At 45.1% G+C, this 72,089-nt stretch overlaps 1 protein-coding gene across 7 annotated transcripts; it reads left to right on the forward strand.

Moving 5' to 3' along the window:
• The first annotated feature begins 2,881 nt into the window (after nt 1-2,881).
• LOC147629659 (peptide chain release factor PrfB2, chloroplastic-like) lies at nt 2,882-48,120 on the forward strand. 7 transcript variants are annotated; one of them, XR_015267740.1, is made up of 8 exons: nt 2,902-3,360; nt 6,970-7,182; nt 7,338-7,439; nt 7,789-7,926; nt 8,036-8,337; nt 46,801-46,954; nt 47,038-47,242; nt 47,683-48,120. XR_015267740.1 is itself a non-coding variant. In XM_086811162.1 (7 exons), the coding sequence occupies exons 1-7, from the start codon at nt 2,971-2,973 to the stop codon at nt 47,158-47,160; spliced, it is 1,422 nt and encodes a 473-aa protein (XP_086667288.1). In that variant the 5' UTR covers nt 2,882-2,970; the 3' UTR covers nt 47,161-48,120. The 7 variants fall into 7 exon arrangements, 5 of the variants coding, with proteins under 5 accessions (XP_086667288.1, XP_086667289.1, XP_086667290.1 ...); XM_086811162.1 differs by having other exon boundaries at nt 2,882-3,360; nt 47,038-48,120; XR_015267742.1 differs by lacking the exons at nt 46,801-46,954; nt 47,038-47,242; nt 47,683-48,120 and adding exons at nt 42,768-42,902; nt 42,988-43,110 and having other exon boundaries at nt 2,899-3,360.
• Nucleotides 48,121-72,089: the final 23,969 nt, after the last annotated feature.

The raw sequence follows: 72,089 nt of genomic DNA on the forward strand, positions 1-72,089 counted from the left end.
ATTCTTGCACCACGAAATCAAGAGGTGTATGAACCTCAGGCGCAGATTTGGTTGTTTCTTCTGAGAGTGACAAAATATTATATGCAGTTGAGTACTTGAATAGTTTGAACCTGGGTGGTGGTTACCCTCCTCACCACTTGCTTTTTAAGATGAATGCTCCTATCATGATCCTTCGCAATTTGAGTCATCAACGGGGACTTTGTAATAGTACCAGACTGTAACCAATTTCACTCAAAGGTAATAGAAGCAAAAATTATTACAAGTATAAACATTGGAGACATGGTTTTCATTCTGAGGATAATATTCATTCCATCAATGCTTCAATTGCCTTTCGACATGAGAAGAAGACAATTTCCCGTGAGGCTAGTTTTTAATATTTCAATAAATAAGTCCCAAGGATAAACATTGAGTGTGTTGGGACTTTATTTGGCCACACAAGTATTCACGCATGGACAATTGTATGTTTCTATTTCATGTGTTAGATCATCAGATGCAATGAAAGTGTGTAAAAGATACCGTGGACCATGAAAGCAGCAATGAAAGTACAAATAAAGTCTACAAAGCTAATGTTGTCTACAAAGAGGTATTGCAAATGGCATCTAGAAGAATGTAAATGTAATCTATGCCCATAAGGTATAGAATGAGCTATTGATACAAGAGCCTACAAATGCTAAAACTACATTCATAGATATCTTTGTATCAATCAAGAAAGCATTTGGAAGGAGAATCTTCGTAAAGATGTGACATGTGCAATCTATATTGTCTTTCATCAGTATAAGTGTGCATGCTTTCAAGTTAATTGATGTTTCTTTTAGAATGATATATATATTTTTTTTTGTGTTGCGAAGACATGAAGTTAAATAGGAGTTAGATGGCAAAATTCCTTCAATTTATCTCCCACACTAGTGTTTTTATTTCCGATAATATTGAATTGATATATATATATATATATATATATATATATATGTACTTACATTGTGTGAAATAAATGGTTGACATTGAGGTAAAGCCACCATGTAGATCCACAAGTATGGAGTGTCCCATCTATTGCTCAAGGAGTGGTTCAAATCTTTTGAGATGGTTATAGATAGGGGCACGGTGAGTTCTTCTTTTATAACATTTGGATAAGCAAATGTTTTGCTTTTGACTTGCTTTCCTTTACAGTGGCATTATTAATTTTTCTTGCTTAGTTCGAAATACTTAACGTCCATATATATATATATATATATATATATATATATATGTACATATATATATGTGTATATATATATGTATATATATGTATATATGTGTGTATATACATATACATATATATATGTATATATGTATATATATGTGCATATATACATATATATACACATATATATATGTACATACATATACATATATATACATGTATATATATGTACACACATATACATATATATACACATATATATATGTATATATGTATATACACACACATATATATATACATATATGTATATATATATATATGTACATATGTATACATATACATATATATACATATGTATATGTATACATATGTATATGTATATGTATACATATATACATATATACATATATGTATATATGTAGCTGACATTATAATCCTACATAAATGATATTTGAAGTGTAGTGTTGTATTTGATATCACGGGTAATATTGCGTAGGATGGTTGTGGCAAGGAGATCGTTTTCATTTATTTGTGGTGATAGACAAGATATTGAAGGTAGGTATTAGTCTTGACGTTTGCTATAATATAGTCATCATTGTTTACCAAAATCTATTTAATTTTCATGCCTCAATTGTAGACTCTCTGTCTTGGGAAGGATAAGCAACATCTCTAATGATTGAAGTATTAGAGTGTACATGTGTATTATGGTATAAAAACTTGTTTTTTTAATAGTTTTTACGTTTAATTGTAAACATAAATTGTTATTGATATATATATATATTTTTTAAACATGGAATATCTTTATATTTTGAAACCTAGATTATTGTTAGGTTTATATGGTCCAGACGCTTACAACGAGAGCTTTGGGCTCCTTGGAATTTACAATCTAAGATTGCGAAAGATTGCAAATCAGCTTCATGTACATGTAATGTTTGTAGACTATGAAAAGCCTAATAAGTTAGATTTTCAGTGCATAGGCACTGGACATTACAAAATTTTCCGATTTGCTATTTACAAGCATGTTCAAATACATTTCTTCTCAAATGTTGATCCACCGAATGAGTTTTGTGAGGTTCCTTCTTTCAGCTTTTATTCTTTAAAATGATATCTTGTAATAGCTAATGTTAGTGTCTTTTAAAAATAAAATAAAATGAGAGCTAATGTTAGTGTCTTATATATATATTTTTGGACAGATGGCGGTGAGGAGTATAGGCTTCAAAGGAGAGATAATCTATTGCTTCAAAGGGGAGAGAATCTATTCGCTCGAAGATTATTTTAATGGTTTGCTCACGTGTGTTTGGTTGTCACCACTACACTGGGTTGGAATGCTAGATACATATGTATGCCAAGTATGGTGCTTATTCAAAAAGAAAAGTAAGCGAGCTCTGATATTATGCCAAGCATGGTATGTTCATATATATATATATGTAGGTTGTCAAGTTGAGGACCACGAGGCCCAAAGTGGGGGCTCCTCTTCTAATGAGGATGAGAATACTCTTGCCCGTCGGAGACAAGTCATGCCACTAGTCTATGGAAATGAGAGAATCAACATGTACTTCATCTCTTAAATTTTTTCGTTGAGAACCCAATATTTCACTTGGACTTCTCTTAACACCAAAAAGTATGAATGACACCTGCTTCCAATGGCCACCCAGAGAACATGTTATATTGCAAACCCCACGTGTGTCTGCCCGGACAAATATGAATCTGCCTACAGGTTCACTTCAAAATTCTATCAGAAGTAACATTTTCCATCCTAACAGTATGGTGCTGCCTGGGATGCCAAAGTAACCATGATGATGGGTCTGTTCAGGAAAGGCCATATTCTCAATCAAGCAAAAGCTCTAGCAGGCTCCTCAATAAACATTGAGTTACCGTCGCCTAATTCTCCCTTAAATACCCTAATTAACCCCAAGTCACGTTTGCGTACGCTTGCCACAAATCCGCAATTTCTCGCTAGCCCAGGCAAGTTCAATTCGGATTTGTGGGCGCTCCAACAACCAAGGGAGCATCATTATTCGACCACTTCTTTGTCTGAGGATTTTTCCACATGGGAGGGGGCTAATGAAGCAGAGGACATTGCTGCCCGCGGATGGCAAATCAACGAAGACAGTGAGAGTGATTGGCACAGCCATGCAGCTGGAGTTGCCCGATCACTGCAGCTCATCAAGGGCAGAATGCGGGTGCGTATGAGATTTTTCACTATAAATGAATAAATATTATAATGAGAAATTTTACAGGGCAAAAAATTCAAATTTTATTGAGAAATTGTATTGCTGACATTACTCTCTAGGAAATGATGCATGTGAACGCGTGCTCACACACAAAGACACACAGACACACATTTACATGGACATGGACGTGTACATATAGATATACATATGTGTGTGTGTGTATGACATAAAACACCTGCACACATAGAGACACACGTATATGGACATGGGCATGTACGTGTACACATGTACATGTACATATACATATGCATATGTGTGCGTGTATGACACACACACACATATATATATATGTATGTTACATACACACACGTGTGTGTATATGTATGTATCTCTCTCTCTCTCTCTCTCTCTCTCACACACACACACACACACACACACACACACGCACACATATATGTATAAATAGATATATATACATACATACATACATGAATGTATATGTATGTATGTATGATATATGTATGTATACATACATGTATATATGAATGTATACATACATGTATATATGTATACATACATACATATATACATGTATGTATACATATATCATACATACATACATATATACATGTATGTATACATACATACGTATATATACATATATGTATGTATGTATACATACATACATATTCCTAGAGTACAGAGAGCTTGTAGATACCATTCTCCACACTGCCTTCCCAGACAACCTGGCTAGTCTCACGGTCCCGTAGAGCAACTGAATGCTCCTCAAATTCCACCCGAAAGCCAGTCTTGTATACTTCATGCACTGACAGAAGATGAAAACCAAGAGCAGGGACATAAAGAACACGGGAGGCATGCTTACCCCCCTTTCCGTCGTGAATAATCTCCATCCGGCCCTCATTGTGTATCGGAATGGTGGAGTTGTTGCCAATAAAGATGCGACCTGACTGCCGTTTCAGATCCAAAAAGAAGTCTCGGGACGGAGTTATGTGCTTGGAAGCACCACTGTCAAGAATCCATTCCCGGGTATCCTTTGCGGTGAAGCCAACTGCCTCCTTGCTCGAAGACGATGAAGCATCTGAGTCCATCATCTCTAAGTGCACAAATGTAGGAGTCTTTGCAGCTGAGGCTGAAGAATTAGCACTCTTCCCAGTCCGCTTAGGACACTTTCTCCAATAGTGGCCTTTCTCGCCACAATCATTGCAGGACCTCTCGGCCTTCAGTTTCTCTCGATTTGTGTCAGGCTTCTTCTTAGAAGACTTCTCTGGTGAAGTCTTCTCTTTGCCCTTGTTGTTATTCCGGCCTTTCGGCCGTTGGCTAGTTAAGGCCTCCGAACCTCCGCTGTGAGGAGGGTTCGTGAATTGTTCCTCTTGGTCCAAGACCATGGGCACAAGCTCCTCCCATGTAATGGTGGGTGCCGAGCCTGCCACTAGTAATCAAAGAGGAGTAGAAAGCGGAATACTGAGCAGGCAAGTGGGACAGCAAAGTAATGGCCATATCTTCTGATGATATCTCCTTCCCAGCCTGGAGGACTTCCTGCTGAAGGGCCTGCAGCTTGTTAATGTGCTCCCGCATCGTCGACGACTTTGCAGGGTTCATAACCCGCATCTGTACTTCCAAGGAAATCCTCTTCATGGGTGATACCCTCTTATAAAGAGAAGCCAAGTGCTGCCATATGCCTCTGGCCAGCGTCATATGCTTTACGTGATTGATTACTTGTGGTGTGCAGTTGAGGAAGATAAATGAATGGACCCTGGCGTTGACACGATCCCACATCTGTGCCTATGCCTCGCGGTCCTTCCTGGTTGACTGTAACTCCCCTTCCTCTGCTTCCGGCCGTGGAACCCCGATAATGATGAAATCAGCAAGGTCATATGACTCTGGCACAGACTCCATCATAACCTTCCAGATGCCGTAATTGTTCCCGTCCAACTGATGGTCCACTAGGAACGTGGGGAGTGTTGGAATCTTCACATGCTTCTCAGCCATCTGTAACAAATCTGCCATTGCGGGGATGTAACTGAAAAAGGGTGGGTGGGTGGGAAAAAAAACTTTAAACCTGCAAGTGGCTGTCCAGCAACTCAGCCCGTCTTGCTTCTTCTCTTCCCGAATAGTCCCTAACAATCCACCAATCAGCAACGCAACAATCCCCTTCTCGCTCAGAAAACTCCCAAGATCTTTCAAGAGCCTAGGGCTCTGATACCATGTCAAAATACGCAGCGGAGATGATAACCAAATCTGAGACCACAAGAGCAAGTAGAGTGTAGAAAATAGATAGCACAAGAGAAGGAGAGACATAGGCGTGTAACTCTGCTCTATATACACAAGATCCCGAAGTGTAAAACAAGATACAATGGCAAGGGGGCTATGGGGCCATTTTATATGGTCCCAAGAGAGCAGTCGGCCAGTAGAAGGGGCAGCCGACTGGGACTGTATTCTCCACGACCAGCAAAACTTCATCAGTCGGCCAGCTTTATTAAGTTGGCTAGCATCAGTGAAAGGTCGTGGACCTGAATGAACAGTCGGCCAGCTCATGGTGATGAACCCATGCAGTCGGCCAGCTACTGGGACATGCTGCCATCACAGGGCAGCCTCCCAAGCCATGGAAAACTGGGAAAATTGGGGAAAAAATACGGGGAGTGAGGAAAAATGAGAAAACACCTACAAAGGGCGGGCACACCCACAACAGAGGCCCTGGTGTCTGATAAAGACAGGAGATGACTTCTAACATGTATGCATGCATATATATATATATATATATATATATATATATATGTATGTATGTATGTATGTATGTATGTATGTAATAGTGATTAATGTGGGAATAAACAAGGGCTAGGTGGTTGAGTAAACTAGCATTGAATTTAGGCCTTAAATTAAGCGGTTCCAATATGTGTGAACAACCGCTTGTATGTATAAGTCTCTTGTGTGGGAACAACCCCTTAAAAGGCATATGTGGTGGCATCATATTTGGCATATGGTGGCTGTGGCATCATACTTAGCATATGTGGTGGAATCATACTTAGCATATGTGGCATCATACTTAGCATATGTGGTGGAATCATATTTAGCATATGTGGTGACATCATATCTAGCATATGCTTTAGAATATGTAATGAGGTCTCTCCTATAAAAAGGACCTATTTCTATAATGAATTTATGCTTTCCACTACATCTTGTACTTCCTCGCTTTTGCTAAGTATCTTGTTGATCATCATCTCTCTCTCTGTCTTCTCCTCACTAGTGTGTGGTTGCACTCTAGGCATTAGCCAACAATATACATATACATACATATATACATATACATATACATACATACATACATACATATATATGTATGTAAATAATATATGATATGATATACATATGTCATACACACATACATATGATACACGTGTGTGTGTGTGTATATATGTATGTATGTATGCATGTATGTATATGAGTGTGTGTGTGTCTCACACACACACACACACACACACACACACACATGATACACACGCTCGTGCGTGCGTGCACACACAATTTGCTATACCATCCATAAAATATCAGTTTTTTGCTTATTTTAATAAATTATAATAGTACAAATGTGGCTTTCAGTGGAAGGAGATGCTTTCCAGAATCAAGCAACTCGATAAGGTTTTGGAGAATCCAGACCTGTGGCAAGATCCGGACTCGGCAGCAAAGCACAGTCGGGAGCGAGGAGCCATAGCATCCAGGTTGAAATCTGTGAGGCAGTTAGAAGTTGAGCTTGCAGAGCATGTGGGTTTGGCTGAGTTAGCACATGAAGAGAATGATCTTCAAGTTGAAGCAGTAGGTTACTTTGATTTTTGAAGATGTAGCTTTTAGTTGCTTATGCAAGGGTCCTGTACTTTATTTTGAATCTCTTAGCTCTTTGGATTATGAACAAGGTTTATGTGAAGGTTGGCTTTGTTAGCACCGATTTGAAGGTGTATCTGTGACACCAGGAGGCCACAAAAGCTCTTGGAAAATTGAGGGAAGTAGCAAAGGAGAAAGAGATAGCTGCATTGCTATCTGGAGATCAGGACTCCTGCTCATGCTTATTAGAGGTGAGATGTACTTGATAGCACATTTATTCCACCAACTCTTGCCCTAGAAAGAATTTTTTTACAACTGAGCCATGTGTTGAAGGTGGTTTTCTCCTTTCCTTGCCATGGGTTCAATTCGTGCTTGGGGTGTATGCGTGATCACACAGGAGCATGTGTGCATGCATGTGCGTGCTTAGAGATTAACATATATCCCTTGAACATTGAATTACTGACATGGCTATTTCTTGTCTGGGCATGACCTTTTTGCTCATCAGTTTTGTGTAGATGTTAACACTAAGGAATGGCGTTAGCCTTCGATGTTTTTCTCTGAGTAAAGCTTCTACTGAGCATTTCCTTTTTTTGAAAGCAGATCCAAGCCGGTGCTGGAGGAACAGAGAGCATGGATTGGGCAGCCATGGTAATGCGAATGTATAGACTGTGGGCTGTAAATCGTGGCTTTGAAACTACCATAGTTGATGAAGTGCATGGAGAAGAAGCAGGCATTAAGGTATTAAAAGTCTTCTTATAAGAAATCATCAAAATTTTTAGATTTGGTGATTGCTATGATATCCTAAACCCTATTTATAATCTTAATCTTTGCTTTGTTTTGTCATTAGAGAGCAACAATGCGATTAGATGGTGATTATGCTTTTGGTTATGCAAAAAATGAGGCTGGGGTGCACAGGCTAGTGCGCATCTCTCCTTTCGACAGTAATAAGCGCCGCCATACCTCATTTGCTGCAGTTGCTGTGATACCTATCCTTGCTTCTGGGTCACAAGTGAATCTGAATGAGGCAGATCTAAGAATTGACACCTTTTGCTCGGGCGGGCCTGGAGGCCAACATGCCAACAAGACAGAAAGTGCCGTACGCATTGTGCACCTTCCGACTGGCATTACTGCTCAGTGTCAAGCTGAGAGGTAGGCAGTTTCACATGTTTTTTTAAGAAAGCATGATTTATACCTTGCAATCATCAATACCAAATTATCAATTTTATGGCATTATGGCCTTGAGTTATATGCATGCTTGGGTCATGTTCTTTTCCGATTTGGCTGCATTTTTGGTAACTAATGGAAGGATCTTTTCTTGGAGAAAAAAAAAAACTTCTTTATGCTCCTCCTCCTCCTCCTCCTCCTCCTCTCTCTCTCTCTCTCTCTCTCTCTCTCTTTTGCGCTCTCTGCAGAACAGCTACCACTCTGAGCTTCAGCGCCAACATCCGCCTCCTCTTTTGGAGTACAATGGCACCTACACCTACCCGAGCATCCAAATGGGAGGGCTTGTATGGCAAGTTGACCGACATCATAGACAAGGTGGAAAAACACATTTTAGGACAGAAGGAGAAGAGTGTGCTAGGGGATTTATCAAAGGACGGGTTGAAAGTGATCAAGGACATACTGGTATGGCAAGAAGACACGTATTTAGGTGAAATCAAAGCATTATGAGAGGAATGGTCAACCATGCAAACGGAGATCTCTGAGCTTAAGGAGAAGGTGCAAGGGATTAAAGAACGGGAAGATGGAGAGATCAGCCCTGACATCGAAGAAATCAAGGCTGAGCTCAAGAAGGGGTTTGCTGAGGTGGTGCAGGAGGAGGTAAAGGTGGAGACAGCTAAGGTGAAACAGGAAATTCAGCAAGAGGCTGAAAAGGATTGGGTGGTGGTCCAAACGAAAGGGCGAACGGCTTTGATGAATGCCACCCTTGAGGAGGAGAGAATGCATCAGGTACGCCGATTGAACATACGGGTGACAGGCATGCCCGAAGGGGAAGGCTCTACTCCGGAAGAGGATGGGAAAATGCTATGCAAGAAATTGGGATACGGCGAAGGTGAGACACCCTTCAAGAAAGCTTGGAGAGCAGGCAGAGACACTTCTAGTCCACGTCCTCTCATATTACAGTTTGAGGATGACACAGGCAGGGTTTGAAGGAGATAGCACAGGTGGAAGCATAAACAGTAAACATATGAGAGAGTGCAAAGTAGAATGAGAGAGTTGGACAAGATCACCTTTTATAACAGCAGTAAAACTTTACAATGGCAATGGCCAGCAACTGGATGTTTAACTATGTGCAAGGGAATCGGATGAAGGAGTGAATAATGAGGAACTCCTTATATAGTGCATGAGTGAACTGGCCGACTGCCTCTAGGGTTGGCCGACTGCTCACAAGACAAATAAATAGGAGAAATACAATAAAATGCTAGATAAATGGTAAAGCTCCAGAACCTTGAGATGCACAATTTTAACACCCCCTCTGCAGCTCATAGTGTGCAAGAGTCGGAAGAAGATAAGTCGATGAAGATGCAACCATGGACCCTCCGGCACCGCGAATGCTGGAATCACCTCGAAGAGAGCACCCGCCAACCTGTTTCCTGGAAACAAGATGCCACAACGAACAACAAGGAACTTTGCTTTGCCACGAATTCCCACACAAGTGTGCAATGAACTCCAAAAAATAGATGATGAGCTGCAGGACATACCGCGCCCATAATCCCCAACAGTGGAAGTGGACGGAACACACCACGTCCCAAAAGCCTCGATCAATGAACTTGGAACAGATTCAGTTCATAATCTCTGCTGTACCAAAGATAACCATGTCCTGCCAGATGTCTAATGCTTGGAACTCCAATCACAGTCCCCATGCACCAGTAGGTGGAGCTATAATTAGCTCCCTCTCCTGTCACGACCCTGTGAATTTGTACAAGCGTATGGGCATGGTGGTTAGTATGCAGGACACAAGTGTGCAGGACATTTATTGAATGTTCACACTTGGGGCAAGGGTGACATTAGGTATTATTAAAGTATTAAAGTCCCTTTCATAACCCATGGGGGGAGGACAATGGTTTGGAGGGGACAAAGGGTTAAAAACCCAATAAAATAAAAGAACCCCTTTTTGGCCCATTTGCGGGGTTTCGTTATTTTTGGAGGACTTTTTCTTTTTGGGAAAATCGAGCTGCAGTTGCACGTCTCTTTTTTTTTCACACTTTTGGAAAAAAAGAAGAAGCTGGCGGGCAGTTTTGCAAGCGGCGCACAGGGGCTGAACAGCACGTGGGGGCTTTTTCTCTCTCTGGCTGGAGTCGGCTGCTGCTGCACATGGAGGAGCTTTCACCCATGGAAGGGCTGGCGGCTGGGTGCAGGAAAGGGAGGGCTGAACAGGCCAGCGGGCAGGACTGTCTATCTCTCTCTCTCTTGTTAAGAGTCAGGCAGCCACAGGGCTCTTCCTTTCAACAACAGGTCGGCAAACTGAACCGCCTTGTCTTTCTCTTGCAAGGAGGTGGGGCTGGACTGAGCACGCTCTCTCTCCTTTGCATGGATGCAAGTGAGCTGGCTGCAGGAGGCGCACAGCAGAACTGCAGGAAGGCTTCTCACGCATTCTCTGTTTTCCTCTTTCTTCCGGCTCATGGGTTGTTCGGGAGTGCTACTCCTGGTCTCTCGTGAGAGGAGGGATTTGCAGCCTAAGAGGGCAGAAACAGGAGTAAATTTAGCATGTTTTTGGGAAGAGTTTACGGGCTGATGTATGGCTGTGATTTTTGCTATGTGCATGGGCCAGTTAGGTGCATATTCAAGGGCTCATGGATGTATTATCTTGGCTGATTAGAGGTGAATAATAGTGTGGTGTTTTGGGGCATAGGGCTGTGTGAAACCTCTATGCTAAGAGGTCCAGAGAGGATTGGCAGATTTTTACCACCACCGCAATGCATTGCCCTTGAGAAAAGTCACAGCTTTTCTCACTTTCGAGGATTCCGTGTAATTTCCACCAGAAAAAGCAGCATCAAACTGCTGTAAAAAGGTAAGAGCCTTGAGCTTGTCTTTGGCCCCACTGAATGTGTCAAATTTCACTCTGCAGCTCCCCTCCCCCTTCCTTATCATCCTTCGCCTTACCCATAGGCATTAGAGGAAGTGGCTTCACAAGATTGTAGCCATGCCACCACCGAGTCTGTCCTCCGCCGACTCTAGCATGTTAAAATCTCCACCCATACACTAGAATTCCACATGTGGCAAGGACTAACAAATTGTACTTCAAAAGATGGCTCTGCCTACTGTAGCGTTCGGTGTGTACATTCAGGAAGCCCATATTATCCTCTCTAATCCAGATGGTCATCCATTGAGCTCGTCCAATGACAATGATGCATATGTCGACCACTGCCAGCAATAGCTTCTCACCAACACAAATGTGTACTCCACCTTGTGTCCCAGAGGGGCCAAAGGAGTGGGACCACAAGGTGTGACTCCTGCCTTGCAAGATCTTCCCGCAGTGGTGGGTGCATCCCTCTGAAAGATGGTGCTCGTGAATGAAGAGAATATCAATGGGTCCACCAACTACCGCTCTATGGAGCTCCTCTCTAAGGACCCTTCGTCTCTGAAAGCACTATGGGCTCCCCAAACCTTGGATGTTCCATGAAACAATCCGCATAGCAAAGAGCGGTGGGAAGCGGAATTGTTTGAGCTGCCCTCCACTCGAAGAGTCTTGGGCGTGGGTTTCGATGGAGAGTAATCATTGGTAGTCTTGGGGCGAAGCCGCGCCAGATGGGCACGAATCTTGTTCTCCATGTGTAGCCTATCTGTACAAGCCTTTATGCATACTCTAGACTCCACTTGTCACAGCTCATGTATCTGTAAGAGGGGGAAGTGGTACTACCACTGAAACATGAAGAAATACAAAAAAAAGCACCTCTAGGCTAGAGGACACCATGTCCCCTGCCTGGTTCCAAAGTTTCGAACCACCCAGCTCCATCCGAGCCAAAGGCCAGAGGTGGGTAAGTACATCAGTGATACGCAGGTCATGCAAATGATGCAAGAGCTCTATGGCCTGCCCTTGAATAGTGGTGGATGTTAGACTCCATGCTCCAGTTTGTTCCTTGTGCTGCACTCAATGGGAAGGAGAAGATCATCGCGCCACTCTCTAGGGTGGACGGTCTGGAGTGATATAGCACCACACATGCGAATGGGAGCCACTGTTTGATCGAACATGCCAGTGGGTTTGACGGGGAGACACAAGAAAAAACTGTAATCAACTGGCTACCCCAGCACCCTAGGGGGCCGCGTGGCGACTCAGGAGGGGAAGAGCCCGCGCCGGAGAGGCAGCAATGGTCATCTCTATCGGCTCCGGAAAACAATGGATCAAACACCAGACTAAGCTGGCTAGCTGTCTCCGCTCCCAGTTTGACGTTGCTGGGGGACGATGGCAGTGTTCTCGAGAGTTTTTTTTTTCTTTTTTTTTTTGAGGGCAGGTGGGTTGGGGGGGGGGGGCTGAGAGTCCACGCCCATGCCCACACACGCCTTGGAGGGTTAGCTAGTCCCTCGGGAAACTGAAAGCCTGGAAGGGGGTCTCGATGTGAGGCAACGGTCTCCAAAGGGGGGCGGCTAGGGGCGGGTTCCTCGAAGGTACTAAGGGAGGCCCATCCATAGTCACAAGACTCGGGAATGTTGGGGATGGCAACATCTTCCCGTTGCCATTCCCGTCCCATGTCACTCTATAGTCACAGGGAATGGCCATTCTCAATCTTTTTCGTCCCCGTTCCCTATCCCCATTTCATGTCCCATGTGACTATGGGCCAATCACTGTTGAGGGATTGTTGAGGTAAATGCTCGAAACAGATCTTTGACACAATTGTATCCTCTTGGATCTTGCCAGCTTGGCACGCCCGTTGGCGCCGCTCGGCTCTGGAAGACAGCCGGAGGTTTGTCACTGTCATGTGTCGGTCTCAACCAAGGACGTGTCCTAGTGCTCTGGTAGTTGGGGGCCTTTGTCCCATCCACCCTCTGGGAAAGGTCTGAGCTGGGGCCGGGGAGGGGAGAACTGGAGGTGGCCACGTGTACTATCGACAGGGACAAGCTCTAGAGCGAGGTGTCCCATCTGCACATGAAACATTGGCCTGGGAGCCCAGAGTATTCAACTCTCTGCAAAATAGGGCCCCCCCGCAGACTAGGGAATAGAATGGAGTGAGGCACTGACTCCGGGGAGATAATGCAAATACAAAGGGATGGAATCCTTGCCGTCCATGCAAGAACTGAAGCGATGGTTAGGGGGGGGAGGGGGGTTCGCATCACTCTTCCGATAGCACCACCTATCACCGGGAGGAGAGGAAGGTATTCCTTCCTAAGACCTAGAAAGCAAACTGTCACAGGGAAGCCTGAGACGCCAACCACCAAAGGATCGGACGCCAGGTAGAAGCTATGCTGCCACCTCACAAAGAAGGCCTGGGCCGTACACAGTGCGACGGGGCTCAGCTTCATGACTCTGTCTAAAGCTGTAGGCGAATCAAACTCAACCTTATAGTAGCCATGCCCCAAGGAATGAATGTCAGTGATCTTTCCAAGCATGCCGAGAAGGCTTGCCCATAAACAGATCCTTGAACTGCTCGTGCGACGGGCGGCTACCCACAATCTTGCAACCAGGGTGGAGGCCTCCAAAGAAGCGATTGTCGTAGCAAGGAACTGGAGATCTTCTTGAGAAGCAAGGGATGGTGGAGCGGCTGCCATGGAGTCTTCTTGGGGGTTCAAGACCAAAGAGGCTGAAACTTGCCATGGATAAAAAACCCCGAGAGCGATAAGCACCTGAATGGGAAGACAGGAGAGAAGATTTTGTTTTTTTTTGGGGGGGGGGGGGGAGTGGGGGTTGCGGGAAGCACGGAGAGGAGGCAAACAACAGCAAATTGGAAGGCGGATAGTCAGGGAAGCAGGCAGCACAAGGGGCGGTGGGGGCAAAAAACGAAGAGGAAGGTGGAGGGGGCTAGGGAGAGGAGAGAGGGAAGAGGTGTAAAGAATGGGGGCGGCGCACAGAACGGCAAGCTCTGTGGAGGTGAAGAAGGGCTAGCAGCACTAGCGAGGGGGTAGAGACGAAACAAGGGCGAGGGAGGCTGAGGTGAAGAAGGGAGGGGCAATGGCGCTATTAGAGGAAGGTGAGGCAGACAATGACAAGTGTAGGTGGGCAACTGGGGGGGGGGGTGGCGGGCTCCAACTCGAGCTCGACAGTTCATTTTGATAAAAGTAGATCTTTATGCGAATGTGTCAATCTTGGTCCCACCATCAAGCCTTCTATGGGCTCATAGCCACAAAATGGTTGGTATGATAGGTCAATTGGTAAAGATGCTTGTCTAAGACAAGGAGATGTTGGGTTCAAGACCCCACAAGGTGCTTCCTTGGCAGCATCGCCTACAAACGGATAAAAAAGTGTCTATGGGCAATGAAAAACAATAGCTACAGAAGGATCTTGGGCCTAAGGCCAGTTGGGAAAAAAATTCTGATGAGGAGTCCAAGAACGCACAACTTCACCTCAATCCTTGACTACGGATAGCTCTGATGCCTAGCGCCTATTCGTATAAAAGAATCCACCACACCCATCACTGCTAAAGTGGGATGGTACACCCCACGCCTCACTTCAACCCATCTTTATATGTTTGAACCATAGTCCAACCTCATGCATCTATTTTAGGATCTTTTTGACAAAAAATAGATACTGGTCTATTTCTAGCTTGATGTAACTCCCATAAGGAGAACTTACACGATTTTGATAAAAATAGAATTTTCTGTGTCTTCTGGTTCCATGTAGTTCTTTCAAGATTTAGACATTCAAGCTTTTTGGTGTGTAGAGTAGCAATAGGGTAGAATTTTTTTCAACATTAATTTTAGAGCTCTGAGGTCAACACATGTGAATCTCTCGCATTAAGGCCTTGTTGGTATCCATAGAATCACAGAGCAAACTATGGAGGGTGGAAGATGTAAACCGGCCTTCAGAAAGCAAAGGGCGGTGAAACAAACATTTGCACATAAAACACTTCAACACCATTGAGGACCTAGAAAAGGAAAACAAATAGGGGGAGCTAGAGTGCTCCTGCAAACAGTACACGGACACCGATTGGCCCCAAATCGCAGTGGCGCCCCTTGCGGTATTTCTTTAATTGAATATAAGAGCTTTGATTACAATATAAGGCTGGTAATTCAGCCGTCCCAGTAGAACTCCTGAAGCCTGCAAAGAACCTACATCTGGCTTCTTGTCCACACGGCATCCACAAATAAATCCAGCCATTGTTCACATCGAAAGACTTTCTCATATTGAGTCTGCATACAGAAGCTTTCTCCCATGATCAAGGCTGCCACAACCATCCATAGCCTCTCACACTATGAATAGCATCACACCCTGATACATCCAGTGCTTCTGCATCACAACACAGACTCCCAAACTGTCTCTCAAAAGAGAACTCGTATCACAGCACAGCATACCATACAGTTGACACACCTGTACAAACCCTCTCTACCTTCCAAGGGTACTATCCATCTCTGTCATGGATTTCCTGTCCCCTGTCCTATCAGTAGCAAGGCTGTACCATACATGTGTCCACTCCTGTACCTTCTGCCTGCACGTGACCTGTCTCCTAGAGAAACCCAAAAACATGTTTCCTCATCGAGAAACCTACGACCTGTTTCCACATGAAACCCTTAGGCCTGTTTCCCTTTGAAACTTATGTCCTGTTTCCATACATCTAGTTACCTGTTCCCACATATCATCTTCAGGCGACCAGCCCTCCTCAGCGTAAAAGCACACACTTCCTCCACAAGAGTTAGGCGCCTCCTTTTCCTGGCAGCCCCTCCTTTTCCCCAAAAAGCACACGTGGCCCCAAATTAGAATATGGGCCACGTTTCTTTAATGAAAGGCTTAAAAAATGATCTTAAAGGTTTTTAAACCTTTTAAGCTAAAATCTCTTTGCCCCCTTTCACACAAGGGGTTGTCCACACATGGGCTTCCATCTTCACTCCCACTTGATGCCATTCACACTGTCCACCATGTCCCCGTGCACATCTGCATCTTGTCCAGAGAAAAACACAGGGTCATGACATACCCCCCTCTTGAAAAATGGCAAGCGTCCTCGATTGCACTCAATGGCACAGTAAAGCATCTCATGAGCAAAGATACCCCATATGGCAAGAACAATGAAACAAACATTTGCACATAAAACACTTCAACACCATTGAGGACCTAGAAAAGGAAAACAAATAGGGGGAGCTAGAGTGCTCCTGCAAACAGTACACGGACACCGATTGGCCCCAAATCGCAGTGGCGCCCCTTGCGGTATTTCTTTAATTGAATATAAGAGCTTTGATTACAATATAAGGCTGGTAATTCAGCCGTCCCAGTAGAACTCCTGAAGCCTGCAAAGAACCTGCATCTGGCTTCTTGTCCACACGGCATCCACAAATAAATCCAGCCATTGTTCACATCGAAAGACTCTCTCATATTGAGTCTGCATACAGAAGCTTTCTCCCATGATCAAGGCTGCCACAACCATCCATAGCCTCACACTATGAATAGCATCACACCCTGATACATCTAGTGCTTCTGCATCACAACACAGACTCCCAAACTGTCTCTCAAAAGAGAACTCGTATCACAGCACAGCATACCATACAGTTGACACACCTGTACAAACCCTCTCTACCTTCCAAGGGTACTATCCATCTCTGTCATGGATTTCCTGTCCCCTGTCCTATCAGTAGCAAGGCTGTACCATACATGTGTCCACTCCTGTACCTTCTGCCTGCACGTGACCCGTCTCCTGGAGAAACCCAAAAACATGTTCCTCATCGAGAAACCTACGACCTGTTTCCACATGAAACCCTTGGGCCTGTTTCCCTTTGAAACTTATGTCCTGTTTCCATACATCTAGTTACCTGTTCCCACATGAAACATCTGGCAACATAGAGATTCCCATACTGTAGGTCCCACTGTTCCTTTCTAGCAGGAAGAAAACAATCTGCTCCATGAGCACGCAGCCATGCGAGCTTGCATCACTCCCATGCCAAGAAACATAACCAAAAGACCTGTGCCTGTAGCCAAAAACCCAAGCACACACAGCTGAATTTGCAGCCAAACAAAAACAGCCCATAGACTGTCCCAAAACAGTCCCGAATCCAAAGCAAAGAGAAGCTGAAAGTTCCATCAGTTGAACGCCATCGACATGATGTCTATGTTCATGGAAAAACAACCTCTGCCTTCTGTAAAAAAACACGGCGTTCTCCAAAAAACCACACACATGGCCTAGCTTTTTATGCGCCGCCTGAATCCTAGTGATGCGCCGCCTGCAACAGTACTCAACCTGCAGCCACCTGTACGAAAAAGTGTGCAGCTGCCACCTGAATTCAGCTGTCGTACAGCCTCCGTACTGGACTGTACCTGCTGTCCGTACAGGCCTGCAGTTACTGTTCCAGCCGCCAGCCCAAGACCTGCACAGTAGGCGCCAGAATCTGCACAACCAAAATATGCAACATGGACTGTACCTGCAGACAGCCGCCTGGCCTGCCACGTGGACTGTACCTGCACAGCAGCCGTACACTGCCACGTGGACTGTACCTGCACAGCAGGCGTACACTGTACGTGCAGTCCATCTCTTCCATGCGCAGCCAGCATGCATCTTCAGGCGACCAGCCCTCCTCAGCGTAAAAGCACACACTTCCTCCACAAGAGTTAGGCGCCTCCTTTTCCTGGCAGCCCCTCCTTTTCCCCAAAAAGCACACGTGGCCCCAAATTAGAATATGGGCCACGTTTCTTTAATGAAAGGCTTAAAAAATGATCTTAAAGGTTTTTAAACCTTTTAAGCTAAAATCTCTTTGCCCCCTTTCACACAAGGGGTTGTCCACACATGGGCTTCCATCTTCACTCCCACTTGATGCCATTCACACTGTCCACCATGTCCCCGTGCACATCTGCATCTTGTCCAGAGAAAAACACAGGGTCATGACATACCCCCCTCTTGAAAAATGGCAAGCGTCCTCGATTGCACTCAATGGCACAGTAAAGCATCTCATGAGCAAAGATACCCCATATGGCAAGAACAATGAAACAAACATTTGCACATAAAACACTTCAACACCATTGAGGACCTAGAAAAGGAAAACAAATAGGGGGAGCTAGAGTGCTCCTGCAAACAGTACACGGACACCGATTGGCCCCAAATCGCAGTGGCGCCCCTTGCGGTATTTCTTTAATTGAATATAAGAGCTTTGATTACAATATAAGGCTGGTAATTCAGCCGTCCCAGTAGAACTCCTGAAGCCTGCAAAGAACCTACATCTGGCTTCTTGTCCACACGGCATCCACAAATAAATCCAGCCATTGTTCACATCGAAAGACTCTCTCATATTGAGTCTGCATACAGAAGCTTTCTCCCATGATCAAGGCTGCCACAACCATCCATAGCCTCTCACACTATGAATAGCATCACACCCTGATACATCCAGTGCTTCTGCATCACAACACAGACTCCCAAACTGTCTCTCAAAAGAGAACTCGTATCACAGCACAGCATACCATACAGTTGACACACCTGCACAAACCCTCTCTACCTTCCAAGGGTACTATCCATCTCTGTCATGGATTTCCTGTCCCCTGTCCTATCAGTAGCAAGGCTGTACCATACATGTGTCCACTCCTGTACCTTCTGCCTGCACGTGACCTGTCTCCTGGAGAAACCCAAAAACATGTTTCCTCATCGAGAAACCTACGACCCGTTTCCACATGAAACCCTTAGGCCTGTTTCCCTTTGAAACTTATGTCCTGTTTCCATACATCTAGTTACCTGTTCCCACATGAAACATCTGGCAACATAGAGATTCCCATACTGTAGGTCCCACTGTTCCTTTCTAGCAGGAAGAAAACAATCTGCTCCATGAGCACGCAGCCATGCGAGCTTGCATCACTCCCATGCCAAGAAACATAACCAAAAGACCTGTGCCTGTAGCCAAAAACCCAAGCACACACAGCTGAATTTGCAGCCAAACAAAAACAGCCCATAGACTGTCCCAAAACAGTCCCGAATCCAAAGCAAAGAGAAGCTGAAAGTTCCATCAGTTGAACGCCATCGACATGATGTCTATGTTCATGGAAAAACAACCTCTGCCTTCTGTAAAAAAACACGGCGTTCTCCAAAAAACCACACACATGGCCTAGCTTTTTATGCGCCGCCTGAATCCTAGTGATGCGCCGCCTGCAACAGTACTCAACCTGCAGCCACCTGTACGAAAAAGTGTGCAGCTGCCACCTGAATTCAGCTGTCGTACAGCCTCCGTACTGGACTGTACCTGCTGTCCGTACAGGCCTGCAGTTGCTGTTCCAGCCGCCAGCCCAAGACCTGCACAGTAGGCGCCAGAATCTGCACAACCAAAATATGCAACATGGACTGTACCTGCAGACAGCCGCCTGGCCTGCCACGTGGACTGTACCTGCACAGCAGCCGTACACTGCCACGTGGACTGTACCTGCACAGCAGGCGTACACTGTACCTGCAGTCCATCTCTTCCATGCGCAGCTAGCATGCATCTTCAGGCGACCAGCCCTCCTCAGCGTAAAAGCACACACTTCCTCCACAAGAGTTAGGCGCCTCCTTTTCCTGGCAGCCCCTCCTTTTCCCCAAAAAGCACACGTGGCCCCAAATTAGAATATGGGCCACGTTTCTTTAATGAAAGGCTTAAAAAATGATCTTAAAGGTTTTTAAACCTTTTAAGCTAAAATCTCTTTGCCCCCTTTCACACATGGGGTTGTCCACACATGGGCTTCCATCTTCACTCCCACTTGATGCCATTCACACTGTCCACCATGTCCCCGTGCACATCTGCATCTTGTCCAGAGAAAAACACAGGGTCATGACAGAAGATATCCATGATGTGAGTGTGGAAAAGAGAGAGGAGGATTCAGGAAGAGAGATGAAGTTCAACAAGCCATGACAATGGTGAAGAGAGAGAGAGAGAGAGAAAGAAAGAAAGATATATTGAACGTCTACTGAAGACCCAATGGGCCTATGAGACCAAAGTGATACAATAATGTCCACGGTATATCTCATCATGGAATGGAAAATAAAACAGAAAGAAAACATAAACATAGCTATCTCACTGGGGTGATACAAAACTGTCCATGGAAACTCATCATGGAATACTAAGTAAGAACATAGAAACATGAGCAACATCAGCTCCGAGTAGATGGTATACCACTCTCCAAAATATCAAGCATGGGGCTAATGAGAATGGCCGAGAGGTCTCCCTCAGCTATGTCACGTGGAAAGGTAGCTCGATGGCGGTGGAGCATGTCCTGGATCTGGAGCTGGTGAGGTGATCGTGGCCGTCGGGCACGCTGGAGTGCAGAGGCTCAGTCCGAGGTAACTCCTCTCGGGCGAGGTGGTCCAGAGCAGCTTGTGGAGGGTCCACAAGATCCACTATGTCGGTGTCCTCCACCTCCTGGGTCCGGAAGAAATTGGTGATGGTCGGCTGGCGAGAGAGGGGCGGGGTGCCTGGGGCCGAGGCTCTCTCAAGAAGGTGTCCGTGTGTGTGCGGAGCTCAAGCAAGAAGAGGCCCAGGCAACGCTGGTCCTGGAAGTCAATGATCCTGGAGAGTGGACCGAATCCCTCACGAAATAGACATTGAAACCTCCCACGGATCTCATAGTATACTGGGCAGCGGCATATGTAATGCTCCTCCGTCTCAACCTGTGTGGCATAGTCGGCAGATCCTCTCCTCTCTGGGTCTCCGTATGAGCTTCCCGGCTCTGAAGATGCGCTCAACTCTACCTGTCTCCACTCTGAGGCGATGGGATGAAACCAATATCTGGCCAATTGCAATCCACATGGCATGGGACATGTGAACACTCGAGTAGCCCGGTTGCTGGATGAATCCATCCTCAGTGAGTGTGAGGAAGTGATCTCTGTAGAAGTGCATCTTCCTGGGGACTTCGGAGGTGTGATCCATGTGCAATGTGTGTAGTAGAGGCTGAGAAGATCTAACTGGATAAACCAGTTGGTATCCTCGTGAGACAGCCAGAGAAAAGGGGAGTCCAATAGGCAGTCCATGCAGAGCCCATATATTGAGAACCAAGTGGAAACTAGTGCATACCCTACTCCAGAGTGCCCCTCAAGTGCTAGTTGTCTAGAGGAGTCGAGGGCAAGCCTCGGGTACTTGTGGGGATCCATGTGATTGATGCGATGGAGGTATGTGACTGTCTAGAAGAGTGCATCCACTACCATCGGGGCTGCAACAAACTCTCCCTGGATAATCTGGTGTGGGACTGATGGTTTGCTCGGATCATACGGGAGAACATCATGACTTGGGGCCTCTCAACTCATTGCCAATCCTCATCGGATAAATCTGGCCCCTAGAAGGCTGCTCCATATATCAAGGTTGGTGTGACGAGGGTGTCAAAAAGCGAGCCCTTCGTCCTGGGTTCCTGGAAATGTGCCTGGAAGCATTGCCGCTCAAGTAAGCTAAAGGCTGCATATCCCCGTGTCACTCTGGCATGTACTGCAGGAACCATGGTAAAGCGTGGGCCACTGAAAGTGACACCAAGGTAGACATAGGATGAGACAATTTCCACAGGATCCCCTCTATATGTGAAGCTCAATCTGGATGTGAAGGGGCGAGAGGTATTGAAGACCATTACCTTGGTTTTACCAAGGTTAACAGAGAGGTCCCGTTGAGTGCAAAAGGCATGTAAGGCACCCAACTGTCTCTGAAGCCCTTCGGCTGAGTCTGAGAGGAGGACGATGTCATCTGCATAAAGTAGTATGGGGATCAATATGCCTGCCAATGTGGGACCAGCCCCACCTAATCCATCAATGAAGCTTGAGATCTCATCAATGTAGAGGCCGAAAAGAGTGGGTGATAGAGGGCAGCCCTATTTCACCCCAATAGTGCTGGAAATCTCCTGTGATGTACCTCCTGGGGCTCTCACTCGTTCGGTGATGGACTCATAGAGGGTGATGATGCTCCAAACCATGTCAGATGGGACTCCGATCTCCTGTAGACAGTGTAGGAGGCGGGCTCGGGGTACAGTATCAAAAGCTTTGCGGAAATAAGCAGCAGTAAATCCTCTGATGTCGTGCTCTACCCTCCTCGATGATGGCACGGAGGGTGAAGATGTGGTCAAGGGTAGAGTAGCTCCTCCGAAAGCCAGCCTGTCTTGAGGCTTTGCATCCCTGGCTCTTTGCAAATGAACCGAGCTCCGCCTCTAGCACTGATCCATAGAGTTTGGCCAATGTGTGGCCAATCATGATCGTCCTGTAGTTATTAGGATCAAGTGGATCTCCGGCTTTGAGGATGGGGGTGATGGTGTTGGTGGACCAAGAGGGTGGAAATCCTTCACAAAGGGCTCTATTGAACATGTAGGCTAGTAGGGGCGCATGGTATCATCGGCATGCGAGATGTACTCGGCAGTGAGTCCCTCATGATCCTGGGCTCGCCCATTGCGTAGTCTACGAATGGCCTTGAGGACCATGCCCTTTGTGAAGAAGATGGAGGTGGTGGGACTGGGATCTGGTGGTGGGGGTAGGGGTGGCTGATGGGGGATATGATAAGAGGGAGCATGCATAGGAGTGCCATGTGTCCGGGCAGGTGATAGGTGTGGGAGGGCGATGTTCTCGGAGTTTCCTCCAGGCCTCTTTGCAGTTCGGCCCTAAGAAAAGTCAGTATAACTCATCCTCTTTCCGAGCATAGAACTCGCGTTTCTTGCATTGGGTGAGCCGTTGCGAAATCCGTGGACCGTTGCACTTGGCGCTTCGTGATTTGCCCAATCTGTACCTAATGCTTAAGACGGGAGCATGTGGCCCGGCATTCGTCATCATACCAACAGCTTTGGGGCATGGAACCGCAAGGTGGCTTGGCGGTAGACCGCCGCGTGCAGATGAAAGAAGCAGTGGCGGATGTGTGGAGTATAGTGGTGAGCTGTGCCGTGAGGGTGGATAGGGGGACAATAGGTTCCACATCCTGGAGTTGGCGGTAGATGTGGTTGGAGTAAACAAGGTCAAGCTCGTGATCGAAAAAGGACCTGAGTTTAATGTGAGATGGGTGGTGGTGGTGGAGGGACGGGTGGTGTGCAGGTAAGAGTGAAAGAGAGGTAGGCATGGTCAGCTTCAAAAGGGGGTGGCGGAATGGAGAAGTCAGAGAGAAGGTGTGCCAAAGCCGGAGATCCCATAAGGTAGTCCACAATGCTAGTACCTCCTGAGTGAGGGAAGGAGGTGAGGGTGCCAGAGGAGGGCCATTGGGACATCCCGTTATAGATAACGAGACCATGTGCAGCTCCCAGCTCTAAGAAATATCTCCCGTACACTGTGACCTCCTCACGGTCGTGTGATGATCTCTGCAGCCCTGTGTCAGTGATGTCTAGCTCCTGTAGTCTGATAGGGTCGTCTAGATCGAGTAGTGGGACCTGCTGACTTCCTGTCGTCCTGGCGTTGAAATCCCGAGCAGGAGGACTTTCCCTAGCTGCGAGAACTCCATGATATTCCCATATAATGGTAAGTACGCTGACTGGTCATGCTGTGCGGCGTAAGGGGAGTGGCGTGGTGCAAAATAACACATAGCAATGTGGATGACTCTGTCACTGCTAAGCTGTAGCCGCACCCAAAGATACCGTGCATCCTCGTCCTTCCGGACGATGCTGAAAATCTGTCCGAGATGGGATTTAAAAAGGACAGCTACCCCCCCAGAGCCACATACTCCTGATGTGTGGGTCTCGCCTCAAAAAGCTGATTCCCACTCATACCCGGCTATGTATGGTAAGCCCCTCTCAGGGCTGTGATGAGTCTCTGTATAAAAAATGACATCCCTGCCTGTGAGAATCTTGCTCAAGCCTCTTGGATTCGACCACAGCCTGCCATTGCAGTTCCATACTGCCAACAACAGGCGTTTGGTCTCATAGACCCCGCGTCCGTATTTGGGACGGCGCTCAGTGATAATGACTCTACCATCTCTATAGATAGCCCGCTTGCCTGCTCTGCGGGCCTCATGAACAGTCACCATTGCCTCATGCCAGTGTGCCACCTGTGCTAGAGTGAGATCATCTCCCATGTACACCTGTGTGCCCTTGAGGGCAGCCCACCTGTCTAAGAAGGCCTGTCTGCTGGTGGCATCAGGGAATCTAATGATGAGGGGCCGCTCTCGTGTAATATCCTTGCCTGCCCTCCATGTATCTGCAAAGGGGGGGGGGTGATCCTGTCCACTCCTAGCATTTGGCAAAGCGTCATGGCATCCTCCTTGGGGGAAGCCCCCGCCTGTAGCCCGCATACTCGGACATGGAGGGCCCTATCCTTCCTGCGTTTCTCCTCCTCGAGAGTCTCATATATGATGCTCTGTGGGGGTTTATGCTTCTTCACCACCTCCACCCAATCTTTCTTAGTGGTGTGCAGTTCTTCCTGGAGCTTTCAACTGCTCCAAGTCAGTCCTTAAACCCTCCTGAATATTCAGTTCCCCTTCCTCCACTGTATGGTCCTTGGCCGTAGCCTTTAGGGCTTCCATTTCTGCCCGGAGTTCCCCTATTATTGGGGAAGCCTTTGGCATTCCTGTTTGTTGCAGCTGGGTCTCTTTCAACATCTGAATCACCTCTTCCTGCTGGTTCACCTGGGCTGCCAGTTCTTCAATCTTGTTGTTCTTTCCTTGTATCTCCTTGCGGAGGCCTTCCAACTGTTTTTCATGTTGGTTCAGAGAGAGGAAAGAAAGAAAGAAAGAAAGAAGAGAGAGAGAGAGAGAGAGAGAGAGAGAGAGAGAGAGAGAGAGTTATATTAAATGTCTTCAAAAGACCATAAGGTCTATGAGACATTAGGATTACAAAGATTGTGTTACAAAAAATTGGTAAACAAACAAAAAAGAATAATATATTGCGAAGCTAAAGCCCCAAGGCTTTGGGCCTAGGGCCATGTGTACATCATGTAGCTAGGGTGTTCATGCCAACTCGAATGGTAGACCACAAGGGAGATATGGACACCCTTGTGATGATTTTTTTTGGTCTTTCCCTAATTTCTCTCCCTTAGTGATGATTTTTTAGAGTTTTCTTTTTATGGATGGCTTAGGCTAATCCCAAGCTACCCAATGATTCAAGGAATGCCTAATTTAACCTAATAACCTATGCTGAATGGTGGGATTAAACTAACATGTAGTTTTTGAACTACTTGAAGAAAAAACCAAAAATAATGGAATCAAGAGGAAAATTAGGACACTTGTAGCTTCCGCTTTTGGTGTAGCCTCTAACGCTCCTAATGTCCATTGCAACTGCATTGTACAAAGAAAAACAAAATAACACAAATCAAACAAGCATCTCATAACCAACTCTTACCGGTGGATTTGCATTCCATCTGGGTAAAACAAGACTCTAGCTTAGGAAGAGATTGTGGACGACCCTAAGCTAAGTGCTTTTGTTGGTAGCGCCGCCAAAGATGTTCACCTAGATGAGCATTCTCTTTGCATGAGAGAAGAAGAAGAGAAGATGCAAGGGTCGGTTTGGGAACATGCACTTAGCCAACCCTAAATGGGTTAACTTGGGGCTCACTCCACCACTTGTGTCATTCGAGTGGAGCTTTCCTTGAGCTAGGTAGGGAGCAATGAGAGAAGGAGCTATGGAGAGCTCAACTCCTATCTCAATGCCTTGGTGTATGCAAGAGTGAGAAAGAGAGAGAGACCAAGAAGAAGAAGAGGGAAGAAAGGAAGCATCACCTACAAGCACACACATACAACCAAGCAAGCAAGCATGCATGAACACACAAGCTCACCACCATAGCCACAACAGAGCAAGAGGGAAGAAGAGTAAGACTCAATTGTGATAATGGATTGTATCCTTTTCATATTTCATAAGTCACTTATATACATGAGCTTTCTTTTTACAATGGCCGGCCGCCCATTTAACAATTGGGGGCCCAAAATTGGTTCTCTAGCTCTATGTACACCTAGGCTTTGGGAGACGGTTCATCTGTATGCCATGTGCATGAAACCACTGGACTACCTCAGAGTACCATGCACGTGTCGGTATGAACATGTCGTAAGCTCAGTCATCCCATATCTTTTTACATGAAGCGCTTAGCCCGGTTTTGCATAAAAATGAATTACATGAAGCATAACAACTCTTTGAGTAATGTTAACCATTGTGGTTAACACTTGTCCTTTCCACTTTCCCACTTCGGTCGCGTGGGCTTCCTTGAGCTCTTTAATTTCCCTATCTTGTGTATCTTCTTGGCATATCAAGATGTCCCTGATAACTTTGAGCCCGTCTTTTGCCCATTTGCGTAGAGGGTGCTTCTTTGGCTTATCCAAGCTTGCAAGCACGTGTTTCTCCATCGTGTCAATGATTGCATTCGGTTCTAAATGTAGGGCCTCCCATTTCCGAGATCTCTTCATCTTGGTTTAAGCAAAAGAGAGAGAAAGAAAGAAAGAAAGAAAGAAAGAAGATTATGTTCCTGCCTCCTTGGGGGCTTGAGAAAGAAAGAAAGAAAGAAAGAAAGATTTTATTAACGTCTTCCAAACGACCAAACTCGGCCTATGAGACAAATCGGAGTACCTGTATGGGGTATCCTCTGTCATCCCAACAAAATGAAAAGTACTAAATAAAAAAGCTGAATCTGGGTGTGCAGGGGATGGAGCTCTACTACTAGGAGAATGCAAAGCTATATGCATGGAGTATACAATCATGATATGCAACCTAGCTAGCTCCATCCTGTACCATAATGGGGGTATAAAAAAGTATACATCAGTGAAGGGGGTGTCCACAGCTCCCTGAAGAACATGCCTGGGTGTGCTCTGAAGCGAGCCAGTTGCTCCGCACCCTCTCTGTGAAACTGAGCTCTGATCTCTGTCATCTCTCTCTGGTATAGGCGTGGTGTCCGAAAACAACTCTGTCTCCTGCGGGCTCTAAGTGTCTCTGCTCTCTGGAGAGTAATTCCCTGCCGTGTAGGGGCTGGGAGGGGGATGGATCTCTAAAAAAATGTAGTAATTTGTGTCTGTCGCCCCCCCTTTGGAGCTGTCTGAGCCTGTAATAATGTCTCTCTGTGGCGCTGTATGTCTAGAATGTATCTCCCCAATATGCGCTGGCCTGCTGCCTCAAAGATCTGGCATAGGGAATGTGGCTCTCTGAATAAAATGGGATATCTCTCTCTGATGGCGTAGGGACATCTACCTCGTAGAATGGATCAAGCTCTCTCACTAAGAACTCCTCTGGACGTGGAGCTGCAGTGTGGGTACGGGTGGTGGGCTCTTGTCAAATCCCCACGGATCTCCTCGTGATCGTTCTTGGTACGAGACTCGAATCCTGCAAACAAACGAACAAACAAACAAACAAGGATGACAGCCGTGGGCAAGCCCACAATCTTGGCTGTCCCCACCGAGCCAGGAGCTGAGCTAACTAGGATGACATACCGACCAATCTCCTCCTCACGACGTCCCATACCGCCACGAAGCTGCCCTCGCGGGCCTCGAGATTGCTACCGGCCTCGGTTGCATAAAGCAGGTGCACGTCTGCACTAGATCCAAGCTCCAAGACCATAGAGCTCTCACAAACTCGCGAGACTCTCTATATCCCAATAACTAACCTTGGTCACCCTTTTATAGGCTCTTGGCCGCTCATCGGGTGTCCACGCTTGGGCGCCCGCCCGTCCATACTTGGGTGCCCGCCCGTTAGTATATCCCTAACTCAGCTCGTCAATCAGCCTGCCTAGCTCCAAGCTTCCCCAAGCCTCGAAACTAGTCTTGCGTGCGTGTAGCACACGGTAGATACACACTGTGCACATGACATACTCCCCTTCCTCTAAGAGCTCACTCCTGAGCTCACTAAAAAGCCAGGGTAATCTCTCTGAAGAGTAGTCAATGTCTTCCATGTAGCGTCGTCCTCAACACGATCCTTTCACTTGATCTTGTATTCCGTGATAAGCGTATTACGCAATCTTCTTTCACGAAATCCAAGAATCCTTTCAGGTTCGTGCGGAACAAATGTCATATCTTCGATATCTATAATTTCTTGAGGAGTAACTAACTGATCTGTTCCACCCAATACTTCCTTAAGTCTACTGACATGAAATAAAGGATGAACTTTCACATGAGAAGGCAAATCCAATTCATATGCAACTGAACCAATCCGTCGTGTAATACGAAATGGTCCACAGTTTCTAGGGGATAATTTCGGAGATCGACCTGTCCGTAAAGTCTCGGAATCTTTCGAAACTCGCAAATACACCATCGTTCCTTCAGAGAACTCTCTGGGTGAACGATGTCTATTAGAATAAAATCTGTCTTGGTCTTGAGCACTTCAAATAGATTCCCTTGCAACTTGTAACATTTCCTGCATATCTTGCAAAAAATTACGTGCTGCATCATGCTGAAGTCCTGAGAATCCAATTGTAACAGGTGATCTAGGTTGAATACCATACATAAGCATGAAAGGACTAAAACCTGTACTCGTATGCTTAGTACTGTTATGTGCAAATTCTAACATAGGAAGATAATCCTCCCATGAACTCTGTCTTTTGGATACATATGCTCGAAGCATATCCTCCAAAATCTGATTCTCTCTTTCAGTCTAACCATCAGATTGAGGATGATCAGAGGAACTCAAATTCAAAGTTGTTTCCAACTTCTCAAAAACAAGTTTCCAAAAATCACTCGTAAAGAGTCCCTATCACTGACTATGTCCTGCGGTAACCCGTACAGTCTAAACAATTGCTCGATAAATTGCCGTGCTAATTGCGTAGCTGTAATAGTCTTCCGGGTCAGTAAAAATCTAGCCATTTTTGTCAAGCGATCTACCACAACCCAAATAGAATCATGGCCTTGATGTGTTCTTGGCAATCCGGTAATAAAATCCATGGAAATACTTTCCCATTTATTACCTGGGATTTGCAAAGGATGCAACAACCTAGCCTGTCTAAAGCGTTCAGCTTTATTTGCCTGACAAATCTGACACTTGAGAACATAATCTTCTACGTACCCTTTCATCTTTGGCCAATAAAAAGTGTGTTTCACTAACGATAGTATCCTGTGTACCCCAGGGTGTCCAGCAGAAGGGGCGTCGTGACACTCCTTAAGAATCTTGGACTTAATGTCCGGGATCTGTGGTACACAAATTTTGTCATTACCGAATAGTAAACCATTCCGAATCATCCACTGGCCTCCTGCAGCCTGAATGGTAGACTGCTCAGTCATTGAGTCTTGGTCAATCAATATGCTCCCGTCCTAGATCTTCTGCCAAAATGGACCAAAATAACTATCAGTCCTGCAAAGCCCTCTCAATGACTGAAATAAGTCAGTAGAAATCTCGGTGAACGACAAAGAATTCACCTCTCTAATTCGACTAAGCGCATCTGCAACACTATTCATGGACCCTTTCCGATAAGGGATCTCAAAATCAAAATCTTGCATTAACTCCGCCCAACGAGCTTTCCTTCCTCTCAAATCATCCGCATCACACACATACTTGATTGACTGATGATTAGTCAATACCACAAACTTGGAGCCATATAAATAATGTCTCCAAACCTTGAGAGCGTGAATCACAGCATAAAGCTCCTTCTCAAGGGTTGGCCAACAAGATTGAGTGTCATCTAGCTTTTTACTTTCAAAAGCAACCGGTCTACCATCTTGAAATAGAGCAGTCCCGATAGCATAGTGACTGGCATCAGTTTCAAGAACATAAGGCCGACTAGGATCAGGTAATGCTAAGATAGGTGCTTCCTTGACTTTATCTTTCAAAAGTTTGAAGGCCATATCCAAATCGTTATTCCAAGTGATAGGCTGATTTGACTTACGTCCACGACCTTTCAATAAGTCGGTCATCGGTAGTGTGAGCTGAGAGTACTCTCGTACAGATTTCCGAAGAAAAACAACAAAACCGACAAAAGAACGAAGTTGTTTCACTGTTCGCGGTATAGGCCAGTCCAGAACCTTCTGAACTCGGTCATAGTCAATGCTCAATCCATCTCGAGTGATCTTGTGTCCCAAGTAAATGATGTCGGTCATAAAGAACTCACATTTACTTAACTTAGCATATAATCGATTCTGTCTTAAAATAGATAGGACAATCGTGAGGTGTCTGACATGATCCTCAAGAGTACGACTATATATCAAAATATCATCCAGGAACACCACCACAAATTTTCCCAAATGTTCACGGAAAAGATCGTTCATCATTTGCTGGAAAGTGATTGGAGCATTGGTTAACCCAAAAGGTAATACGAGAAACTCGTAATGGCCATACCTAGTCCGAAAGGCGGTTCTTTCAACATGCCTTTCATGAATACGTATCTGGTGGTAGCCAATACGTAAATCTATCTTTGTGAAATATTTCGCTCCTGCTAACCGGTCAATCAGGTCATCTGATCTAGGGAGAGGATAACGGTTCTTAATGGTTAGCTTGTTCAATCGCTTGTAGTCTATACACATTCTCCAGGTGTTGTCCTTCTTTCTCCTAAGCAACACAGGTGCACCCCAAGGTGATTTACTTGGACGGATCTGGCCCATCCTCAAATAATCTTGGAGTTGTTTAGCCAACTCATCTTCCTCAGCTTGGCTCATCCTGTAAGGTGGAATACTGACAGGATGAGCACCAAGGATCAAGTCAATACAATGATCTACTGTCCGTTCAGGTGGTAAACCCGATGGCAGTTCCTTAGGAAATACGTCTTGAAACGTATCTTCTGTAATTCTTTGCTTTCAAATACACTTAATTTATTTACATCCATGGAAGGTATGAGAAATGAAGAAAGTGGAACCAAGACACAATGGAAAGCGGTATACAAAGAAGAATCCATTATATTTCCAAAATCAATTGTATTTACAAGAGGTCCCTGAGAGGGATGAATACAATCACCTAAAATACTATACTTGGTGTCCTTATGCTAAAAAGAAAAAATGTGACAAGACCAATCTATTTGGACTTGAAGAGTTTTAAACCACTCAATCCTTAATAACAAGTCTACATTTTCTAGATGCATAACATAGCATTCCAGAGTATCTTTGTAGTCCTGAATCTGGATTGGAAGCATCTCCACCTTTCGATCCCATACTTGCCTTCCTGCAGGTAGGCGTACCTCAGAGGTATGATCGCTGGGTGTTGTATCAAGACTCAATTTCTGCACAAGTTTGTAGTTAACAAAATTGTGTGAGCTGCCAGGGTTCAAAAGAATGTGAATCTTATGGCCATTCACTTCTCCATAAACTCAGAGAAGATCATGCAAGCCAAATACTTTAGAATTGAGCAGACAATCAGAACGAGTACTAGAGCGAGAAAGTACAGTAATTGACGTACCTGTCAAAGACAACTGGTTAGTTGCCTTTGGCTTGGGTCCTGCGTTTGTCTTTGCACCCTTTTGCTTCGGCCACTCGTTACGCATGTGTCCTTTTTCTTCGCAGATAAAACAACGTCCTTCCTTCTTGAGCTTTAAAGCCCTAAGGAGTCGTTTCTTCTTCGTTGGTGTCGAACTTGAATTCTTCGAAGGTTAGTTCGAAGACTTTCCTTCAGTCGTGTTAGCCATAGGTGCGGAGAACTTTCTTTTATGCTTGTTCCCCTGCTCGGTAATGGGTTTCGACTTGGAAGAGACCATTGTATCATCATAGATACGAGCTGAATGAATGGCTTCGTCCAATGTTTTACATTTGTTATTTTTAACCTGTAAACGGTATGAGTCTGGTAAACCAGCTACGAAAAACCCCAAAAGAGTAGTGGGATCCATCTTTGTAGCTTTCATCTACAAGTCCCTAAACTTCTGGAGGTAGACCTCATAAGTGAGGTGCTGCGAGGTCATGGTCAAAGCTGAAAACCGGGCAACAACATCATAATCATCCTCTTTCTTTAGGAATTCTTTCTTGAAGACGTCTTCGAATTGTGCCCAAGTCGTTGGCTTAGGGTTGAGTTCCTTCCACCAAAGCAAAGCTTTGCCGGACAGGAAACCTGCTGCTAACTAGATCTTCTTTCCATCATCATATGGATGAAACTGAAAGTGAACTTGCCACTTATGTAGCCACGTGTCCACGATCTCCTTGGTACACTGCTTTTGCTCGCCCCCGAACGGTTCCGGAGTAATATTGGGGCCTAAAGCAGAGGCCAAGGTATCCATACCCGATAGAGTAGAGAGTGTAGTGGACAAGAGAGTGATGGAGTTCTGCAAAGCTTGCATCTGGGCTGCGATTTGTGCCTGACGTTCCGACGAAGAAGCTTCGAGAGCTACTTTGAACTCTTGGAAATCTGATTTTGACACAAAATCGTAAAAAAAAATCAACATCGGTACCTTTCGTAGCCGGCAAGCCTTCGCGTTCCACAAGGGGCTCCAACTCCGATTATTGGGTCGACATCGTGAAGAGGGTAAGTGGAGAGAAAACTCGATCTTTGCACAACAAAAGTGCGAGTGAACTTGAGAGCTTGAGAGCTTGAAAACTTGAGAGATGTGTGGCAAGAAGCCCACTTAAGGGGTTTCTTGGACGCCCCGTCCATACTTGGGTGCCCGCCCGTTAGTCTATCCCTAACTCAGCTCGTCAATCAGTCGGCCTAGCTCCAAGCTTCCCCAAGCCTCGAAACTAGTCTTGCGTGCGTGTAGCACACGGTAGATACACACTGTGCACATGACATACTGTCATATCCCCACGGATCTCCTTGTGATCGTTCCTGGTACGAGACTCTAATCCTGCAAACAAACAAACAAACAACAAAGGGGGTGCAGGCCTAACTCACCTCCCAACCATGACAGTCGTGGGCAAGCCCACAGTCTTGGCTGTCCCCACCGAGCCACGAGCTGAGCTAACTAGGTTGACGTACCGACCAATCTCCTCCTCGCGACGTCCCATACCGCCTCGAAGCTACCCTCACGGGCCTCCAGATTGCTGCCGGCCTCGGCTGCATAAAGCAGGTACACGTCTGCACTAGATCCAGGCTCCAAGACCATAGAGCTCTCACAAATTCGCGAGATTCTCTATATCCCAATAGCTAACCTTGGCCACCCTTTTATAGGCTCTTGGCCGGTCATCGGGCGTCCACGCTTGGACGCCCGCCCGTCCATACTTGGGTGCCCGCTTGTTAGTATATCCCTAACTCAGCTCGTCAATCAGCCTGCCTAGCTCCAAGCTTCCCTAAGCCTCGAAACTAGTCTTGCGTGCGTGTAGCACACGGTAGATACACACTGTGCACATGACATACTCCCCTTCCTCTACGAGCTCACTCTTGAGCTCACTAAAAAGCCACGGTAATATCTCTGAAGAGTAGTCAATGTCTCCCATGTAGCGTCGTCCTCAACATGATCCTTCCACTTGATCTTGTATTCCGTGATAAGCGTATTACGCAATCTTCTTTCACGAAATCCAAGAATCCTTTCAGGTTCGTGCGGAACAAATGTCATGTCTTCGACATCTATAATTTCTTGAGGAGTGACTAACTGATCTGTTCCACCTAGTACTTCCTTAAGTCTACTGACATGAAATACAGGATGAACTTTCACATGAGAAGGCAAATCCAATTCATATGCAACTGAACGAATCCGTCGTGTAATATGAAATGGTCCACAGTATCTAGGGGATAATTTCGGAGATCGACCTGTCCGTAAAGTCTCGGAATCTTTTGAATCTCGCAAATACACCATCGTTCCTTCAGAGAACTCTCTGGGTGAAGTCTTGAGAATCCAACTGTAACAGGTGATCTAGGTTGAAAACCATACATAAGCATGAAAGGACTAAAACCTGTACTCGTATGCTTAGTACTGTTATATGCAAATTCTAACATAGGAAGATAATCCTCCCATGAACTCTATCTTTTGGATACATATGCTCGAAGCATATCCTCCAAAATCTGATTCACTCTTTTAGTTTGGCCATCAGATTGAGGATGATCAGAGGAACTCAAATTCAAAGTTGTTTCCAACTTCTCAAAAACAAGTTTCCAAAAATCACTCGTAAACTTAGAGTCCCTATCACTTTCTTCATTTCTCATCCCTTCCTTGGATGTAAATGAATTAAGTGTGTTTGAAAGCAAAGAATTACAGAAGATACTTGATTCGTTTCAAGACGTATTTCCTAAAGAACTGCCATCGGATTTACCACCTGAACGGGCAGTAGATCATCGTATTGACTTGATCCCCTGGTGCTCATCCTGTCAGTATTCCACCTTACAGGATGAGCCAAGCTGAGGAAGATGAGTTGGCTAAACAACTCGAAGATAATTTGAGGATGGGCCAGATCCGTCCAAGTAAATCACCTTGGGGTGCACCTGTGTTGCTTAGGAGAAAGAAGGACAACACCTATAGAATGTGTAAAGACTACAAGCGATTGAACAAGCTGACCATTAAGAACTGTTATCCTCTCCCTAGATTAGATGACCTGATTGACCGGTTAGTAGGAGCGAAATATTTCACGAAGATAGATTTACGTACTGGCTATCACCAGATACGTATTCATGAAAGGCATGTTGAAAGAACCGCCTTTCGGACTAGGTATGGCCATTACGAGTTTCTCGTATTACCTTTTGGGTTAACCAATGCTCCAATCACTTTCCAGCAAATGATGAACGATCTTTTCCGTGAACATTTGGGGAAATTTGTGGTGGTGTTCCTGGATGATATTTTGATATATAGTCGTACTCTTGAGGATCATGTCAGACACCTCACGATTGTCTTATCTATTTTAAGACAGAATCGATTATATGTTAAGTTAAGTAAATGTGAGTTCTTTATGACCGACATCATTTACTTGGGACACAAGATCACTCGAGATGGATTGAGCATTGACTATGACCGAGTTCAGAAGGTTCTGGACTGGCCTATACCGCGAACAGTGAAACAACTTCGTTCTTTTCTCGGTTTTGTAGTTTTTCTTCGGAAATCTGTGCGGGAGTACTCCGAGCTCACACTACCGATGACCGACTTATTGAAAGGTCGTGGACGTAAGTCAAATCAGCCTATCACTTGGAATAACGATTTGGATATGGCCTTCAGACTTTTGAAAGATAAAGTCAAGGAAGCACCTATCTTAGCATTACCTGATCCTAGTTGGCCTTATGTTCTTGAAACTGATGCCAGTGACTATGCTTTCGGGGCTACTCTATTTCAAGATGGTAGACCGGTTGCTTTTGAAAGTAAAAAGCTAGACGACACTCAATCTCGTTGGCCAACCCTTGAGAAGGAGCTTTCTGCTGTGATTCATGCTCTCAAGGTTTGGAGACATTATTATATGGCTCCAAGTTTGTGGTATTGACTATCAAGTATGTGTGTGATGCGGATGATTTGAGAGGAAGGAAAGCTCGTTGAGCGGAGTTATTTGATTTTGAGTTATCGGAAAGGGTCCATGAATAGTGTTGCAAATGCACTTAGTCGAATTAGAGAGGTGAATTCTTTGTCGTTCACCGAGATTTCTACTGACTTATTTCAGTCATTGAGAGGGCTTTGCAGTTATGATAGTTATTTTGGTCCATTTTGGCAGAAGATCCAGGACGGGAGCTCATTGATTGACCAAGACTCAATGTCTGAGCAGTCTACCATTCAGGCTACAGGAGGCCAGTGGATGATTCGGAATGGTTTACTATTCCGTAATGACAAAATTTGTGTACCACAGATCCCGGACATTAAGTCCAAGATTCTTAAGGAGTGTCACGACGCCCCTTCTGCTGGACACCCTGGGATACACAAGACACTATTGTTAGTGAAACACACTTTTTATTGGCCAAAGATGAAAGGGTATGTAGAAGATTATGTTCTGAAGTGTCAGATTTGTCAGGCAAATAAAGCTGAACGCTTTAGACAGGCTGGGTTGTTGCATTCTTTGCAAATCCCAGGTAATCAATGGGAAAGTATTTCCATGGATTTTATTACCGGATTGCCAAGAACACATCAAGGCCACGATTCTATTTGGGTTGTGGTAGATCGCTTGACAAAAATGGCTAGATTTTTACCGACCCGGAAGACTATTACAGCTACGCAATTAGCACGGCAGTTTATCGAGCAATTGTTTAGACTTTACGGGTTACCGCAGGACATAGTCAGTGATACGAACTCTAAGTTTACGAGTGATTTTTGGAAACTTGTTTTTGAGAAGTTAGAAACAACTTTGAATTTGAGTTCCTCTGATCATCATCAATCTGATGGCCAGACTGAAAGAGTGAATCAGATTTTGGAGGATATGCTTCGAGCATATGTATCCAAAAGACAGAGTTCATGGGAGGATTATCTTCCTATGTTAGAATTTGCATATAACAGTACTAACCATACGAGTTCAGGTTTTAGTCCTTTCATGCTTATGTATGGTTTTCAACCTAGATCACCTGTTACAGTTGGATTCTCAGGACTTCAACATGATGCAGCACGTAATTTTTTGCAAGATATGCAGGAAATGTTACAAGTTGCAAAGGAATCTATTAGAAGTGCTCAAGACCGAGATAGATTTTATTCTAATAGACATCGTTCACCCGGAGAGTTCTCTGAAGGAACGATGGTGTATTTGCGAGTTTCGAAAGATTCCGAGACTTTACTGACAGGTCGATCTCCGAAATTATCCCCTAGATACCGTGGACCATTTCGTATTACACGATGGATTGGTTCAGTTGCATATGAATTGGATTTACCTTCTCATGTGAAATTTCATCCTGTATTTCATGTCAGTAGACACTAGGAAGTACTGGGTGGAGCAGATCAGTTAGTTACTCCTCAAGAAATTATAGATGTCGAGGACATGACATTTGTTCTGCATGAATCTGAAAGGATTCTTGGATTTCGTGAAAGAAGATTGCGTAATACGCTTATCACGGAATACAAGATCAAGTGGAAGGATCGTGTTGAGGAGGACGCTACATGGAAGACATTGACTACTCTTCAGAGATATTACCCTGGCTTTTTAGTGAGCTCAGGAGTGAGCTCTTAGAGGAAGGGGAGTATGTCATGTGCACAGTGTGTATCTACCGTGTGCTACACGCACGCAAGACTAGTTTCGAGGCTTGGGGAAGCTTGGAGCTAGGCAGGCTTATTGACGAGCTGAGTTAGGGATAGACTAACGGGCGGGCACCCGAGTATGGACGGGCAGGCGCCCAAGTGTGGACGCCCGATGACCGGCCAAGAGCCTATAAAAGGGTGGCCAAGGTTAGTTATTGGGATATAGAGAGTCTCGCGAGTTTGTGAGAGCTCTATGATCTTGGAGCCTGGATCTAGTGCAGACGTGCACCTGCTTTACGCAGCCGAGGCCGGCAGCAATCTCGAGGCCCGTGAGGGCAGCTTCGTGGCGGTATGGGACGTCGCGAGGAGGAGATTGGTCGGTACGTCATCCTAGTTAGCTCAGCTCGTGGCTTGGTGGGGACAACCAAGATTGTGGGCTTGCCCACGGCTGTCATGGTTGGGAGGTGAGTCAGGCCTGCACCCCCTTGTTTGTTTGTTTGTTCGTTTGTTTGCAGGATTCAAGTCTCGTACCAAGAACGATCACGAGGAGATCCGTGGAGATATGATAGTAAAGATAGCTTTTGTGTTTTACATATATATATATATATATATATATATATATATATATATATATATATATATTCTATTTTCTTTTAAAAAAAATAAACACTTTTAAACCTTGGAGGAGGAGTTTTTAAACTTTAAAAAAAAAAAATTAAACTAAAAAAAAAACAAAAGCCCAAAAAAGATGTGTGCTAGAGCTGCTAGCGTCACCCACCGGGCTACAGGCATGCTTTTTTCTTGCCGTCGGCCACCTCGCCTGTCGGCTGCTGTCGTCACCTGTGTCTCTGCCGTTACCTTCGCTGCTGGTGCCTTCTCGCCAGCGACAGCCCGTGTAGGCCTGGCCACAAGTAGCGTGGGCCTGGGCTCCTGCCCGCCTGGCCTGGGCACCAGCCCGTCTGGCCGAAGCGCTGCGTAGGCTTGGCTGCCTGGCCGCCTGGCTACGCAAGCCCATGCGCCCGCCTGTAGGGTCGCCTACAGAGGCTTGGCCGGCTGCCAGCCACCGATAGCCAAACGCTACACCCGCCAGTGCACAAACCCGCCAGCGTCTCCTTCTCACAAACGTGCTCTCTCTCTCACTCGTTCAACGAAAAGCAAATGTGCTTTTTCTGTTTCTATTTTCTCTCTACGTTCATGCGACTCCACAAACGAATCTCTCCTCTTCTTTGCAAAGCAAACGACCCTACTTAGACTACCACCTCCCATCAACATGGGTTTCTTTGATGAAGAAAAACACATACTGAATTTGAAAACAGCAGTAGGCACAGAAAAAACAGCAAGCTTTTTTAACACATACCTTTCTTTAACCTCATCTTCTCTACCTACCGACTTGCTCGTTCACGAGGTATGCTCTGATACCACTCTCATATCCCCACGGATCTCCTCGTGATCGTTCTTGGTACAAGACTCGAATCCTGCAAACAAACGAACAAACAAACAAACAAACAAGGGGGTGCAGGCCTGACTCACCTCCCAACCATGATAGCTGTGGGCAAGCCCACAATCTTGGCTGTCCCCACCGAGCCACGAGCTAAGCTAACTAGGATGACGTACCGACCAATCTCCTCCTCGCGACGTCCCATACCGCCACGAAGCTGCCCTCGCGGGCCTCGAGATTGCTGCCGGCCTCGGCTGCGTAAAGCAGGTGCACGTCTGCACTAGATCCAGGCTCCAAGACCATAGAGCTCTCACAAACTCGCGAGACTCTCTATATCCCAATAAATAACCTTGGCCACCCTTTTATAGGCTCTTGGCCGGTCATCGGGCGTCCACACTTGGGCGCCCGCCCGTCCATACTCGGGTGCCCGCCCGTTAGTATATCCCCAACTCAGCTCATCAATCAGCTTGCCTAGCTCCAAGCTTCCCCAAGCCTCGAAACTAGTCTTGCGTGCGTGTAGCACACGGTAGATACACACTGTGCACATGACAGCTCTGATGTTGTAGTGGAGGAACTATTGTGGGCAGTGGATTCCGATGTGGATGCGTGCACCACAAAGAAATCTGTGATGGCTCTCTGTGAGGTGTCCTATCGGAGCCGGGGCTGTCTCTCAACATGCTACCTCAAGACTACATCCATGTTTCGTTTGAGCTCCATCAAGTACATGCCCAAGCACCTCTGATCCTCAAACTGTATTACCTGTGTGAGTGGTCTGAATCCCTCTCAGAAGAGGCAGTGGAATCTCCCCTTTATCTCATAGTAAGCCGCACAACTGAACATATAATGGGCCTCATCCTCTACTGCTCCTATGATGCATACTGTGCATGTCCTCTCCTCGTGTGGGATATCCTTAGCTCTGCCAGTCTCTACTTTGAGGCAGTGGGAGGATACCTTGAGCTGGCCAATCATGATACGCATAGCATGTGACATGTGTATTTGTATGTATCCCGGGATCTCAAATAATCCATCCTCGGAGAGTCTCAAGAAGTGATCTCTGTAGTACTCACACTTCTTACCAATCTCTGATGGAGACACCCATGTTTGGTGTATGTGTAGCCCGAGTAGATCTAACTGGATGATCCGGTTGATCTCCTGTTGTGAGAGATCAAGGTAGGGGGAATCCAAGCTATACTGAAAGATTTTGTTGCTGCCTTGGGGGCCTGAGCAAGGGTGGGTGGATGGGTGTGTGGGTCGGTGGGTGGGCGGGAATGCAAAGGGACCAAGGTGTGCGCAGCGCACAGGTGTGAAACGGGCAGAACAGGGCACAAGCAGCGGTGGCCGGGCAAGGAAGAACATGGTACAGGCACATGTGCGAAACGGGTAGAACAGGGTGCACGTAGTGGTGGGTAGAGCACCAGTGTAGGGTGCGCAAGAGGGTGGGCAGAGGCTCACGCCATGAGAGAGATAAAGAAAGAAAGAAAGAAAGATATATTAAGCGTCTACTAAAGACCCAATGGGCCTATGAGACCAAAGTGATACAATAATGTCCATGGTATATCTCATAATGCAATGAGAGAGAGAGAGAGAAAGAAAGAAAGAAAGCTGTATTAACGTCTACTAGAGGCTGAACTTGACCTATGAGACATATCAATGTACAACTGTCAATGTCTTCTGGATGTCCAGAAAAAAAGACGAAATGGGTCCATGTGACCAAAAGTGATACAATAGTGTCCACGTAATCTCATCATGGTACAAAAGAAACCAAAGCCTAGAGCTATGGGCTGGGAATGTCAAATCCGAGCCATATGATACAAAATGGGATCATCATCATCATACAGCCTATGGAGCTAACCTGCCGGTAGGAGGAGGGGGCTATCAAGGATATCAAGCATGGGGGTAGTGGCTAGCCTGTAGAAGGCTCCACAGATCCATTGGGCGTGGGAAGGTGGCTTTGTGCCTCTCCAAGATCTCCTCAAGCTGGGGCTGATGTCTATGTTGCTGGTGAGGCCAAGGAATTTGGGACGTCGGGCTCACTATAGTGCCATGGCCCGATCTAGAGTCACACGAGAGACAGAGAGAAAGAAAGAAAGAAAGAAAGTTATATTAACGTCTATGGAAGACCCCAAGGGCCTATGAGACCAAAAGTAATACAATGGTACCATGGATATACTGAGCCATGGAAAACTGAAAGAAAAAGCAAAATGAAAACATCTGACAGTACATGTGATCAACAGATGATCCTTTGTAGAGTGAGATGTGTTGTGATCAGCTAATGTCGATACCCGCCTCGGCCAAAACCAATCTGATGGTGGAGTGAATGTCAGGCCTCTGTGATGGGAGCGTGACATGTCGGCGGAGAACCTCACGAATCCGTCTGTGTGTGGTGGAGGGTCCTGATGCTCTGGGTCAGGGATGTCTGGCTCGCAGAATGGATCAATCTCTCTCACTAAGAAGTCCTCTGGGGCGTGGAGCTGGAGCGTGGGTACGAGAGAGAGAGAGAGAGAGAGAGCCCACCTCTGGTGGTCGGGTGAGGAGGGTGAGAGGCAGTCGATGGAGGTGGTAGATGGGCGGTCGATAGTGTAGAGGGTCGGAAGAAGCTGGTGATGCGGGTCGGTCGCTGTAACTGTAACTGCAGGGTCCGCTCTCTATGTCAGCGTATCTCCACAAGGAACAGTCCCAAGCATCACTGATCTGGGTAGTCCATCACTCAGCACAGTGGTCCAAAACCCTCCCGAAATAAGCAGTGGTATCTCCCTCTAATCTCATAGTAGGCCGAAACCCTCCTGAGAGAGAGAGTTATATTAAACGTCTTCAAAAGACCCAATGGGTCAAAGAGACCAAAAGTGATACAACAGTGTCCATGTAATCTCATCATGGTACAAAAGAAAACAAAGACTAGCGAGAGAGAAAGAAAGTTATATAACGTCCTGAAAAGACCCAAAGGGTCTATGAGACCAAAGTGATGAGATTTTATCAATGTCTTCTAAAGACCCAATGGGTCTATGAGACCAGAGAGCGTTACATATGTCCCATGTACAACTGAAGATCTTAAATATGGAAACAAAAAAGTGTCAAAAGAAAGAGATCAGCATCATCTGATTCTTGCAATTCCTTGTGCCTTAAGTCATATGTTTAGATGGCAGTTATTCTGATATGAGTCTTCCCTTCTAGTGATAAAACTTAAATATGGAAACAAAAAAGTGTCAAAAGAAAGAGATCAGCATCATCTGATTCTTGCAATTCCTTGTGCCTTAGTCATATGTTTAGATGGCAGTTATTCTGATATGAGTCTTCCCTTCTAGTGATAAAACTGATTTTTTAAACATGTAGCATTGCAGAAAAAAATGCTTTGTTCAACTCCTTTTCTCTAGAAGTCTTTAAAAAAGTGCACAGTAAAGAACAGTTTGCTGAGGCGCTTCGGGTTGCGGCCCTCATGGTTGAGAAGGGGGAGAGTGTTTCGATGCAGATCTTGTATTGTCTCTTGCAGTGGTGCATTTATAATAGAGACCCAGAAGCAGGCCAAATGGTGCATTGTCTTATCAGGAGGCGTGGCTTTGAGTCAAATTCCTTTCTAGGGAGCCATGTAATCCGTATGTTTGCCTTGTTTGGGAGGCTCAAGGAAGCCAGTCAAATATTTAGTAGACTGGATAGGCCAAGTGTATATGCATGGAGTGCCATAATTTTTGCACATGCTATGCTTGGGCCAAGCAAGCAGGCATTAAGACTTTATCATGGTATGATCCAATCAGGAACAAGATCAGATGGCCATACATTTGTTGCGATTTTGAAAGCGTGTGCAAATGAGCAAGACCCGAGGCAAGGCATGCTTATACATGCTGACATCATTGAATGTGGGTTGGAGTCTGTTGTGTATGTTGCGAGCAGTCTCATTGGTATGTACATTAAATGTGGAGGCCTGGACGATGCACGGGTAGTGTTTGACAGGCTGACGAAGCCAAGTGTGGTGATATGGAGTGTTATGATATATGGGTATGCTCAGCATGAGCATCTTGAAGAGGCACTCGATCTTTTTGAGGAAATGCAATGTAAGGGTGTGAGACCTAACCAGGTCACATACGTGTGCATTGTGAAAGCTTGCTCTTGTACTAGAGCCCTGTCACAGGGCATGCTAATTCATTCCCTCACCATCAGAGCTGGTGTTGAGTTGGATGCATTTGTGGGAAGCTCCCTTGTGGATATGTATGCACATTGTGGAAGGCTGCATGATGCACATGGGACTTTTGAGAAATTGTACAAGCAAGATGTGGCTGAATGGAATGCAATGATTGCAGGAGATACTCACCATGCCCATGTGCAGGGAGCCCTGCAGCTTTATGATCAAATGCAGCAGGAGGGAATGGAGCCAAATCAGATCACTCTTGCCTGTATTCTCACAGTATGTGCAAATGCCACATCTCTAGATCAAGGTAAGCGAATCCATGCTCACATTATTGGGAGAAGGTTTGAAGCAGATCTTTTTGTGAGCAATGCGCTTATTAATCTGTATGCCAGGTGTGGGGACCTTGAGTATGCATGCAAGGTATTCAAGAAGTTGCGCAAGAGGAATGCTGTGACATGGACTGTCATGATTGCAGGCTATGCTGAGCATGGGTATGATCAGATAGCCTTTCAATGCTTTGAGAAAATGAAACAAGAAGGTGTAGTGCCAAGCAATGCCACATTTGTTTCCATTCTAAAAGCATGTTCAGACATTGTAGACTTGAAGGTAATGCATTCGCACATAATTGAAAATGGCTGTGACTCAGATGCAGTTGTTGCAAGCAATCTCATCATCATGTATGCTGACTTTAACAGCTTAGATGATGCACACAAGGTATTTGACAAGCTGCAGGGGCAGGATGTGGTTAGTTGGAATGCCCTGATTACTGGATATGCCCAGCATGGTCAGTTAGAGAAAGCTCTTTGGCTTGTCTGCAGAATGCAAGAAGAGAGAATGAGACCTGATAATGTGACTTGGAATGCATTGATATCTGGATATGCCAAGCATGAGCATCGTTTAGAAGCGCTTCAACTTTTTCAACAAATGCAACAGCATGGCATGGAACCAGACACGGAAATGTTTGCCTGTGCCTTAAGAGCATGCTCCATAGCTGCGTTGCCACAGATGGGCAAGCTACTTTATGGAAAGGTAGTTGAAAAGGGTTTGGAGTTGGATCCATGTGTTGGGCAAGCTCTTCTTGACGTGTATATGACATGTGGGAGTGTTGATGATGCACGAAATGTATTTGATAGACTAGAGAATCGAACCATAGGGATATGGAATACAATGATTTCTGGGTACGTGCAGATTGGGCATGATGGAGACATATCCAAAATTATTGAGCAAGTGCAAGATATAGGTCTGGAGGCTAACACAGAGGCATGGCTTACGACAATTCCAGAGTTTCCTATGTATGGGCATGCTGCGGCGGATGCCCTCAAACTTTACTGTGAGATGAAACAGGAAGGTATTGGACCAGATCAAGTCACGTTTGTCTGCATCCTGAAAGCATGCTCCAGGATGATGGCATTAAAACAGGGCAAGCAAATCTATGCAGACGTTGTGGAGAGTGGCTTAGAGCTGGACGTCGTGATCAGTAACATGCTCATTGACTTGTATGCAAAATGTGACAATTTCATGGATGCTTATCAAGTTTTTGATAGGTTGCCGAAGCGAAATGTGGTGACTTATAATACCATAATTGCAGCATGTGCACGGCATAGCAATTTCAAGCTTGCCTCAGATTGCTTTGATGCAATGCAACAGGAAGGGGTGATGGCAGATAGTGTGACATTTCTGTGTCTTTTCTCAGCATGTAGCCGCGTTGGCAGGGGGAGGGAAGCCCTCTACTATTTCAACTCAATGAGAGAAGGCTATGGGGTTGTACCAATGTTTGTTCATTATACCTGCATTGTGGACCTCCTAGGTCGCACTGGTCATTTGAAGGAGGGCGAAGACTTACTTCTAACAATGCCTTTCCGACCCAATATTGTTGGATGGACATCCCTTCTGAGTCATTGCAGAATACATGGCTGTCTATATATAGCCAGGCAGTGCATCGATTGGTCCACTGAGAAGGAAACTAGGTATTGTGCTGGATATGCCCTCATGTGAGACATTCATCTGCAGTTTGGCATTGGAGAAAGTGCCAAGAAAGATACATGATATGGCAAGTTCTCTTGGAGACACGATGTGCATCCTCGGTCGCACAGGTCATTTGAAGGAGGGCGAAGACTTACTTGGCTTTCCGACCCAATATTGTCGGATGGACATCCCTTCTGAGTCATTACAGAAAAGATGGCTGTCTATATATAGCCAGGCAGTGCATAGGTTGGTCCACTGAGAAGGAAAGCAGGTATTCTGCTCATGTATGACATTCATCTGCAGTTTGGGATTGGAGAATTGGCATGTTCTTGGAGACATGTGGTGCGAGGGGTGCTGAATTAACAGCATATTAGCAACAAAAGAGGAGTGCTTGAAATTTTTATGATGCCGCATCAATGCTTTCTGATAGGTAGTGTCTTGGCAAAGGGCTGGAAGCAAGACAAAGTTTGGCCACTTTATAGGATACATGAAACCACATTGTGGAGCCACTATAGAGCCCCTTGGGCATGAAGATGCAGGCACTCCTAGAGACAAAGCTTAGCGGAAACTTCAGTGCATAATTGAGTATACATTTGAGTCACTCTACAGACAAACAACCTCCCCCCAAAAAAAACGGCATTGCAGGCCTTTTGTGAGCAGCAGGACATCACTGTCAACCTTGGCAAGACCAAGGTCATGATTTTTAACACCTTACATGCATGGCTTCCAGGCAGCGTTTCACATATGCAGGTGATCAGGTGGAGATTACTGCATCTTATGTATACCTGGGAGTCACTTTCACTGGCTCAATCTTCATCATGCCCGGCTGACGTGGTGACTTTGGCCCTTGAGTGCTTCCAGGCCCACTTCCAGGAGGCTAGCACTAAGGGATGGCTCTTTGCTACACTTGTTTCTTGCAGAGTTTGGAGCAACATCCCTGGTGTTTAATGCCCTCTTACTGCAGCTACGCCTTGGATAGACACCTGCACCCTAGGATTGCAATGGAGTGGTTTAGCTAACTATAAGAGGAGAGGCCTGACATGGTGTGGTATGCCAGGGTTACACAGTGGTTCCTGATGCATTAGATTCATATGGATTGTCTGCCAACATTCCACCATAGTTTGGTTGCCCCACGTCTACCTCTCACCAAACAGTATATTAACCAGCTCAACCACTCCGACCTTATCTGCTTATGGTGTCATGTCACATGGTTGGATCGGCCGCAGCTTCCCACGAAGATGCAATTTTACCAGGATCACTGTCCGAGGGTCGCTTCATTCAGAAGCCAAGCTATCTTTAAAGAAACATGCCACATGCCATGTGGCAGAGTAGCTTTCTACAGGTTGAGACAGAGGAGCCGGTGCATCTCCAGAAGATAAAGTTCTAAACAACACTCATCTGGAAAGCCAATGACTCAGGCTAAGGGACCAAATCCAACTCAGAAGAGACACTAAAACCTCCCCCATATCTCATAATACAATGGGCATCTAAAAAGATAGTGCTAACGCATATTGACTGTACTAAAGCCACCTCAGCCTCCCAGGTGCCATTTTCAAGAGAATGTTCCAGTCGTAGTGAGCTCAACAGACGAGGCGACCATCCACATGGCCTCTTCAGGCTACAGAGGCACAGGGATGCTCCATTGATGGGGAGAGCTTAGACGAGATAATAGATGGCTGAGCCTACACGTGACCGCTCTTCACCTCTTTGGACAGAGGACATGTATCACTCTCCCATTTTCATTTTATCTAGGTCGCTAGTTTGTTTTCTTTCTTCCATGGTATTGTTACTCCAAGGATTCATCGCAACATTTCTGGTCTCATAGACCCGTCAATCATCTGTAGATCTCTCTCTCTCTCTCTCTCTCACGCGCGCGCGCGCGATAAGAGGCCTTGAAAGATAACTTGACTGATACTGATGTATAAAGGCTTTGCATTTAGGATAGAAAAATTCAAGTGTCTTATGGAATCCATGCCATACACATGCCTTTTAAGCTTTATACAACTTTGCTGAGGTCTTAGTAATATAAGCTGCTAAGCCTGGGCTATATAGCAGTAAGATCTAAGCTCTCAGTAAAATGAAGTTTCTGATGTTTTTCTCTATGGAATGGAGATTGTTGAAGGGTGGTAAACCGGTAGAAATGATCCTAATGCAGTCTAATAAATTAGTTCAGCATTGTAGTACTAGTACAAGGTTTAATGTGATGAAAAAGCAGACGCTAATGTGAGATTTGGATGCAGATCCCAGCACAGAAACAAACAACTTGCCATGTCTGTTTTGCAAGCAAGGCTTCAGCAAAGAGAAATGGCTCAACAAGCCCAGGCAAATGCACACCATACAGCATCTCTCGGAGAGATATCATGGGGGAATCAGATCCGTTCTTATGTCCTCCATGTGAGTGATGCTGACCTTATCAACCTTTATTTATGTAGCAATGTCTATGGATTGCTTACCGACTCATTCTTTTGTATATGCAGCCTTACAGAATGGTGAAAGACCTTCGAACACAGTATGAGGTTTCGGATCCTGAGGGAGTGCTTGATGGTGACTTGGATGGTTTCATCTTCAGTTTTCTTGCAAAGTCTGCTCCGGGGGATTAGTTGAGCAATAAATCAGTTTATACACATTATAGAGGAATTGCATTTGGACTGAGATAAGTGAATTATGTGATCACACATGCATGTGAGAATCGTACACTAATGCATGGTTTAAGGTCTAGGAACCAATGTATCTCACTACCTCAGTATGCAAGTTGGACATCCTCAATTGGGAAAAGAGGAACACAGATAGAATATAAGATTTTTGAAAATAACAAGTCATAAATTTTATTAAGAATGACTCCTTTGAGGCCAAAAGTATTTTAAGCTTGGTAGGAAAATTCGTGTGGGCAAGTCGTCACATCATCTGCTTATAGGATGAAACAGAGACTGATCGAGCTGGAACTCCCCACGTAGCAGCCATCCCCACTCCAGCTGCCTCTGCTGATCTCCCCGGCATGTGCCCCCAAAAAAATTTCTTTTGGAGAAATATCATGGGGAAATCAGATCTGTTCTTATGTCCTCCATGTGAGTGATTTCAACCTTATCAACCTTGCTTACTGACTCATTCTTTTGTATATGCAGCCTTATAGAATGTTGAAAGCTTCAAACACAGTATGAGGTTTCAGATCCTGAGGCAGTGCTTGCTGGTGTGCAGCCTTATAGAATGGTGAAAGAGCTTCAAACACAGTATGAGGTTTCAGATCCTGAGGCAGTGCTTGCTGTTGATTTGGATGGTTTCATTTTCAGTTTTCTTGCAAAGTCTGTTCCGGGGGATTAGTTATGCTAATAAATCTGTATATACACATTATAGAGAGGTTGCAATTGGACTGAAATAAGTAAATTATCTGATCACACATGCATGTGCCAATCGCACACTAATGCATGGTTCAAGGTCTAAGAAACTATATATCTCACTACTTTAATATGCAAGTTGGACATCCTCAATTTGTTCCCCATTCTCAGGAAAAGAGGAACACGGATAACGTAGATAATTTTAATAACAATTCATAATTTTATAAAGGATGACTCCTTTGACACCAAAAAGCTTTATAAGCTTGGTAGGAAATTTAGTGTGCGCAAATTATCACATCATCTGCATAGAGGATAAAACTGTCCATGCAGCAACTGTCCACCTGACCCACCTCTGCTGATTCCGCCCCTCCTACCATCTGCACGCCTACTCTTACACCCCCCACCCCACACGGGCCCCCTTCCTCGCCCCTCTTTCTTCTTTTCTCCCCTTCTCCACACCCGTTCCTGCTCTCTCTGCAGCAGCCCATTCGTCCCTGCCCCTGATTTTCTGTTCCCACCCTTACTTCCTCTTTTCCTGCTGCCCGACCTTCGCGTCTTACCCTCATGCTTCTGCCCTGCCCTCTGTTTACGCCTGTCTCCCTCCACCTCCTCCGCTTCTGGGGTTCTCATCTTCTACATTCGGCTTTTGAGTATAGCCCCTGGTCCCTCCCTCCTTTGGAAGACTCCATGTAGCTGATCCATCTTCTCCAACTGAGGGCGCCCTATTTTGCCCATTTTCAGAAGAAAACCTTGAGCTCCTGTCATACTTAGTTGCCTTGCTAGAGAACAGGCTCCCCGATGGCAGGCCCATCTGAGGACAGATTTGGGATCTCCTGCAAGCTGCACTTAATCGGTGAGCAAGCTAGATTTCCAACATCCAGTTCCTCGGCAGGGGATACATTCAAATTGAGTGACTCAACTGCTTTGTTGAGTCATGCCCGACTCTGACACACCGGCCACATGTTCCAATGACTGTCTGCTCCCCAGGTCCGTCAAAGGAGTATCATGAGTTTCTTCTGGTGATAGGTCAGAATCTTGGACAGGTGGTGATAAAGAACCTCGGGACAACAGCTTCTGCCATGTCGTCCCAGGCTGCAGAACTCTGTCCATCCGATTGATCATCCCCTCACCAAAGAACCTCCCGCATACGGCAGCACCTCTCAATTCCCTGTCAGGATGGCTCTCAGCTCACACAGAGGATTGAGTTCTCAGAGCTCCTTGATCAGTGTTTTGTATGTCCGCTGATGGGACGACTTGTATGATTTACCCCCAGCACGGCATCAGCAACAGGCAGCCATAATAGCCATGGTAGAACAGCTCCGTACCAGACCACCCAGGGCGTTGCCGTGAATGTGAACATTCTCGCCCATCCCCTCCTTCGTCTGTTGTACTCCCGAGGCAGCTGTAGACAAGAGGCGAAGCCTTGCCCCCTGCCCCTAGCCAAATCAACACATCAGTAGCAGACTGCCCTGCTGGCAGACTCCCAACCGTTGCCAGGACATGCAACCATGGGCGGTCCTCTCCAAGCGGTAAGCAAGAGGAACCTACCCCCTTGCAGAATAATTATGTGCATTCACCACATCGGTCCTTAGACGGGCTGGAAATCAGACCACTTTCAGCTCCTTCCTCCCCGGCCTCCCTGGTGACAACCTTAGCTGTTTTTTTTCTGGAGGCACACCCCCCCCACCCACCTCTCTTTATATAGCACCCCGCTTGGTCCAGCACCTCTTCAACCCGGTTGAGACCATTATAGCCTCCTCGCCTACCTCAGCCCTTAAGTGTGGAGGCTAAAATATTTCCCCTCGGATCATGGAGCACTCAGTGCACTACGCCTTTCTCAGATTCTTATTCATGCATGTACTCACCCTCACACGCTGACATGGTGGCTCCCCTACCCATCTCCATGGTTCTCTTTTTAAAGAGTCCAAAACCCTAACTCTAGTCGCTCAACCCACAAGCACACAAATGTGAGGAAGATGAGGAGTGCTTGCAAAAGTAAGAAACCCTAGCATGGCATATAATGTTTTAATCTTCAGTCCATACGTTCACCAATCATCTCCGGTCACCTAGTGTGAATCTATTCGACCGCACCATACTCACGCGCCTCTAGCCCCTCGTGCTAGAGTCAGTGACTTCCTACGCATACCTCATTATTACGAACAAGTGTTCACACTTAATACGTAGTGACGTGTCATCCTGTGCCGCCATGGTTCCAGATTGTTCGGGTCATAAATTCTCACCATTTCGATTCTTCCCTTATGATCATAGTTGTTTCTTGTACCGGTACGAACGGGTTCGTACCGTACGGTACGATATCGTACGATACGTTTCTTTTTTTCCCCAATTTTTTTTTTCCCTTGAAAAATAAATTTCCAAATGCTTAAGAAAAATATAGAAACCCTCTTTATGAAGATCCCAAATGCTCGCAATACTTCGCAACTTTCGTGTCCACTCAGTATTCCATATGGGGTTGTTGAGAGACCTAAAAAATCTGGCAAGGTAGACTGGTAGTGTACACTTGATTGGTAGGATGAGAGAATCTTGCTACATCACTTGGGGATCCCTGGTATAGGTAGGCTAGACAATTAGATTTTCAAGTTATGTAGGAGGGAGAAGATTTGGACATGGCCATTTTGATCTAGAGAGGAGTCCCTAAACTTATCACCCTAGATGCACTCCTTGTATTTGTGCAAGGACGGTCCCTTAGTCATAACCGTTACACTTGGTATTGCATTACCATCCAGGTTCTTTTTTGGAGACAATCAGGAGATCCAACCGGGAGAGACACATATCCATGTTTTGGTTCCTCAAGCACTGTAGACGACTCCCCTCCCAACCTTCCCTCACATTCAAGCTTGAAGCTCCATAGGTTGTAAGTGTAAAAAATAAAAACCGTATTTTATCGTACGGTATCCGAAAATTTCATATCGTACCAAAAATTCTCGTACGGTAGCATATTTTCGTACCGTGACAACCATGCTTATGATAGATGTTGGACAAACTTCTCAACTCACATGCTAAGCTTTCCAAGTTGCATCTTCCAAGGACAAAAACAAATAGGAATCTCAACGATTTTTTTTCTCTTGATTCCAAAATCTAAAATAGTTAAAGACTAGCTTGATTTGTCACGTGCACACCCAGTTGGTGTACAAGTGACATGGCATCATCTAGGCATTCATCAACATCAGGCAGATAACATTCAAGAGCATCAAGTTTTATTCAGACATTTAGCAGAGCATTATGGCATTAAGCAAAAGCATTTCAGTATCATCCAGATATTTAGTGCATTCATATCAGTACCCAAGCATTAGCATAGCATCTAACCATTAGGCAAGGCTTGTGGGCAGCCGACATGAGGTTCTGACATTAGCCGACAGCATTTATTTGGCAGTCGACAGCAGCATGTAAGCTTTTATGTAGTGAGCATTTAGAAATTTGGTCGACAGTAGTAAGGCTGGCCGACTAGCATCATCTCAACATATATAAGAAACGCATCTACCATTTAGTCAGGATCTCAATTTTCAACGTCTTCACCTCAGCATTTCCTACTAGGGAGCAAAGGGGAGACAATAGTTCATCAATAGCATTCAGCAGTATTCAGTGATCCTCCTACCTCCTACATAGGGGGAAGCTAGCATTCAAGGGGTGGACCTCAGCATTGGAGCAAGGAAAAGTCCTCATCATTAGCATTCTGCCTACCTCTCTCATCTCGAGAAGGACTGTCTTCATCTAGGACATCATCATAGATCTATTTAGATCTCATTGTAACCCATTCATCTAATATAGCTGCATTGCATTGCATTGCATTGACACTAATTGTCTATCTCTTAAGCATCATTAAGTGAAGTTTAGCTTAGCCTAAGGTTGTGATTACTACGATCTATCCATTGCATGTTGCATTGGTATCAGAGCGTTACAGGGTAACCAACCTTAGATTATTTTCATTCCAAAAGTCATTCAACAAGTCATCATGTTAGTCACTTCCGTTCGGTTAAATCCAATTCTTAAGATCTTGTAGGCCATCTTTAGGGTTTTCCCCTTAGGCATGCATAAGTAACCCATCCATCTGCATTCTTGCCCAGCATATAGGGTTGCTCATGGTTTGCATCAGCATAGTAGTCATCCTAGTAGTCAGCCTAGCATTTTGCATTTGCAAGGCATACATGTTTTACCCATGAGTTCTCTGGGGAAGAATGACATCCATCATCAAAGGAGTAAATGGAGTTTTGGGCTTCAACTGGCACCAGATGGTTCTCTTCCACATAAGAAGACGGAAGTGGCTCCAACATTGCCTCAGGAGGTTCAGAGGTTCACGTACGACGGAGATGGTGTGTGAAAGGATTCCACATTCAAGTCAGGGGTGACTCAAGTATTTCCAAACAGATTTAGCAGCATTTGCCATTCAGTTCCCGCAGTAGACAAGTCTTTGGCTCAAAGGATTCAACTCCTACAGTCGACCTTAGTCCCGGCAGAAGAAGTCATAAGGGGGCAGTGGTTTCAGTGGAGAAGGATCAGAATAGGAGTCGAAAGGTTGCCAAGTGTACCACCTAGCAATAGTCACGTGCACACCCAATCGGTGTACAAGTGACATAGCATCATCTAGGCATTTATCAACATCAAGCAGATAACATTCAGGAGCATCAGGTTTTATTCAAACATTTAGCAAAGCATTATGGCATTAAGCAAAAGCATTTCAGTATCATCCAGATATTTAGCGCATTCACACCAGTACCAAGCATTAGCTTAGCATCTAAGCATTAGGCAAGGCTTGTGGGAAGTCGACATGAGGTTTTGACATCAGCCAACAACATCTATTTGGCAGCTGACAGTAGCATGTAAGCTTTTATGTAGTCGTGAGCATTTAGGAATTTGGTCCGACAGCAGCAAGGTTGGCTGACCAGTGTCATCTCAGCATATATAAGAAACACATCTCCCATTCAGTTAGGATCTCAGTTTTCAACGTCTTCTCCTCAACGTTTTCTACTAGGGAGCAAAGGGGAGACAGTAGTTCATCAATAGCATTCAGCATATTCAATAGTATTTAGTCATCCTCCTACCTCCTACATGAGGGAAGCCAACATTCAAGTGGTGGACCTCAGCATTGGAGCAAGGAACAGTCCTCATCATTAGCATTCAGCCTACCCCTCATCCCGAGAAGGATCTTCATCTAGGACAACATCATAGATCTATTTAGATCTCATTGTAACCCATTCATCTAATATAGCTGCATTGCATTGCATTGCATTGACACTAATTGTCTCTCTTAAGCATCATTAAGTGAAGTTTAGCTTAGCCTAAAGTTGTGATTACTACAATCTATCCCTTGCATGTCACATGATTTGTCCCAATAATCATTGCCACCTACGTTCTCTTCTTGGAGCCTTGAAATCAACATAGATAGGTTGATTAAAATACTAAATCAACTCTTCTTCTTAACAAAAATGAAGTTGTCAAGCACATCAAAGGTTTCCTTTTACTCTAGACACCAAGCCTTGTTGCTACTTACAACCTTTAATGAGTGTACCACTAGGCACTAATACATATCAAAATTTTGGTACACCTCCTCCATTGTAGGAATCAAGTGTATGTAGTCATAGTTATACCAAATCAAACTTGCACCTATCCATTCTTTTGGCTAGCCATTTCACTAGCACCAAGATCAAACTCTTGACCATAAAGCATCCTTTTCGTTAAGACTACATGGACTATCATGACAAGCATGGCTCTCTTGAGCTTGAGGAATGTACGCCCCATTATTGGTATAATAAAATCAAAGCAAAGTTGAGTCCTCATCCATTTAACAAAACATGCTGTTGAAGTCCTTAGCCACCCATTAGCTTCCTCAATTTTATATGTAAACTACCAGTTCTTGGATCACTTATCCTTTAAACTTGAATTTGTGTTCATGAGCCACTTGCTCCTTGAATCATATCGTAAAGGCCATATTTCTTCCTTCTTAGCATAATCTAAAAATAAAAATCAAATCCACCAATGGTTGCAAGCTACAAATGATAGCATTCTATATCCCTTTTAATAAAGGTTGGTGACACAATGCAAAGGTCCACTTGTCTTTACCCATTCTTGGTTTACGAGTATCCCCTTTGACTAGTGCTTGGATCCAAAGTTACACGTAGTCATTCTAGACTATCAAAATTATACTTAAAAATGTCAATTAAATTATATTACAGTTCCATGACAAACATGCTTGTGGAGGATATAAATTTGCTAGTGCACGTTTGGTCAATTTATAGTCAATAGGAGTTCTTTCCTCGAACTGATGAAATACTTAGAATCTCACCACTTTTGATTCATTGACTAAATTTAGAAATGTTGCAACTCTCCATGTCTCCCTCTCTCAAACTACTAGGAGTTCTACCCCAAAGGTCGAGCGAGATTTTTTTTGAGCAAACCAAAATAACCGAGCGGAACCCATCAAAATAGCCTAACTCAACAAATTGCATTATTAAAGAACAGAGCCAAAAAATTGCATTATTAAAGAACAGAGCCAAAAAATTTGTCATTAATGGAATTAAAAAAATTACAATATACCAATTAGTGTCTTTGTCTAGTAATACAATGTACAAAAAAGATGTAATATGACTTGTTTTCCAAACGACACATGATCAACCAAGATACGAGGGTGCTTTATCGCTACGTAACAAACCGAAAAACAAAGACAAAGACAAGTTGCACCTATCGCCAATGAAGATTTTGCATCCACAACAAAATATTACGCTATACAATTTAGTTTCTTGTTTTTTAATGCATTGTATACAAAAGACCCTTGGTATATTTGCAACTTATGTGAGTTTAATATCAAAAGACTAACAATCAACCAAGATACTAGGAAAAAAGATCGCCCCGCAACAAAATCAAAACACAAATATAAGAGCTAATCTGAATGACTAAGATGAGTCACACTCATCATCAATGAAAACGTTGCGCCTTAGTCGACGTTGTTGGACATCTTTCTCACACCGTTCATCATCTACCATTGATCTTCCCATTGCTTCAACATACGTCGGCAACACACTTTTCCAAGAAACCAAAAGATACGTTAACTTTCAAAATCACCACTCAAAAGACAAACTGATAGCATCAAAACTTGATCCGTGTCATATATGTCCATGATATGTAAAAACATACACCACATCAAAAACTCCTAGCAATCAAAACCCTATCATAAATATCCATAAGTAGCAAGAAATGTGTAGCTAGTGAAGGTGCATGGTGTTGGAATTAGGGTTGCAGGAATGCATACACAACTTCAAGAAGATGAGGAAGCTTGAGCACAACACAGTAGTGTATTATAAGTGCCAAAGATGAAAGATAACAAGCCCTAGAAGATAATGGGCGTATATACAATGCACGGGGGAAAAAACCTCCTAGTGAGGGAAAAAGTGCCCCGGCGGTCCTAAGTGTGTTCACACACATCACTACTATAATATGGTAACAAATCCCCCCTGGAGTGATGCGGTGAACAAGAGCTAGCACTCATGTATAGGGAAGTGTCTAGCTATGTGGACGAATCCACAAAAGGGAGTAAGCCCAAAGCTTTGCGAAAAGCTTCGAACTTCTCACGAGGCAGAGCCTTTGTGAAAAGGTCTGCAAGGTTATCCTGTGTTGGCACATAAGCCAAACTGATCTCTCCTGCAGAGAGTCTCTCCCTGACATAATGGTAGTGCACCTCAATGTGCTTCGTACGAGCATGGAACACTGGGTTCCGCGCAACTGCCAATGCGCTCTGACTGTCAGTGAAGATGGTGGTGGCAGATGGCTGCCCAACACCCAAATCAGCCATAAGGCGTCTGAGCCACACACACTCAACCGTAGCTGTGAAAGCTGCCCTGTACTCAGCTTCACAACTAGAAGTGGCCACAGTAGGCTGCTTCTTGCTCAACCATGATATGCATGAGCTTCCAAGCATGAAGCAAAAACCACTCGTGGACACGCGTGTGTCATAACAACCAGCCCAGTCAGAATCTGAAAAAGCATGTAAATCTGGCGGCAATGATCCCCCCTTGGGATAAAACAACCCAAGATGCCGAGTACCACTCAAATAGCGAAAGATACGCTTCACTGCCTGCCAATGCTTAATGCCTGGGCTATGCATAAATCTGCTCACCTGTGAGACTGCAAACTGAATGTCTGGCCTCGTAATGCATACATAAATGAGGCAACCAACAGCTGTCTGATAGAGTGTGACATCAAAGTGATCTCCAGCATCATGAAGACTCAACTTCAAACCTGTCTCCATTGGAGTAGCAATAGGCTTGCAGTCTTCAAGGCCAAATCTCCGCAACAATGTTTCAATATACTTTGTCTGACACAAAGCAATACCTCCATCACGCTGCTTAAATTGTATCCCCAAATAATGATGCAAATGCCCCAAATCTGACATCTCAAAAGAGGCATTCAAATCAGCCTTAAAATCAGCAATATGACTCTCATTTGGTCCTGTGAGCAGCATGTCATCGACATAGAGAGCAATGATTAGATGTACACCATCCACACGTTTAGCATACAAAGTGCTTTCTGTTGGACTATTCTGAAACCCATGTGCAGTCAAATATGCATGTATTTTTTCATACCAAGCTCGTGGAGCTTGCTTTAAACCATATAAAGCCCTTTTTAACCTGCACACTTTGTTTTCCTGCCCTCTTTGAACAAAACCACGAGGCTGCGATACATACACCTCCTCATGCAAATCTCCATTTAAGAACGCAGTCTTTATGTCCAACTGATGTACATTCCAACCATTATGAGCTGCTAATGCACAGATGCTACGAACAGTGGTCATACGACATGTGGGAGCAAAAGTCTCATCAAAATCACTGCCCTTCTCTTGAGCATAACCTTTTGCAACAAGCCTAGCCTTATGGCGATCCACTGTGCCATCAGGCTTACGCTTCAATTTGTATACCCACTTAGTGCCAATGGCCTTCTTGCCAGGGGGCAAGTCACATAAAGACCATGTACCATTCTTCATAATAGCATCGTATTCTGCTTGCATAGCAGCCATCCAATTTTCTGAACTTTGTGCCTCATCAAATGAAACAGGCTCACTTTCATCGCACATACTAGAAACAGCCAATGCATAACAATCTGACGCATAAGAGGCACCATGAGAGCCAGAACGAGTGCGACTAGACAAAGGGGCATCCAACTTGCTGTCACGCAAAGTCTGCACCAGCCATCTAGGCATATTCCTAGAGCCCTCAATCTCTTGTCTCTCATCCTCAAGTGCATCATGCACATCTGCATCAGATATAGGCTGATCTGTGCCATCATTTAAAACCTGCATAGGCTGAAAAACTGCCTCATGAGGTATTGCACTTGACTGTGCACCACTGAAAAGAGGCAACAATGTATCATAGACATCACGTGAGCTGATATTTGTCTCCTTAGTACATGAAACCAAGGGCTGAACTGCATCTTCCACAAATACAACATCACGGCTAACCAAAATGCGCTTTGTCTGTGGATGATACAAACGATAGCCTTTGCTCTCAGCACTATATCCAACAAAAATACATTTGACAGCTTTGTCATCCAATTTTCTGCGATGTTGCACAGGCACTAATGCATATGCCAGGCAACCAAAAACACGTAAATGGCCAACAGATGGCTTGCGGCCATGCCAAGCCTCATATGGAGTGACAACCTGTAATGCTTTGGTGGGACACCTGTTTAGTACATAAGTGGCACACATGACAGCCTCAAGCCAAAAACCATGTGGTAGACTTTGACTCTTAACCATACATCTTGCCATTTCCATGAGAGACCTGTTTTTTCTCTCAGCCACACCATTTTGCTGTGGTGTATACGGCACTGTACATTGGTGTTTTATCCCACGCTCAGCCAGAAATGTATTAAATTCTGAAGACATATACTCCCCCCCTCGATCTGAACGGAGGGTGCCCATCTTACTTTCTGACACATTTTCAGCCATAACCAAAAACTGTTTGAAGCACAAAAACACTTCGGACTTTGCCTTCAAAGGATATACCCATGCATGCCTGGTAAAATCATCAATGAAAGTCACGAAGTAAAGGTAGTTTCCAAATGATGGAGTTTGCATGGGACCACAAACATCACTGTGAACAAGCTGCAATCTGCGTTCAGCTCTCACTGATCCATCTTTGGGAAAGGAAGTACGCTGCATTTTACCCAATATGCAGCCCTCACAAACATGCTTGACAGGTGCCTCAAGTTTAGGCAAAGAAGACACCATTTCAGATTTCTGCAGGCGCAGCAAACTTGCAAAATTCAGATGACCAAAACGTGCATGCCACAGTTTTGCATCTGAAATAGCCTGCGTATCCATAATAGCACATGCTGAATCCTCTACACATTTGCCATCCATATTGAGCTTATACAGCCCTCGACATAGTGAACCAGATGCTACAATGATGTCACCACAAGAGAGATCATGAACAGTACATCTGTCATCCACAAATTTTACAACCAAACCTGTTTTGGCAAATGCGGATACTGACAGCAGATTCTTTTTGATCCCTGGCACATACAATGCATCAAAAAGTGTAAAGGTGTTGCCATTTGCAACATTCAGCACAATCTGTCCAACTCCTTTAACGGGATAAGAGGAGTTATTGGCACAAGTGACAGTATTCCCTGTGGGAGCAGACTCAAGGAAAGTGAATAAACTGCGCTGCGAGGTGATATGCTTAGTGGCACCACTGTCAAAGTACCATACATCTGAATCTACTGCAGACATACATGTGTCATGCAAAGATGGGTCATAACTGCACTGCGCATTGAATGCCCATTCTGTATCTAGCACAACATTAGCAGATTCATTGTTAGAAGGAGAGGCATCTGCAACAGCCATACCAGCCTCTTTCTTCTTAGCCTCTTTCGCAGCCAGCTTAGGACACGCTTTTATGACATGATCATTTCCCTTACAGTACTTGCAAAATGTCTTCTGTTTGTCACCCTTCTTCTCATCTTTGTCTTCCTTCTTTGGTTGCGCAGCATTTGCAGATTTCTGCTTACTAGAAGAAAAGCCAGCTTTACCTTTCCCGCTTCTCTGACTAGCAACGAAAGCTTGATCTGCGACACGCATAATATTCCTGTTTTGCCTTGACTGGTCTTCTTGCAGCAAAACAGAAACTAACTCCTCAAATGATAAGGCATTGGGATTGCCTTTCATCATCAAGCGAAGAGTGGAAGCAAAACCCTGATAAGAATCTGGTAGACCATTCAAAACAGTCTGCACAAGTGAACTGTCAGACAGGATTTCATCTGCAGAAATGAGCTGCTCTTTGAAATCCTTGATCTTTGTCAAAAAGCTATCCATAGAATCACCTTCGTTCATATGCTCACTCTCCAACTGTTTTCGGAGATAAGCAACACGAGCCTCATTTCTTGCCTGATACAATGTGGCAAGTACATCCCAAGCATCTAGGATAATGGTACGTTTGACAGACAGCGCAATCAAGGCATGAGCCTGCGCATCTCTACCATCCCAACGAATCTGCTCTGCTGAAAGTGGTGGTTCTCGAACAGCTGCTACAGCACTTGTGCCTGCACCATCATCAACAGTACCTGTTTCTGATGTGTTTGCAGCATTCCCAGCCACAATAGGACGTGCATCAATACCCTGCACAATGTTCCATAACCCCTTTGCTACCAATACATGTCGCATCATATATGCCCACAATGGATAGTTGGTGCCATCCAACTTATCCTCAGCAGCCAACATGCGGAATACATCATTGTTGTCAGCCATGGCCAATGACTGTACTACTAGATGTAAATGCTGTCTGTAAGAGGTAAACCTGTATAAAATCGACCTGTGCTATGCAGCACAGCCCAAAACAGACGAATGGACACCTGTCCAGCAGATTTTAATCTTGACAGAAAATCTGCACAGTAGGACGATTTTGCCTGCGCAGTACTTGGAATGCAAAAACGGAGGGCGAAATGGCTTCAGATCAAAATTCTGAAATGACCAAGCCCTATGGGCTCTCCCACGGCATATACTAACCTGCAGACGCTCGTGAAACCTCGTCGCAATCGGAGGAGATGAAGCGACAGGTGCCGGTGATGCTGCCCGGGAGGAGGAAGCCTGCTCTGATACCAATTGTTGGAATTAGGGTTGCAGGAATGCATACACAACTTCAAGAAGATGAGGAAGCTTGAGCACAACACAGTAGTGTATTATAAGTGCCAAAGATGAAAGATAACAAGCCCTAGAAGATAATGGGCGTATATACAATGCACGGGGGAAAAAACCTCCTAGTGAGGGAAAAAGTGCCCCGGCGGTCCTAAGTGTGTTCACACACATCACTACTATAATATGGTAACACATGGCTCGAACGGGTTTGCACCCGCATTTTTGTCCACATCTTCATCTCCAAAAGATGTAGAATCATCCTCCCTAGGTCGCTTCCTAGTGCAAAGCAAAGGCTGAACATGAGAAGTCATAAGTCTCTCCTCCATGTCAATGGATGCACAAACACATCCTGTAAGCAAACATGCCTTGAGGATGGGAGTTGTGCCACATCCCCTCTCAAGGCAAGTACCTCCTCGTCAGCATAGCAACTCCAAAAAAAACCAAGAAAGTTGTGGCTCCTCTCAAGACTCCCTCGCCATGCCTCTCCTAAGGGGGCTAATGCCATGTATGCAGCTGGCATGTAGGGATGCAACACCTTGTTTGCAGGCTGCATGCATAAGATGATGGATGCATCCCATGACACTGCACCATCAAAAGCACAGAAGTGTCTCCCTCCCTCTCTCCCTCCCTCTCTCTCATATATGCAGTAGATTCTTTAGCTCCTTTTCTTGCACACCTGTTTAACAGGGCACTAGCAGAGGGTTTGCCTGCGGAGTGGACGATGCACACCATTGTGCCGATTCACAAAACAGGGGATATGCTCGATCCGAGCAACTACAGGACGGTTATGGTTGGCCACATGCTAGCCAAACTCTATGGTGCAGTGCTGGAGCAGGAGCTTAGCTTATATGCTGAGCGAGCAAGTTTACGCTCATCAGGGCAGGCAGGCTTCAGGAGAGCTTTCTCTACCACTGACCATGTATTCACTTTGAGATGTATGATTGATCAGGCCAGAGTGAGGAAGAGAAAGCTCTATTGCTGCTTTGTGGATTTCCGCAAGGCATTTGACACAGTACCACGAGAGAGGCTCTTTCAGCGCCTGCAGTCTCTTGGCATACCAGCAGATATGACATGGGGCATCTATGCATTATATGAGCAGGTTTCGCCAGTTCGCTGCCTCTCTGCCCGCCTTTTCCCCAGTTCGCCACTTCGCTGCCTCTCTGCCCGCTTTTCCCCCAGTTCGCCAGTTCGCTGCCTCTCTGCCCGCCTTTTCCCCAGTTCGCCACTTCGCTCCCGTTTCCCACCCACCCTTGCTCAGGCCCCCAAGGCAGCAACATAACTCTCTCTCTCTCTCTCTCTCTCCTCCCTGCCTGTGGGAAGGACTGCAGAGTGATTTGGAGGAATGGCCCCGAGTCTCCAAGAGAAACTCGAGGCCCTTGAGATGGCAATGAAGGCATTAATCAAGGAGAACAAGAAGACATCCGATTCCAACCTCAATGAGGTGGAAAACAAACTACACAAGCACATCATAGCTCTCGAAGCACGGGTCACGAACCTCGAACAAGAGAACACGGCACTCAAGGAGGAGGTGAGTGCATTGAAAGTGGAAATGGTAGCCATCAAGAATGCTGAGAAGGAAGAAGGGGAGATCAATGACAACACTCTCACGGCCATCAAAGAAGAGATCTCCAAGGAGATCACAAAGGACATGGAGGGAAAGCTCGAAGCCAAGCAGTCAGGATGGGTCGAGGTGGTGAAGAAGAACATCCGTAAAGAAGTGAGGGAGGAGACTCAAAGGGAAGAAAACCAAATCATTCACACCACCATTGAGGAGAAGATGAGGCATGCCCGCCGCCTCAACATTCGAGTCACAGGTATAGCCGAGACACCCGACTCCACTCCCGAGAAAGATGGACAGCTTCTATGCATGAAGCTCGGCTACAAGGAAGAACACCCTCTCCCCTTCACCAAAGCATGGAGAGCCGGGAAAGACTCAACACGCAAGCGAGCCCTCATCCTACAGTTTGCAGGAGAGACGGAGAGGGTCACCTTCATGAGGAAGAGGGTCATACTACGGGGTTTAGAGGGAGCTCCTATTTTCTTGGATGATGATCTCACGAGGATGCAGCTTGAGCATAGGAGAACTTCAATGCCACGAGTCTTACACGCGAGGAGAGAAGGCAAGAAGGCCTTCTATCGAGATGGTCGGGTCATCATTGATGGCCGGCCCATGGATTAGCGGTTTGGGGCCTATGGGACACAGACCAGGCCACTGACAGAGATACACATAGCAGTATGGAACTGTAATGGTTCACTATGGGTGCAGCCTGGACGACTGGAGCATGTTATGGTGGGGAGAGACATCATACTTCTGACAGAGACACATCAGAGCCCAGAGAGAGGGCTACCTCGAGTAGAGGGATTCCAGTGGGAGTCAGCATATAGGAGGACCACACGCCAGGGTACCTCGAGAGGGTCGGGGGGAGTAGCAGTCCTATTCAGACGGGAGCTACAGGGGAGACTGAGAGTGGTAGCACAGGATCCAGAGGCCAGATACATGTGGATCAGCTTACAGCTCTCACAGGACAGGGTTATATACATAGCCCTATGTTACTTTTCTCCATCAGGATCCTCCTACGTCATTACAGAGGACATGCCACAGGAGGAGGAGATAGGAGCCTCGCCATACACTTGTCTGTCAGAGGAGATTATGCATTATTCTACACTAGGGGAAGTATTTCTTACGGGCGACTTCAATGCCCACACACAGAGCAGACAGTGTGAGGTGTATGACTATGATGACATGGAGATCCTCCACCCTGTGGATCCAAAGGAGATAGGGGCTAGTCGGGCATCAGAGGACACTGGACCAGACAGAGGGCATTATGGGGACCACTTACTAGAGTTGGGAGCCAGGCATCGTCTCGTTATTTATAACGGGATGCTACAGTGGCCGGGATCAGGAGGGCTGACATACTTCCCACATGGGGGTCATACACGGACGGGAGGCACGGTGGTAGACTACATTATGGGGTCTTTGGAGGCATCACAGCTTGTCACCTCATTCTCCATTCCACCTCGTCCTATTGGGGCAGATCATACATACTTGGCATTTTCACTAGCCGGATCACCAGTATCACCAGCCCCCCATATACCGACGCCACACACTACCATCTACTTCACACATGACATGGCAGACATATACACTGGCAGAGTAGAGGATGGGCTCCTACTCATGGATCCCCTGGCATCTATGGATACCATTACAGCCCAGCTCGCATCACTCCTACACACGGCTGCATTACAGAGTTTCCCACATCGTGTACACTCAGGAGAGCCTGCGAGACCTGGGACTATGCCCCAAAACAGATGGTATGATGACGAGTGCAGAGCCCTATACTCACGACTCCGCATACAGAGAGCCTTGGGAGCCATCACAGAGCAGGAGTCGAGGAGAGAGATGAGGAGACTTACTCGCCGCAAAAGGCGGGCCTTTGCAGAGATACAGGAGCTAGAGATCTTTCATTTCTTCATGAGTAGAGATAGCCCTGTCTCATGGCGGCACTTCAGAGAGCCCCGGACCTCGACACCTATTGCAGACCCACAGACATGGCACACATATGCAGAGGGTCTATACCATGCCCCACAGCAGCCACCTATACCTCAGCCACAGGAGCCTTGACCTACCACAGCTAGCTTCTTTACCCACTCGATGGTACAGGAAGCTATCCGCCGCCTACAGCATGGACGGGCCGCCGACCATATGGGCCTGCAGGGTGAGCATCTCATATATGCAGTAGATTCTTTAGCTCCTTTTCTTGCACACCTGTTTAACAGGGCACTAGCAGAGGGTTTGCCTGCGGAGTGGACGATGCACACCATTGTGCCGATTCACAAAACAGGGGATATGCTCGATCCGAGCAACTACAGGACGGTTATGGTTGGCCACGTGCTAGCCAAACTCTATGGTGCAGTGCTGGAGCAGGAGCTTAGCTTATATGCTGAGCGAGCAGGTTTACGCTCATCAGGGCAGGCAGGCTTCAGGAGAGCTTTCTCTACCACTGACCATGTATTCACTTTGAGATGTATGATTGATCAGGCCAGAGTGAGGAAGAGAAAGCTCTATTGCTGCTTTGTGGATTTCCGCAAGGCATTTGACACAGTACCACGAGAGAGGCTCTTTCAGCGCCTGCAGTCTCTTGGCATACCAGCAGATATGACATGGGGCATCTATGCATTATATGAGCAGGTTTTTGGGCGAGTCAGATGTCCAGGAGGTATGTCCGAGACTATTGCTAGCACCATTGGTGTGAAGCAAGGATGCCCACTTTCCCCCATGCTATTTGGGTTATACATTGATGAGGTGGCTGACTTCATTACACGGGGAGGCGGAGATGGAGTTGATCTAGCAGGTACCTCAGTACATATTATGCTCTATGCTGATGATATTGTATTGTTGTCTGAGTCCCCAGGTGGTCTACAGCAGCATCTACATGCACTCCATGATTTCTGCACACAGAGGGGTCTTATTGTGAACCTTGGGAAAACCAAGGTTATGGTCTTTCATACATCGAGACACGGCAGGAGTCAGCTGACATTCACTCTCGCAGGATGCCAGGTGGAGGTGGTGACATCATACGTGTACCTAGGGGTTACCTTCTCTGCAGCAGCCACACGCTTTACCATGGGTTCAGCAGCCAGAGCTAGATTGACACGGGGATATGCAGCATTGGCTATGCTAGAGAGACAGTGCCACCAGGCGCATTTTCAGGAGCCCCGGACGAAGGGGTGGCTATTCGACACATTAGTCACACCGGCATTGATGTATGGAGCAGCAATATGGGCGCCAGGCCTTGCTACTCATTGGTGGACACAGATAGAGAGACCACAGGCCCTCATGATGGCACGCATGATACGCAGCAAACCGTCAGTACCTCATGACATTATCCGAGCAGAGTTTGCTGCGCCTCCTATGATGGTAGAGGCCATATTTCAGACTATATGCTTGCTAGACAGATTCAGAGAGATGCCACAGGACAGATTATCATACAGAGCTTTTCAGGCATCTAGACAGTTGGCTGAGGCAGGAGACAGAGGATCATGGTATGCACAGGTCACACATTGGTTCTCACAGCATGGCCTAGACATGGATCATCTACCACCATTCTAGTATGACAGGGATGCACCACATATCCGTCTCTCTCATAGTGAGAGGAACAGAGTATTGAGACAGGATCTATGGCAGCTCTATACACGAGAGACATGGATATCGCCTACACAGCCTCTTCCACCGAAGATGCTATACTACAGAGATCACTTCATGAGTATCACTGATGATGGATTTATAGAGAGGCCTAGATACATGGAGGGCTTTTTACCACACGGCTCCCGAGTGGCTATTGGTCAGCTCATAGTTTCATCACACCGATTGGAGATTGAGACTGGCAGAGCAGCACGGATCCCCCGAGAGGAGAGGGTATGCAGATTGTGCAGAGAGGAGGTGGAGAGTGAGGAGCATTATGTATGCAGATGCAGAGCATATACAGCCATCAGAGAGAGATATCCCATTTTATTCAGAGAGCCACATTCCCTACGCCAGATCTTTGAGACAGCAGACCAGCGCATACTGGGGAGATACATTCTAGACATACAGCGCCACAGAGAGACATTATTACAGGCTCAGACAGCTCCAGAGGGGGGGCAACAGACACAGATTACTACATTTTTTCAGAGATCCATACCCCTCCCAGCCCCTACACGGCAGGGAATTACTCTCCAGAGAGCAGAGACACTTAGAGCCCGCAGGAGACAGAGGACACCTGGCTTTCGGACACCACGCCTATACCAGAGAGAGATGACAGAGATCAGAGCTCAGTTTCACAGAGAGGGTGCGGAGCGACTGGCTCGCTTCAGAGCACACCCAGGCATGTTCTTCAGGGAGCTGTGGACACCCCCTTCACTGATGTATACCATTTTATACCCCCAGTATGGTACAGGATGGAGCTAGCTAGGTTGCATATCATGATTGTATACTCCATGCATATAGCTTTGCATTCTCCTAGTAATAGAGCTCCATCCCCTGCACACCCAGATTCAGCTTTTTTATTCAGTACTTTTTCATTTTGTTGGGATGACAGAGGATACCCCATACAGGTACTCCGATTTGTCTCATAGGCCGAGTTCGGTCTTTTGGAAGACGTTAATAAAATCTTTCTTTCTTTCTTTCTTTCTCTCTCTCTCTCTCTCTCTCTCTCTCTCCATTAAAAAGGGCTTCTTCATTGGATGTGGGTAAATAAACAAGGACTCCAATCTGTGGATCATTTCATGAGCAACTTCAACATAAAGTTCTCTCTCTCTCTCTCTCTCTCTCTCTCTCTCTCTCTCTCTCTCTCTCCATTGAAAAGGGCTTCTTGATTGTTCCTACGACGTTGAAAAGGGCTTCTTCATTGGGTGTGTGGGTAAATAAACAAAATGGGCTAACCTTTCTATCACACCCAAGTGTGGTAGATTGGTTAGCTCATGGAGTTGTTATTCAACACGTCTTGTGTTCGAATCTCACTCCCGTTAGATAGATCGTATTTGGTCTCTTGGGATTGTTCCTACGATGTTAAAAAGGGCTTCTTCATTGGGTGTGTGGGTAAATAAACAAAATGGGCTAACCTTTCTATCACCCAAGTGTGGTAGATTGGCTAGCTCATGGAGTTGTTACTCAACACATCTTGTGTTCAAATCTCACTCTCGTCGGATAGATCATATTTGGTCTCTTGGGATTGTTCCTACGATATTAAAAAGGGCTTCTTCTTCATATTCTTCTTTTGTCTCTCTCTCTCTCTCACACACACACACATACACACACATCACACACTCACAAAACTCTTAAAAAAATTTGTGAGTGTGTGTGTGTGTGTGTGTGTGTGTGTGTGTGTGTGTGTGTGAGAGAGAGAGAGAGAGAGAGAGAGAGAGAGAGAGTGGTCCCTACAGGCGGGGGGTTTGGATACTTGAGCAGCTTGGCCTGTCATGGTGGCAAAGGTGTGTGTGATGATCCTGGCAAGGCAAAAGAGAGACAAGGTGAGGACATTATGCTAGGGTTTCATAGAAAGAGAGACAGAAAGAGGTAGCGTTCATTTTTGCTCTTTCATGAGAAGGGCTCTTTCATATTAGGCTCTTTCTCACTAGGCCTCTTATATCCTTTGCCCTTCAATGCTCTTAAATGTCATAATAATATAATGATGAATGTGTTTTTTGACCAAGCAGAAAATCAAATATCCAATATCAATGTATTTAGCTTTAAAATTGTACCTTAAATAACACATTCAATGTTTGGTGTATGGATATTTAGCCCTATAAAACTATTTTTTTTTCAAACTAAGTTACCTTTCATGCACAAGGTGTGGGGCAAAATTTTTATTTTCCCTTCGATATAGCAATGTTCACCATTTTTTATACTTCTAAAGCGGGACAAAATGCCTCTAGAAGGGCTCTCGCATTGGATTGATCTTGAGAATGCAAGAGAAAGAAATGACAGTCAGTGAGAGTGAGAGTGAGAGTGAGTGAGAGTGAGAGAAATATATTGAGAGTTAGAGATTTATAAATTAGAAGTAATGTCAGCATTTACACCTCCATTAATGACCTCTAGAAATTAAGTACCATTGATTGTTTTCATTGGGTAATGCACCACATTGAATTCGAATAACATGATCCCCAATCATGCCTGAATATTTTTATGTACTCAGTATGGCCTTTTCCTTTTTTCTTTCTTGTGTTAGAATATATACATAGAATATAAAGTTGAACATTCATTTATATAAATCTTTTTAATTACACAATTTATATTTTAATATAAATCTTTCATTCCAATATTACAATTCAAGAGTATATTTATTAAATAATTATTTAAAATGTGTATTATATATTTGAATGGTTAAATTGCTATTTGAATTATTTTAATTAGTAAATTATCTCTCCCAAATCTATGTCATATTGATTAAAATAAATCAAAATTTGAGATAGGCACATAGGGGGGTGCCCCACATTCAATATTTATATATTCTGTTTGTTAAAAGCCACCAGCCATATTTTCCAATAGATACTTCTTGCTAGTCACCACTAGCTATTTGCCAACAGATACTTCTTGTTATTTGCCACAACAGTTCCTTCTTGTTGCCCTGCCAGGGGTTGCTCAGATTGCACCACAATGAGTAGACATATCACAATCTTTAGTCCATCTACTAGCCAAAAACTGGTTCTTGTTTTTCATGAAAGAAGAGTTGAACTATAATTCTCTGCATTGAAGAAACACTTTGAGTTGCAAAGTGCTACACTTGCATTAAGGCCACTATCTCTCTCTAGTGTTCAAGTGAAACTTAAGCCATTAATTCTCAGAAGGGTTCTTGTTTGATCATGATGCCAACCATTTCTATATGGTGGATGTCTCTGCTACTCCTAGAAAGAGTTGCATCCCTCCAGCTTGAAGCGGCTATGGCACGGGGCTCAAAGGTCTCACCTATCCATCTAGATGATGAATGCAACCTTGTGGAATGGAGAATGAGAAGTGTCATCGATATTACTAGGGGACTCCCTTTGAACAGTAGCCTGCATGTTACTCTGCAAAGTGTTAAATAAATCACTAAGGTAGATGAGCTTCCTAAGCAGCATGATCGCTACATTGCTTATAAGCTTCCACCATGTGGTGGGAAGGCCCGAATGTCTGGTATGGAGCAAAAAAATGATGGACACTTATGGACAGAGTATGTTACTTACAGTAGTGATTGTTTTGCTGGTTTTATGCGCTTTAGTAGATGCTCTGGTCATTTGCACTGTGTTAATATGGACTGCCCTTACTACTCTAGGTTGTGGTTTGATAATGAGACCCAATGGAAAGGCCGTTTGCACCAAAGTTGCCCACCAGTAGGATTGATAACTAACGAATTTGGCACATTGTGGTTAGATGCTGGAGTGTAGTTCCACTTGTGCTGCAGTGATATATTAATGCATTCCAAGGGATCATGAATGTAGTAGCAGATGTGTAAAAAACCTCGAATTTCATAAACATCCTTATGAGGAAGGTCAATGTCGATCCAACGAGCGTAAGATTGGGGACATACTACATAGCCGTGCTTGTCAAAACCCTTTAACCATTGCAAAGCAATTGGTTACATGTGTGGTTTAGGAGGTGATTATGGACAAGTTAATGGGAGTGTTTGGGGCATCATAGCATAGCGGAGGCTACACTCCCAACCCACACACTTTGTCAATCCGTGAATGCAACCCGGTTAGCGCATAGAGGCTATCCCGAATGGGAGAAGATTAGTTAACCACACACTAATGATTTCTAATCCTACTCAATCCTTCTTCAACAATCAAGCAATCAATCGTTGATTCCTTCTCAATCTAACATAATCAACGCATCAAGATTAGGCTACACTTAAGCACAAAAAAATGTAACTTATGCAAAGAATCTAACTTGCAAAGAGCTATCACACAAGCCTCAACTACACATCATTTCATGCACAAGCTTCATCACATGCACTCTACAAGTCACAAATCAGATTTTTGCATCATAACATCATTAAGAAATCTAGATTAGCAAGTGTGTAGACCGCAACCTCAAATCATTGAATACGTAGAGAATAGAGAGTACAAGATTGAAGCAAGAATGGAGATGGAGAGCCTTGGGAGAGCACATGAGAAGGAGCTATGGAGCAAGCTCTCTCTATGAGCTTCTCAACCCAATGACCAAAAGTCCCTTTAGCTCTCAAATGAGCCACTTTTTATACAAAAACTCTAAAACTCCCAAAAGTTCCCATGTGGGATTATTGTCAAGCCCACTCCCACATTCATCTACAACTTGGAACTCTTTACAAGAGCCCTAAGTGTCTTTTTTGTTGCATCCTTGCATTGATCTTCATTCGTCATGCAACACTCCCCCCTTCCTATTTTGCGCACGTCCTCGAGCGCGGTAGGAGCACGAGCTGCAAAAAACAATGGATACAAGTAAAGCCTTTTATTGAAAAAAAGAAAAGAAAAGAAGAAAAGAAAAAAGAGCAATGACAATTTCACATGTGAGCATACAAGTGAAAGGCTGATTAGAGTTTTAAAGAGTACTAAAATAGGTGAGTAAAGACTAGTCAAATTGAGACTAAGTGGTAGATAGTGCTATGCAAAGGCAAGTGTGCTTGTACACCGCCGGTTATGACCGTAGTCTCAATGTCCTACAAGTATTTAAGTTATTCCTAAGTGGCAAACCTACTCCTAAATATGAGCAAAGGTGATTGGAACTCTTTTTTTTTTTTTGATGTGTGTGTAGAAGGTGATAAAGATTAAGGTTCCATCCCAATGAGACCCAAGCAATGGCCAAGAGACCTCCGCCAAGAGAATCTAAAAACCGCTAAGTATCTCAAGGGCGACAGACCCTTTTTCTTTCTTTTATGACATAAGGAGTACCCCATGAAGATGAGGGCATCGGTCTCAAGGGCCCATAGTGTACCCCAGAGTCCTACCAACATCTATCAAGGCAATAGATTCCTTGAAGGTCTTTTTCTGAAGTTTTTAGACGTCAGTGTTCACCCCATGGAAACCAAGGCATCGGCCCCAAGGTGCTAAGACAACCCCAGGTCCTACCAAGCATTCCTAATGGCTGTAGACACGTCATGTCTCAATTCACTTTGTATATATTTTTTTAGGGTATATTTTCATAAATTTTTTATTAATCCTAGCACCTAGCTCATATCTAAGAGGTAGCTACCAGTAGGGATAACTAATATACCTTGAAAGCATAAGAACTTAGCATACTCCATTGGTATATATCCTACACTGTCTTTAAATAGAAATATCTTTTACTAAGTCCTCTAAGAATCTAGAATTCACTCACCATATTTTAACAACTAATCAAAAACTTAAACCAGCCAATATTGTGTGAACATGCAAACCATATATCCAAAAGATAAAAGCACATAAAGAACAAAAGATTATGATTTGAATACACCTGTTGTAGTGCCCGTTGATGTTGTTCATTTGCATTGATGCATTGCTGATTTTGTGCAGATTGCTCCTCCTTGGTCTTTGTAGGCGTAGCATGTCTCCCCCCTTCCTAATTTGTGTGCACGGTAGGTGGACTATTGGGGCGTATTTGATGCTCTTGTTTAGCGGAGATCTCTGCAAATTATTAACAAACAAGGAAAGAAAAGAAAGGAATAAAATTTGCTATTGGTGCCAATCACCGAATATAGCTGAGGGGAAAAAACCCAGTGGGAGAAAAGTGCCCTGGCTTGTCGATCTTATTGTGGAGTCGCTGAGCTTACCCTTGCGCTGGTGGTGGATCCGTGTCCACTTTTGCTGAAAAGATGGTATCAAATTCCTCAGGATGTAGGGACAACCCTTCACAAAAACCGGCCTCTGGAGAAGGTGGTAGAGGAAGGAGTGCTTCCTCACTAAAATATGGCATTGGTTCTATGGGAAGGTTAAGCAGACAATTTCGATTTTGAAACTGCGCAATATAGGTACTCATATTGATCCAATATTGACATGTTGAGGCTTGGGGAAGGAGGGCTTGCAAGATCGGTGGTTGCAAGTCATTTAAGCTTGTATCCCTCCATTGTTGTGCTTGAACCTCCTCAGGTAATCTACGTTGATTTGGTCCTCTCTCTGGTATTCTCACATTAAGAAGATTATGGCGTTGGGGTGTAATTCCCACAATTTGCTTCATTAAGCCCGTGCCATATCATCTAAAGTAAGAGCGGCATATCCAACAAATATGTGAAGCTTCTCCTAATACGAGTCATGCACACTCTTGACAATGTGGAAATAGGTGATGCTGTTGATAGAATAACGTGACAAAGTGATGCCCACAGCAATTTTCACCTAAGGGAGCGTAGAAGTACCTAGAATGAGTTTGAAACGGAGGAGCACTATAACCCCCGTGATGATCAGGTCGAGTACTATCAGGGTCAATGCATGGTGAACATGTATCTCGCCAAATATCCATCAGGAGTTATCTGGACGTAGAACAATGAAATTTAGAACATTCATATCCATCATTACAATTCCAATCAAAAACAAGATTATCTCAAAAAAGAACACATCTTCTAATGGCATAAGGAACCACATTATGCAAACACTG

Source organism: Cibotium barometz, chromosome 17 (assembly GCF_041138505.1).
Source record: "Cibotium barometz isolate CiBa-2024 chromosome 17, ASM4113850v1, whole genome shotgun sequence".
In the NCBI taxonomy this organism is placed as follows: Eukaryota; Viridiplantae; Streptophyta; class Polypodiopsida; order Cyatheales; family Cibotiaceae; genus Cibotium; species Cibotium barometz.

Excerpts from the sequence above, each read along its gene's own strand:
- LOC147629659 (XM_086811160.1), top strand. The coding sequence starts at position 8,262 with ATGCCAACAAGACAGAAAGTGCCGTACGCATTGTGCACCTTCCGACTG. Across the intron at positions 8,338-42,767 it reads GCTCAGTGTCAAGCTGAGAG|GAGATACTCACCATGCCCAT; the intron begins GTAGGCAGTTTC and ends CAATGATTGCAG.